At 37.2% G+C, this 72,089-nt stretch overlaps 5 protein-coding genes and 2 long non-coding RNA genes across 7 annotated transcripts; 3 read left to right on the top strand and 4 right to left on the bottom strand.

Annotated features, from left to right (window-relative positions):
• The first annotated feature begins 21,792 nt into the window (after positions 1–21,792).
• LOC117340362 (putative nuclease HARBI1) lies at positions 21,793–23,509 on the top strand. The gene is made up of 2 exons (XM_033902123.1): positions 21,793–22,135; positions 22,492–23,509. Exons 1-2 carry the CDS (start codon positions 22,014–22,016, stop codon positions 23,507–23,509), a joined length of 1,140 nt encoding a protein of 379 aa, XP_033758014.1. The 5' UTR covers positions 21,793–22,013.
• Positions 23,510–26,667: 3,158 nt separating this feature from the next.
• On the bottom strand, positions 26,668–27,333 carry LOC117340361. Its single transcript, XM_033902122.1, has one exon. The coding sequence runs from the start codon at positions 27,331–27,333 to the stop codon at positions 26,668–26,670; it is 666 nt and encodes a 221-aa protein (XP_033758013.1).
• A 525-nt stretch (positions 27,334–27,858) lies between these two features.
• LOC117340852 lies at positions 27,859–30,060 on the bottom strand. The gene is made up of 5 exons (XR_004535487.1): positions 29,904–30,060; positions 29,497–29,636; positions 28,993–29,137; positions 28,411–28,490; positions 27,859–28,089 (listed from the first exon to the last, which is right to left on the bottom strand). It is a non-coding gene; the product is annotated as an uncharacterized LOC117340852 (long non-coding RNA).
• A 5,654-nt stretch (positions 30,061–35,714) lies between these two features.
• Positions 35,715–55,607, bottom strand: LOC117340360. Its single transcript, XM_033902121.1, has 7 exons — positions 55,526–55,607; positions 50,879–51,476; positions 50,557–50,727; positions 49,922–50,000; positions 49,358–49,372; positions 36,902–37,703; positions 35,715–36,544 (listed from the first exon to the last, which is right to left on the bottom strand). The coding sequence occupies exons 1-7, from the start codon at positions 55,605–55,607 to the stop codon at positions 36,333–36,335; spliced, it is 1,959 nt and encodes a 652-aa protein (XP_033758012.1). The 3' UTR covers positions 35,715–36,332.
• Positions 38,005–39,518, top strand: LOC117340850. Its single transcript, XM_033902625.1, has 2 exons — positions 38,005–38,293; positions 38,882–39,518. The coding sequence occupies exons 1-2, from the start codon at positions 38,224–38,226 to the stop codon at positions 39,286–39,288; spliced, it is 477 nt and encodes a 158-aa protein (XP_033758516.1). The 5' UTR covers positions 38,005–38,223; the 3' UTR covers positions 39,289–39,518.
• LOC117340851 lies at positions 39,745–41,754 on the top strand. Its single transcript, XR_004535486.1, has 2 exons — positions 39,745–39,866; positions 41,703–41,754. It is a non-coding gene; the product is annotated as an uncharacterized LOC117340851 (long non-coding RNA).
• Positions 46,921–49,369, bottom strand: LOC117340849 (protein ANTAGONIST OF LIKE HETEROCHROMATIN PROTEIN 1-like). Its single transcript, XM_033902624.1, has 2 exons — positions 48,201–49,369; positions 46,921–47,680 (listed from the first exon to the last, which is right to left on the bottom strand). The coding sequence occupies exons 1-2, from the start codon at positions 48,571–48,573 to the stop codon at positions 47,148–47,150; spliced, it is 906 nt and encodes a 301-aa protein (XP_033758515.1). The 5' UTR covers positions 48,574–49,369; the 3' UTR covers positions 46,921–47,147.
• Positions 55,608–72,089: the final 16,482 nt, after the last annotated feature.

Raw genomic sequence — 72,089 nt, 5'->3', positions numbered from 1 at the left:
AGGTTTGTTTGTTTGTTCACCACGGTTCAGTCAGGATCATTTTGAGGCTGGGTCTCCTTGTTGTAGTTGGTGACAACCTCATTTAACAACAGACAAAAGGCCCTGAACTTATTCTTGGATAGATGCCAATTGATGTCTTATAATCAATTAAAGTGTCATATTCCAGAAAACTGTAGAATTTTGAGAATTATTATTATATGGGAGGTACCAGTTACATAATGTATTGGTACAAGAGGTGACTACCTCATTGAACAACACACCAGAGACCCTGAACTTATGCTTGGATAGATGCAAATTGATGTCTCATGATCAATTAAAGTGTCATATTCCAAAAAACTAGAATGTGTTAGAATTATTGCGCTGGTAACCCACATAACTTTCAATTTCCTCACGCCAGTATTAGTTTTAAAACTTAGATGAATGTCGCGTGTTTCAATTAAGTGCAAATGAGGAAATTTAGTGGAAGTGAGGAAATTTAGTGCAAGTGAAGGTATTAATGCTAGAGGAAGGGAATTTATTTGTATTTATCTGTCTTTCATGCTCAAATAGAGTTATCTCCCCTCACTACACTTCATTCTTTCTGTGACACTCCTTTAGGTGTCACCCCACTAGTATTGCCCCTGCAGCTGCAAGTCAAGCCTTTAAACACAATGTTTGGTAACTAACAATCTTCTGGAAATATGGCCCTGTAGATGCAAGTCAGGCCTTTTAACAGAATGTTATTAAAGTGTTGTTTCTATTAAATTATAGTAATTTAAACCAGTTTGTAAAAATGTGCATTACAAAGGATATTTGTTGAGACCAAAAAAAAGTGTGTGCTAGTTATAAATGAGTTTTTTAGGTCACCTGAGACAAAGTCTCAAGTGACCTATTCTAATCCCCTTTTGTCCGTCGTCGTCCGTCGTCGTGCGTCGTGCGTCCGTAAACAATTTACATTTTCGACTTCTTCTCTAAAACCCCTAAACCAAATTCAATGAAATTTAGCAGGAACCTTCTATGGCTAAAGGTCAACCAAACTTGTGAATTATATGGTCCCTACCCCCAAGGGGCCTGAGGGGCGGGGCTAAAAAGGTTCAAATTGACTAAAACTTCAAAAAACTTCTTCTCTACTCTCAGATATAGTGGAATCAAACACTCTTCATAGATGGAAAGGTCTTAAGGTGCTTTACCAAAATTGTGAATTTCTTGACCCAGGGGTCTCAGGTTTTCCCCTGGGGAGGGGGTAAACTTTACTATAGTTTATATAGGGAAATCATATTTTTGACTATAATTTGTTGGAGTTCTATTGGAATTCATTCTAACTTGGTTGACATTATCAGTATGGGATAACAGATTAATGGTATGCACATTTTGGCCTTGACTGACCCCCAGGGGCTAATGGGCGGGGCTAAAAATGGTCAAATTAACAAAAACTTCAAAAATCTTCTTCTCTACTCTCAGATATGATGGAATCAAACACTCTTCATAGATGGAAGGGTCTTAAAGTGCTTTTCCAAAATTGTGAATTTCCTGACCCTGGGGTCTCAGGTTTGCCCCTGGGGAGGGGGTAAACTTTACTATAGTTTTTATAGGAAAATCATATTTTTTACTATTATTTGTTGGATTTCTATTGGAACTCATTCTAACTTGGTTGACAGTGTCAGTATGGGATAACAGATTGATGGTATACACATGTTGGCACTGACTGACCCCAAGGGGCAGATGGGTGGGGCTAAAAAGGGTCAAATTGACTGATTTCAAAGATCTTCTCTACTCTCGGATATGATGGAATCAAACACTCTTCATAGATGGAAGGGTCTTAAGGTGCTTTACCAAAATTGTGAATTTCCTGACCCTGGGTTCTCACATTTACCCCTGGGGAGGGGGTAAACTTTATAGTTTATATATGGAAATCATATTTTTGACTATTATTTGTTCGATTTGTATTGGAATTAATTCTTATTTGGTTAACATTATCAGCTTTGGATGGCAGTTTGATGGTATGCACATGTTGGCCTTGACTGACCCCCAGGGGCTGATGGGCGGGGCAAAAAAAGGTCAAATAGACTGAAATTTCAAAGATCTTCCACTCAAGACCTAATTAAGACAGAATCAAATACTCTTCATAGGTGGAAGGGTCTTATAGTGATTTACTAGTGTAATGAACTTCATGACCTAGGAGTCACAAGTTTGCCCCTGGGGAGGGTGTAGATTTTACTATAGTTTATATAGGGAAATCACATTTTTGACTATTATTTGTTTTGTTTCTATCGGAATTCATTCTAACTTTGTTAACATTATCAGCATTGGATGACAGCTTAATGGTATACACCTGTTGGCCCTGACTGACCCCTAGGGGCTGATGGGTGGGTTCAAAAAGGGTCAATTAAATTAACTGAAATATTTCAAATCTCAGGTGACCGTTAAGGCCCATGGGCCTCTTGTTTAACGTATATGTTGTAAATTATTGGAAGTTGGGGAAATCATGTGTATTTGATAAGGTACAAAAAAGACAAGGAAGATTAGATTGTTCTGGAGTTAGAAGGAGAGCTCTTGAAAAACATAGCTTTGGTCCAAAACTGTTTCTTATTAGATTGTCAAAGGCGTTGCCATTACTTTATGTATTGTATAACAGTACATGTATATGCATTTCATTCCACAAATTTGATGATAGATGGTGTGCAACTGGTTGTATTTGTTAAAATTAACTCAAAGTTGTTGAGGAGGAAAAATTCCTCAATATCTTCGTCATCTTGAATTGTATCTAGTTTGTTTGTTCCGTTGGCAAGCTGATTAGTCTCTCTTCAATTTTTATTTTGCCTTGTCTGATTTTCTTAACAGATGAGACCAATTGTCTCACGGAACAGTTAGGGCACTTGATGGTAGGTTTGGTTTGGTTTATTTCTATGGACAGTTTTGTAATGCAATTGTTGCAAACTGCATATGACGTTATATTTGCCATGGCAGGCGTTCCAGTGATATTAACATTATCATGCTCTGGCCCCACGTCTTTGACTTCTCCAATGTCTGTACATGGAGCGAAACTTGTTTCTGTGGTAGCGGAGAGGTATTTTTGGCCTCCATATGTTTTGACAGATGGATTTTTGATTAGGTAGCAGTTATTGGATTTTAGCGAGTCTACAACGTTTGTCCATAGGGACAGTCTAACAGTAGATGTGCGGTCGATCAGAATAAGGTTTTGTAAGGAGATAGTCTTTCCAAATCTTGTAGTTGTTACTTCTGGTGTGTCTTGATGAGCTACTTTTGCACTCAGTGTGACCTGAAAAAGAAAGATGAAATTGCACCATATCTATACAAAGTATTTATTGTAATAACAGTGGTTTTAATTGAAAATAAGATACTTATGGGTATTATGTCAGCTATAAGCTGAACTGATTATGTAAATGTTTCACTTCTAATTGATTCTTAACCAGTTGTTGCTTTGAACACGTTTTGAGAGGAAAATTGGTAGCTAGGTAATTAAAGTTAACGAGTTGTATTTAGCTTTCTGTTTAGGTATGATGACATGTTTACTTTTAATGTCACAAATAATTACCTACAAGATATTTCAGGAAAGTGGGGGACTAGAGGGATCTTTTTGGGGTTGTTAATGGGCCTCATATATTTCCAATTGAAACAAGTACTGTTTGTAATTGGAACCATTACAGGTATCCCCCAAACGACCCCACAGTTCTATCATTGTATTCAATACCACTCATAACCCATATACAAGTTGTTAAATTCATGATATAGAAAGCACTCGGGTCCCTAATAAAATTTATACATACCTAATTTACTAATCATCTTGCAATTCATTGTATTCTGTATAAAGTCAGTGTTATTGTCATCTTGAAGCATTTAATATCTTTTTCTTATTACTTAATTCAGTGTAATATGTTTGTGTCAAACACCTTTATATCTTTGGTATTAAGGCTGATAAATAATTGAAAAAAACAGCTGTTTGGGTTTCTTTAATAGTAAATTTATCATATAGGGGAAAAGATGTTAGCATAACACCAACCCACTATATGTAAAATGGCCAAAGTAGTTCTTGTTCCAATTGCTTCAAAGTTATGCACAGTGTTTTTTGTTGCTCCCGTTAAAATTTTACCAATCAAAGAATACAATTTTGCTAGCATAGCAACCACTTTCGAAAGAGTTGGTTGCTATGTTGTTTGCTATCTCTCATAACTCCTAGGTACAAAATTTTCTCTTAATCTGTTGCCATTTAAATTTCGACCAATCAAAGGCCACTATTTTGTTTCCATTGGCAACTGGGCAACTGACCTTTTTGAAAAGGTTTCCATGTTGTTTACAATTGCTCATAACCCCTATGTACCAATTTTCAGCTTAATCCGACAATATCTAAATCACAGGCCACCATTTCATTACCATGACAACAAATCTTTTTGGCAATTTTACCACGTTCTTTGGCATCCCAAAACAAGAGGCCCATGGGCCTTATAACGGTCATCTGACAAACACTTACACTTACAGCAGGGACACACCCCTCAATCCAGCATTATTACCATAAATTATTTATCGCAGCCAGTTATGTTTTAGATCAAATTTGGTTTTTATCCATTTAGCTTGTCCAGGAAGAGCAGCATCATAAAGCAAAATTTTAGCCAAGTTCCCATTTTTGGGGCATGCCCCTCTGTCCCAATGGGTCAGACAAGACTCATTTATATCAATTAGGATTGCCTTTCCCCAATGATGTTGCATACTACATATAGTTGTAATCAATTAAGGCATTAAGGAGGAATTGCATTTTAAAGAAATGTTTAACCTAACCGCTCCTTTTGCCCCATCTTTTTTTCCCCAGGGGTCAAACCTGTCTCATTAAAAAATATGATTGCCGTCACCTTATGTTTCACATCAAATTAGGTTGTAATCCACCAAAAAGTTAGGGAGGATTAGGTTTAAACAGCAAATATTCACCAAAGTTCCCCTTTTGGGGCCCTGCCCCTCAGGCCCCAGGGGTCACACTAGCCTCGTTTATATAAAATATGACCACCCTTCCCAAAGGATGTTTCACACCATATTTCGTATTAATCCACCCAAGGGTTAGAGAGAAGTAGGATTTATAGCAAAAATTCACCAAAGTTCCCCTTTTGGGGCCCCGCCCCTCTGGCCCTAGGGGTCAAACCAGCCTCATTTATATAAAATATGATTGTCCTCCTCCAATGATGTTTCACACCAAATTTGGTAATAATTCACTATGGGGGTTAGGAGGAGTAGTATTTTAAAGCAAAATTTCATCAAAGTTCCCCTTTTGGGGCCCTGCCCTTCTGGCCCCAGGGGCCACACCAGCCTAATTTATATAAAATATGACCACCTTTCCCCAATGATGTTTCACACCATATCTTGTTGAAATCCACCAAAGGGTTAAGGAGGAGTAGGATTTTATAGCAAAATTTCATCAAAGTTCCCCTTTTGGGGCCCCGCCCCTCTGGCCCCAGGGGCCACACCAGCCTCATTTATATAAAATATGACCACCCTCTCCCAATGATGTTTCACACAATATCTGGTTGAAATCCACCAAAGGGTTAAGGACGAGTAGGATTTTATAGCAAAATTTCATCAAAGTTCCCTTTTTTGGGCCCGTCACTCTGGCCCCAGGGCTCACACCAGCCTCATTTATATAAAATATGACCACCCTCCCCCAATGATGTTACACACCATATTTCGTATTAATCCACCCAAGGGTTAGAGAGAAGTAGGATTTATAGCAAAAATTCACCAAAGTTCCCCTTTTGGGGCCCCGCCCCTCTGGCCCTATGGGTCCAACCAGCCTCATTTATATAAAATATGATTGTCCTCCTCCAATGATGTTTCACACCAAATTTGGTAATAATTCACTGTGGGGGTTAGGAGGAGTAGTATTTTAAAGCAAAATTTCATCAAAGTTCCCCTTTTGGGGCCCTGCCCTTCTGGCCCCAGGGGCCACACCAGCCTAATTTATATAAAATATGACCACCTTCCCCCAATGATGTTTCACACCATATCTTATTGAAATCCACCAAAGGGTTAAGGAGGAGTAGGATTTTATAGCAAAATTTCATCAAAGTTCCCCTTTTGGGGCCCCGCCCCTCTGGCCCCAGGGGCCACACAAGCCTCATTTATATAAAATATGACCACCCTCCCCCAATGATGTTTCACACAATATCTTGTTGAAATCCACCAAAGGGTTAAGGACGAGAAGGATTTTATAACAAAATTTCATCAAAGTTCCCTTTTTTGGGCCCGTCACTCTGGCCCCAGGGCTCGCACCAGCCTCATTTATATAAAATATGACCACCCTCCCCCAATGATGTTTCACACCAAATTTAGTTGTAATCCACCAAAGGGTAAAGGAGGAGTAGGATTTTATAGCAAATATCCACCAAAGTCCCCTATTTAGGGCCCGCGCGGCCCCTCTGGCCCTAGGGGTCAGACCAGCCTCGTTTATATAAAATATGATTGTCCTCCTCCAACGATGTTCCACACCAAATTTGGTAATAATCTACTTTTGGGTTTTGGAGGAGTAGTATTTTAAAGCAAAATTTCATCAAAGTTGCCCTTTTGGGGCCCCGCATCTCTGGCCCCAGGGGTCACACTAGCCTCATTTATATAAAATATGACCACCCTCCCCAAATGATTTTTCACAACATATCTGGTTGAAATCTACTAAAGGGTTAAGGAGGAGTAGGATTTTATAGCAAAATTTCATAAAAGTTCCCCTTTTGGGGCCCCGCCCCTCAGGCCCCAGGGGTCACACTAGCCTCATTTATATAAAATATGACCGCCCTCCCCAAATGATGTTTCACAACATATCTGGTTGAAATCCACTAAAGGGATAAGGAGGAGTAGGATTTTATAGCAAAATTTCATCAAAGTTCCCCTTTTGGGGCCCCTCCCCTCAGGCCCAAGGGGTCACACCAACTTCATTAATATAAAATATGACCGCCCTCCCCCAATGATGTTTCACACCAAATTTAGTTGTAATCCACCCAAGGGTAAAGGAGGAGTAGGATTTTATAGCAATATTCACCTAAGTTCCCTTTTCGGCGCCCCGCCCTTCTGGCCCCAGGGGTCAGACCAGCCTCATTTATATAAAATATGATTGCCCTCCCCCAATGATGCTTCAAACCAAATTTGGAAGTAATCCACCCAAGCGTTAAGGAGGAGTAGCGTTTTGAAAGAAAAAGACGGCGGACGGCGGACGACGACGGACGAAGCACGATGACTATAGGTCATCCTGACCCTTTGGGCTCTGGCGGACATCTTGGATGTACGATCGTGAAAAAAACACCTGGTTGCACACCCTCATACACTAACGAGTATGGCTGAAGTTTGATGATGATCATCCCTAGGCCTGTAGTTTATGAGAAAAGTGTTGGAATTCATAATAAATTCACAATTTTAGTAAAGCACCATAACACCCTTCCACCTTTGAATAGTATTTGATCCTATTTTTTTGGGCCTTAAAATAATATGTTTGAAATTTTAGTTAATTTGACACTTTTTAGCTCCGCCAATTAGCCCCTGGGGTTGAGTCAGTGCCAATATATGTATACAATCATACTGCCATCACAAGCTTATGTTAACCAATTTAAAATAATTTCTTATAGATATCAAACAAATTATAGTGAAAAATGTGATTTTTCTATATAAACTATAGTAAAGTTTACTCCCTCCCCAGGGGCAAACGTGAGAGCCCAGGGACATGGCATTAACAATTTTGGTAAAGCAACTTAAGACCCTTCCATCTATGAAGAGTGTTTCCATTATATCCGAGAGTAGAGAAGATTGTTGAAATTTCAGTTAATTTGACCATTTTTAGCTCTGTCTATCAGCCCCTCGAGTTAGTCAGGGCCAACATGTGCATACTTTAAATTGTGAACTGATGCTGATAATTTTTACCAGATGAGATACATTTAAGGATTGAATAAAGTTACGTTGAGGTGTATGGGGGTATAATACGAAAGCCTATTAGTGTCAATGAAATAAAAATTAAAGAGATCGATACACGTTATAACGCACATAAACTCGTAATTACACAAAAAAAAACCACGTAATAACGTAAAATAAACACGTTATAACGTAAAAAGAAAACACGTAATAACGTAAAAAAAAACTCGTAATAACGTAAAAATAAGCACGTGAAAACGTAAAAAAAAACGTTATAAGTAATAATGTTGAATGTACAAAAGCTTCCTTTTCATACCTGGACGGTTGACCTGGACAGAGAAGCTCAATGGATTCGTTCCTATTATTTGTTAAGAAGAGTTCGGTCGAGGCTGGCGAGAAAATGGAAAATGAAAAGGTAAGGCACATCCTGCAAGGATTGTTCACCTTTTGACATAGCACATCTGGCATTGCACTCGCTGTATATTTTGCATAATGACCATTTTTTTTACAGTTAATGCCCCTTTCCTAATAAAACATGTTAGTATATTGTTTGGCCCTAAATGACCCTAGTTGTCGATGGGCCGTAAAACATAAACAAAGTCCCTGTCCTTAAAAATAATTATAAAATCATCCTTTGATTAACTTTTGGTTATTTTAAGTCATTCAAGTTTGTAGTACAATTTGCAGCATATTTAAAGCAAAGCAGGAGGTATATTTGTCACCCCTCGATGACACCTCTAGAATAATTTGTATGCATGTATTCACAAAAAAAGGAAAATGTAGTGTTTGTTTTGCAGGTCCATGCTCGGTGTTTTTTTAAATAGGCACCTGAGATTTTACATACTAGGTACAACAGGGGAAGGCGATATGATATTTTATTTGATGAGTTCACCAAGATATATATTTGAATATCAACATCTCAACTTCTAGAACATTGTGTTTATAGGTGTATAGAGTTGAGACTTGATTTTCGTGTCCTTAAACACTGGTTATCTATAAGGCTTGAGAGAGGCGCATACATCATACCCCTTCCAAAAAATAAACATGTGTAATTCATATCCTACAGACATTATGCCCATCCAAAACATGCATGCCCCCTCCTAAACGTACATGTATACACGTGTATTTCCTAGTCTACAGACATCATGCCCCCTCCCACAACATACACACATGTATTTCATGGCCTACTGACATCATGCCCCCTCCCCCAACATACACACGTGTATTTCATGGCCTACAGACATCATGCCCCCTACCCCAACATACACTGCCCTGCAGGTAGGGCGTAAGAATTGTACCTGCTGCCCCCATTGCATGATCGTAAGAGGCGACTAAATTTGGGATCTTATCTTTTCTCTTCTTAACAACTTTCTTCTTCCTAATGTCTCTCTTGACAATGCCTCACTTTTGGCTTTTAGTTGAGCGTTCGCCCCTGTGAGGAAGGCTTTGGGTTCTGTCCCCTGGCCGAGACATACCAGAGTCTTTAAAAATGGTAGTTGCTACTCCTGCTTAGCGCTCAGCATATTTGAAGTGGGACGACTGGTTCGCCCGTTGTCAGTATAATGTGACCGGGTGTGGTGTGCTGCTGGGTGTCTTCGGCAGTATGCTTCAGTGAGGTAGCACTATAAATCGGCAAAAGTTCCGGCCTATCACAAGGAGACTTAACACGAACATACCGCAGCCTCCCAAAACACACATACGCACTCACCACACGCATGCATGTCGCACGCACGGGAGGCCGTCCTTAAATGACCTTAGCTGTTAATAGGACGTTAATCAAAATAAACCTAAACCTAAACCAAACCCCAACATACACGTGTATTTCATGGCCTACAGACATCATGCCCCCTCCCCTAACATACAAACGTGTATTTCATGGCCTACAGTCATCATGCCCCCTCCCCCCAACATACACACGTGTATTTCATGGCCTACATACATCATGCCCCCTACCCCAACATACACACGTGTATTTCATGGCCTACAGACGTCATGTCCCATACCCCAGCATACACACGTGTATTTCATAGACCACAGACAAGCCACCTCATATACCAACATACAAAAAGATCTACTATAAGTTATAACACACAAAAAATAAATCGAAAACATCAGATGAGATCATACATAACTGCAAATGGAACAAAATGAATAAATGATATTGTGGAGCTGAATTGCGTTCTGTAAATTTGAAGGCTCGCATTTTTTATGTTACCATTTCCGAGTATTCCGCAAACCACATATAAACACAACACCAGAACCGCTCTATGAAGTAGACAACTTTCTTTGTTGTGTGAGACAATGTAACGAGAGGTGAAGCTGTGTATTACAGTAAAGTATTTTAAACTGTTCCATGCCCATGCCTAAAAACTGTTCTTGTGACATATCATTTGGCTCTAGTCATTAAATATTGATATGATTTAACCACTGTAACACTCAAGTGAACAAAATGATCTGCAGGAAGAGTTAATACTGAGCACCGTTTAATTACAATATTCTAACCCAAGAACCAAAGTTATATATAAGAATCAGAAACTCTTTTTTAAAACTTGCTTTCATAAAATAAAAACGGAAAAAGAATAATAAAACAAAAACATTTCTTTTAATGATAATTTGAACTTTTTGAAAAACTGTTTAATGAATAGTCTCTATAATGCTTTAGATGATCTTAATATGAGGTCACCTTTTTTGCAAACTTTTATTGACAGGTAGACACACAATCCGTTATATTGTCAAACATATACAATCCATAATTGTCAAACACATACAATTCATTATTGTCAAATATATACAATCCATTATTGTCAAACACAAACAATCCATTATTGTCAAACACACACAATCCATTATTGTCAAACATATACAATCCATTATTGTCAAACACATACAATCCATTATCTTCAAACACATACAATCAATTATTGTCAAATGCATACAATATCCATTATTGTCAAAACATACAATCAATTATTGTCAAACATATTCAATCCATTATTGGCAAACTCATACAAACCATTATTGTCAGACACATATAATCCATTATTGTCAAACATATACAATCCATTATTGTCAAACATATGCACACCGTTATGAAATAAAGTACCATTGTTTTTTTATTTAATAGTAAGTCACGGTTAAAACAGGGACATACAACGAATTATACTTAACATATATTGAGGGCACTATATATCCATAATGCGGATGGGAATACCGACGTAAAACGTATGACTGTCATACCCAAAACGCCGCGCTGTGTTGCCTATAAAGCAGAGACCACAATACAAGCCAATGACATTTCTTTTGGGATTTTGGTCTTGTTATTTCTACTGACTCACTATGATTAAAGCAGTAGACACTGCAGTGTAGTATTATTTTATTTCGTATTTTATAAAAACGTTTTAATTCGCAATTTTTGGTATTTCAGATTACTCCAGATCTTGTGAATCACATGGACGATGATGAACTTAAACTCTACCTACCTCACCATGGTGATCGTTTGAGATTAAGGGCTCAGTTGCGTAGTCAGGAAAAACCCACGAAGAGAACAAACAGACTTCTAACTATTCTTCACGACAAACTTCATAAGGCGTCCGATACTAGTAATACTGACGACGCAGAAGACGACATGAGGAATCCTAATCGCCCATTTGGAAATCGGTTTGCCGTTAAGCAAATAAGACAAATAGAGATCGGCTGGATACATAAAGCCCATCAGCGAAGTATCCAAATTCGGAAGAAAAAGGGAGGAGGCACTAGAAAAACAAATGAATAAAACGGCAGCAAAAAAAGACATAATGGAAGAGACTATCAAGTTGTTTTTCCCGGGAGGTGTGTCTTCCAAAGGGCCCAGTTCAGAATTCAAATTTGATCTATGGGACTTTTCAGACCGCCCAATTGAGGACGACATAACATTGGCGGAAATGTATGAGAAGACAAAGATGTCCATTTTGCGGTTTTATTTGGCAACATCATGCAGGAGTAATGATCCTTCTACTGTGGAAGAATTGCCGGAGTCCTCTACATCCGCTACAGCAGCCGAAGATGTCGAAGAAGAAATACCGCTAGACAGGCCAGAAAGACTTGATAACGGGGACATTCTTTCCCATGCGATGGAGCTTGCGGGACTACCAATACCTGATGATAATCCTAATGATGAAAGTGTTCTCCCTGATCCAGCATTGCACTCCACTCAAACCAAAAATTGTTCTGACCTCTTTTTCCCACGGGGGGGGAAAGGAGGGTTTTTAATTCAAATTTTGGAAAAAGAAAAACCTTCCCCCCTCACCACGGGGCGAGGGGGAAAAACTTAAGAAAGGGTTTTGAAAAATTTTAAAAGGGGGACCTTTGGGTTTAAAAAACCAAATTTTCCTTTTTAAAATTTACGGGTCCCCCGGGCACCTTTCCAACCCCGGCCAAAATAAAAAATTTAAAGGGGCTTTGCCCCCAAAAAAATCCCTGGGTGTTCCAGGCCGGGACGGTTTTAAAAAAAAGAAAGTTACATTGAAAAGAAGGGAAAAATAAAGTAGGGGGCCTCCTTGGGGGGGGGAAGGGGTGGGAAAAATGGGTTAAGGTTAGGGCCCCAGAGAAAAAAAGACAACCCTTAAAAAAACGGGGGAGGGGGGAAAAAAAACGGTGGTTTTAAAAAAAGGGAGTTTGATGGGGATTTTTGGGGGTTAAAAAAAGAAAACAGTGGGCACCTGCACAAAGCTGCTCCACCTGTAAAGGAGGTTACATTAAAGCTCCATCGTGGCCATTTATTGAAGGAATGTATCGATGCATTCATTACAATTGACCCTACCAAAGACATAGTGTTCATTCAGATGGTAATGCCAGACGGTAGTCTGGAGGTCGCAGAGGACGGCGGTGGTGTAACCAGAGATGCTTTGACAGACTTTTGGATTGCCTTCTACGACCAATGCACGCTTGGTACAAAATTCAGAATTCCACTTCTGAGACATGACTTCGGGGAAAAACAATGGCAGTCTGTGGCAAAAATAATAGTATTTGGCTGGTAGACCTGTGGATACTTCCCCATACAATTGTGCTTACCTTTTCTCCAGCTTTGTCTGTATGGGAGCGTTTCATCTCCTATTTTGGATGCATTCTTCCAGGTCATTCCACGGGAAGAGGAGACCACATTAAGAAAGGCTCTGGAAGACTTTAAATCTGTGGAACAAGACGATATCTTAGATATACTTGAAATTCACGAATCTAAGACACTTCCTACTGCACAGAACTTATCAAAAATACTGGAAGAAATTGCACACAAGGAAATAATCCAAGCGCCGATGTTCATTGCCGACTGTTTCCAGCCCCACCTTAAGCAGCTTCACATTCCCCCAGAACGACTGAATAAACTGTACGACGACCTCATTCCGACATCAAGGGCTGTAAACAGGATGTTCAAGTTCCCAGACCGTATGTCAGAAGAAGAACAATCCGTCTCAAACCACCTCACACGGTTCGTTAGGGAACTAAGCGGTGAAGTTTTAAGCAAATTCGTGAGATTTTGCACTGGGTCTGACCTTATGTTAAAGAAACAGATCCAGGTTGCCTTTGTGAATGTCATCGGACTAGCAAGACGACCAATTGCACACACCTGGGCCTAAAATAAAAAATTAATTGTTTGCTGCTGCCGCCCTACCCAAAAAAAATGGTCCCGCTGGAATTATTTTTTTACGTTTTTTTCGGTCATTTTTTTTTTATAAATCGTCATTTCCGGATTCCGGATTTACCGGATTCGTTTCGGTTTTAGTTTTGACTCTTCGTCGCTCAAACGCTTTATAATAGCGAGTTGTTAAAGCGTGCAAAGCACCTTGCTGACGTTGTGGGCTCGGAGCCGCCATGGACGTCGCTACGCTAAAACGAAAGTTGGCTGCAGTCAACAATGATTACGTATCGCTGTGCTGTAGTTTGGTGTATGAAGGAGAACCAGATATGCATAAACATAACAAGAACAACTATATTATGGAGTTTGGTGTCGGGGACACGTGGAATGAAGTGCTTGATGAGCTATTACATACCGGCACACACTCGCCGTCACTGCCGGGGAAAACAGATGTGGTTGAGTTATCTCTTGCGGCAAAAAACTCGATCACTGTCTTCCACCCCCATATGGATGAGGCTATCGAGGTAGCCCAAAACCTCGACAACACTTTGAAATATGCGACTTTTAAAGTGATCAAATCTACCACAACAACAGAATCCGAGAGTAACCCGACTAGTACTAGTAAAAGGAACGCCTTCAGTGTCCTGATGTCGTCAGCGACCGAATTGTCGAAATTTGCGAAACACAAGGATGCTACAGGGCAAAAATTCACAGGTAAGTCACATTTTGTGGTAGAGGTTAGCCTACAAAATGTAAACATGCAAAAGACTAACCTCAGTGTATTATTGTTCTCTGATATTTTTTTTAAAAAGTAGTTTGAATCAATATATTGAAGCATCAACTTTAATATTAATGTGTATCTACTGTGTCGGAGTTTTGATTACCTGATGTTTTATTATATCTGTCCGTTTTCCTGTACATTTTTTTAACATGTTAAATCGACAAAATTTCTTAACATATCGCAATATGCCCATTGCTTGCAATACCCACACTATCAAAAATCCATTCCAATTTCTCATATCGTGTCATTTTCAGTTTTGTTGTGTTTTAACATATTTTTGTATTTTTATATTTTTGTGGAATACCCACACTATCAATATCTACTAGTCCAGATCTAAAAAAAATCCATTCCATCCAATGTCATTATTAACAATTTTCTCATATCGTGTCATTTTCAGTTTTGTTGTGTTTTAACATATTTTTATGTTTTTGTATTTTTATATTTTTTGTGCAATACCCACACTATCAATATCTACTAGTCCAGATCTAAAAAAAAAATCCATTCCATCCAATGTCATTATTAACAATTTTCTCATATCGTGTCAACTTCAGTTTTGTTGTGTTTTAACATATTTTTGTGTTCAATGAGATTTCAATTTATTAATTCAAGTGTTAAATAAAATTGTTCAATTATTTAAGTTATATATATATGTGTGTGTTATTATTTAAACACTAGCTGGAACCCCCAGGTTGCTTGAACATCCTGGCTAAATGATTCATATGATATATGGTACATGTACATTTGAAAAAGACATCATATCTGACACTCACCATGCATATATATGTTACAAAGCCAGCTAGCATTAAGCAGAGGATGTCAGATTAAGAACCAAAGGGTGCATTGTTAAAGATAAGTGGCAATACAGTGCGCATGCAGTAACCAATCTACCAAGAAAAACATCCAGGGTAAATATAACACATAGACAATCAAGTTTTCAAGTTTTTATTCAAACTTTAGGCATTAAGCCCATCAGTACAATCGGGACAATAAATTTGTACCTTTAACACACTACACTACATGTCCACATGATGTTTCAGTTGTTTTGTAATATTTCACAAAATTATGCTATAAAATGTCTCAACTTAAAAAAAAAAAAAAAAAAAGCCTACCTACCTACCCACTCCTAGAAGGGGTGGGTAGGCAACAGCAAACAAAGAATTTTTTAATGATGGCCCTGTTCCTGCCTTCTGGAACTGTCAAGGAATTACGAGAACTATCCACAAATTTGATCCGAGTTCACTGGAATACTGGAGTCCAATGTTTGGATCATGGACATGATTTGAATATTACCATGTACATGCATGAACGTAGTTTTGAGTTAAGGACTACTGATGTGTCATTGACTTTGAAATACATTGTATTTGTTTTAGTTAATACTGATAGATAGAAGTACATAAGTACATATCTAGTTATTCATTCATAATAATCACTCCTTCGGCACGAAATGGTTGTTATGTGACACGCGTATACACTATCTCAATGAGAGTCATTCCGTTTATGTGAACATTTGTTTTTTAATTTATGTGCTACTTTTAGACAAAAGTAGTGTCGTATTTAGCGAGTTTTTTTTATTGATATATTTGTATGAAACTTAATTAACATAAAAATAATCAAGGTTTTAAGTTCTTAGGTTAAGTCAAATTTTGTACCTTTTCAATAATGAACAAATAAGTATGGCGTTATGATTTGTTTGTTTGTTTGTTTATGTTTTACGGCCCATCGACAACTAGGGTCATTTAGGGCCAAACAATATTCTAACATGTTTTATTTTTAAAGTTAAAATCAGATAAAATTTGTCATTTTTTAAAAGCATCCGTATTGTATATTTACATCATTATAATAAAAGGTGGTTAAAAATGGTAAAATATATATATGTACATTATGTCAAATAATATGTACGAATAGATTATGTGAACTTTGTTATAAATAGAACGTCAAAGACAGTAACGTAAAAGACATCAAAGTCTATAAAATAGATCGATTTCTTTCAAGTAGCTAAATATTGTTTTCGAATCCACGGAACTGAAAAGGGTTTTCATATCCGGGACTCGAAAGTATTTATCACGAATGTGCTTAAAATCGGAACATTCTATTAAAAAATGCTGCACTGTGAATTGAACATCACATGCATAACACACCGGTGGATCCTCCCTGGCGTTATGAAGTAAAGTTGATCGGTATATTAAACAAGGAGTCAATAGACCAAACATCGAGGTCGCTTGGTAAAAGGTCAAGGTCAGATTTTGTAACTTTCACTGGTCAACATTTTATTATGACAACATGAAAATCAAAGTACTGGAAGTACTGTAAACGAACATTATTGTTTAATGCAAAATCAGTAATCTTCTAAGTTTAAAGTCGATAAATTTACTGATATTGGTTTAGGAATTAATTGCAAATTATTTGAAATGTTTGCAGCTGTTCTGATATGATTGAACACATGCATATTTCTGTAAGGTCCTGATTGAAATTGGAAGTTTATTGATCTATCTTGGATGGATGAAAATAAAATGTCTTCTTTCTTTCGGGAAGCCATCATCAGTTATAATACAGCCAGGACTCTGTGACCTTACTGATGCCAACTTCTAATATGCACTAAATTTAGGCTAGTTCCATCGTTAGTTTAGCATATTTCAACTTAATATGATGAAACACACATAAAGAACTACTGAAAACCAAAACCAGAGCTGCTAATCAAGGCCCGGATTAGGAATGTATCCTATTGAAACTGTACTCAAGCATGTATGGTACTTCAAAACAAAAAACTTGACTCCTTTTGTTCAGGAATCATTTGATGTTAATAAATCTTTATAAGAGAAGATATACTTCTGGTATAATTACAGCATTGTACACAATGTGATAAAGAATAACAACCATATAAAGACTATCTTCATCAAATAATTCAGCAAACAGGAAAAGAAAACTTCAAGCTTCATTTTCAACTTCAAACTGATAAAGGTTACAGTCCATTCGATGGGATGACACATTCCCCATTTATTGTCCCTTTCCAATGTTGACCATCCAATCATAGTGAACCACACAGTTCAGCAATGTAATTGCACAAATCACATCCTTTATGTGGAGAGAACAGTTTTTCGGGGTGTTATAAGATTCCATAACTGTATGCAAATTTGTGAATCATTCCATATCTATATCTATATATATACCGTTCGTGTATGTATTTACACATATCAAAATTGGAATGACACAGGAGATTTGCAAGTTTAAGTTCACCATCAGTCATGGGAGGTTTACGTAAAATGTTATATTTACCGGGGTAATTAGTAATTTTGATTATATATTTATCAAGCTCTATTCTGTACTTTCTACCAGTGCTTATATTAGAGAATGGACACAATTATATGTTCTCCAATGTCAAAATTAATCATATGTAAAATATTAGGGGTTTATTTGACCGAGACGTATTTAAAATGTTTGTAATCATTCGCCATTCGAGGCCTGATTGCCGTCATATTTGAATTACCAAAATGGACCTGAAATCAATATTTTAAAAAAGAGAATGATCTGTGACTTGAATATTTCATAAAAATAATTTAATACATCGTTTATTCACTTCATTCAGATCTTCAGACACCACATAATTTATGAAGTCATATATAGAAATATATGAACCATTTTGTTATTGATTAATAGTTCACACAAGTAAGCACTAGATGTAAGCAGTAAGTATATGTACCGCTATCTACTGGCATGACTTTGAGTACAGTAGACTACACTCGCTTTGTGGATATTGACAGGATAACATATATTTACATACTAATTCAATTTTAGAATTGTAACTGAAATCTTGTAACAGCATGGCACAAATAGTCATCTGAACATTTGTTGTATATTGAAAAAATATTTAAGGTAAATATTAACTCATTTGCTTGACTTAAATTTTCAGTTTATCAATTCATCGATTACTCTGTGTTTGAAGTATGGTGTAGTGAGAATTTCAAGTCTTGATTATGACTTGATGAAAATTCTAAATTAACAAATTATTAAAATGAATTTGTTTGAAAAATAACACAAGTTCCACAGCAATATTATATAGAGTATCAATCACAATATATCAGAAGTTATCAAACTACAGATAACAATTAACGACTGAATATCAAATTAAGTGGATATCACAAGTATTTTTGCATTTGTTTTTAGATAATCCGGATTTCCGTCTTTAAAAAAAAAATACCTAGTAGACGTAGTGCATAGTAAACGTAGCCATGTAACAGCTGATTTGAATCAGATTGACTTAACATGAACTAACACCGTCTCAGTAGTTCGTCGCAATCGAAAATTTGGTCGTGAATTCGGTATTTTGCAAATTATTTCAAAATACTTTCAGGTAAAAGAAAACAAAAATTCTCGTAAAAATATCGATTTTGGGTCGACTATCGGCCGTTTCGGTAATTCAACTCCAACGACAATCGGGCCGCGATTCGCAAATGAATAATTAATTTAAAATTCGGTCAAATAAACCTCTAATATTTTATATATGATACAATCAGGCATTGCAGAACATATATTTTGGTCAATCCTCTGAAAATAATGCCAATTTATATTATAATTAAGCCCGATTTTTCTTCGTTTCGGTATTTCCAAGTCTGCTTCACGTGTGGTCCGTTTCAGTAAATATTCTCGTCTTTGCCGAAATAAAAACAAGCTATATAATTGTTCATTTTAAACATGACAACAACTGCCAACCACACGTATCCAAAAATGTTATTGTTGATATCATCTGAATATTGCCGTAGTTATCTGTCACTTCGATTGTAAACCCCATGCCAAAGTGAAGGAAGAATCGACCAATCAAATTGGTTTATTTTTGATTTCCGTAAATCTTGCAGTTACCTCCCTTACAACAGTAAATACGTTCCAAGTATCGCCTACAACAAGCAATCCCGTGCACATAGCAAGATATTATCATTTGCATTTGATTTATTGGGTCATTTTCGTCAAAGGAAAATGGTATATGGAAATCGATGACAATTTTAACGCTATGACCAGTCACCCTGACCACAAATGCCACCTAATTGTAAGCTTATACATATGTACAGTTCTTTCTCGCAAACACGTACAGTAACTACAGTATAGTATGATACAATGTATCGTCTCGTATGCCGTCATTGATATATTTCTTTCTCTAAATTATAGAAATACACACCTAGTTGATAATGAGGTAACATTCTAGAATATATATATTACACATTTAAGTAAATCGCGGACAAATTTGCAGACCTATGTTATAATGTCAGCCGTTTTGGAAAGAACACAGAAGAGCAAAACTTTCTAAACATCCGGAGACGAATGCGCCTGCGCAATAGTTGTTTACATAAATATATTGACCTGGACCGGAGTTATTCGCAAAGTTCAGGTTCATTTAGTCTTCTCATTTCGCTAGCGTTATGCATTTCTCAAATCGTATGCATCTTGAAAACACCTACTGAATACATTTCAACCTTTTCGGTAAAACTGCTATATAAAACGAAGATGTTTTTGCAAGTAAATTATTTGAAGCGTAAGGCAATGGGGGCAGCCATATTTCATTGAAACAGACAGTAGATGGCGTATTGGTGAATGTGGCTACCATATATGGTTATATTTCTCAGTCCAGTTCTTGATCACAATAACCGAACATTAATGTTCGTTTAAAAATACAATGTATGGTAACAATTTAACCAGAACCTATATGGCCAAAGGTCATTCTCATCTGGTTTGCCCTTTCGATCAAATACTCAAAGATTAATGATTATGGAAGATCAATAATAACATGACCGGCTCATGTTGGCATGTCAGTGTTCTATTCTTAGTGTCTCATCATAACTTCCCGCGAATCAATGAGACATTTTCATAATAGTTTGTTATACAATGGACAAACTGTAATTCATTTCTTGATATGACAGCTATATAATCTAAATATCATGACATATACCATTTTTACCATACCAAGAATAAGGGAAAGCACCATTGTTTTTTTTTTTTTTTTTTTAATACAAAAGTGTATTATGTAACAAACTAAACATCTTTAAACGTTTTATGTTGCTCGGCATCACATAGCTTCAAGTTAAATAAATCAAATTATTCTAACGGTTTTGAAGAAATCGTCAAAAGATAATACTATTAAGAAAAGATTAATGTTTGTTTTCGCCGAATGTTGGCTTTAAAAGACCACTTAATTTCAGATCATTTGTGTTTTTACATTTATTTGCTTGTAACAATGTTCATTGTTTGTTAATAATAAATCAGATAACATTTGTATTCAGTTCTTTAATCATTATGTACTAGATCGGTGTTCATAATCTCGTTCTTCTTCCTCGCTTATATTAGACTTTTCTTTTTCAATGATTATTAATTATTAGAGTATTACAAGTGTCAACACAAAACAGTACTTATTTTCATTAAAATCTTAAAGAAAACAGAACCGATTATCCAGTACATGGTTAGAGAGCATCTAAACCGAATCGAATCAATTGCCTTAATCGTATGTAACGATGTCGTGCTTCATTGGAATCTGTTGGCTTTGACAAGTTGTTCTCCTCCATCAGCAGTGTGCAAAGTTCGAAAATTGTCTCGTCTGCACAAGTGAGAGATTTTGGCAGGGTTTCCTCTGCGCATATGGCGATCTCGTTATCATTTACGGGACAAAGATGATCTTCTGCATGATACAGCTGTGGCAACGTATACATAAGAATTGGTCGTCTGCCGCCATCAACACTGTTTCTTTTTGACTGTATGACGTGAGTGTTACATGTTTCTCGCAACTCGTGAAGATTTGCCTATAAACGTAAAAATCAAAGAAAATTAAATGTTTTAGAGTGTAGCATAAAGCACGTCAGATATATACTACATGCATAAACTGTGTATTTACACTTGATAATCGTATTTAATTTGAAAGTTACATAATAATGCTACGATGCAGTTAATTTATGCAACCGGGTCTTTATGCTGTAGTAATCCTAAACTGCAACTATGGAACTCAATCTCGATGGAGATATTCAGGAAGTGTGAGGAATGGTGAAAATCATTGGAACTTTGTCGCTAGGGTGTAAATTAATCATAGAAAAAGAGAGAGAGATGGGGGCGGTGGTGCTTGTCGTATGTACCCGAGTTTCATCGATAGGAGACTGATTATTTTGGTCAAAATAATACGTACAGTATAACCACATGAATACTTGTAGTTCTAGATTATTTTGCAATCAATCTGCATTAATGAATAGTAAATTTATGCAAATAGGTCGAAGTGACGAAGTTTGTTTTAAAGTTGTATAATAGGATTTTAAATGAGCTTTCATTTAATAAATCTTACATGAAATGTTTTCGAATGCAACGGCGATATCAAATTTGGGGTATTATTTCGTATAAAGATAAATTTTTCTATACCAATGAAATATAATATTTCTTTCCGTAATTGCAAGTGAAATAATGCTCTCTGATTGGTCAGTGTCTTTTTCTTTTAATTTCTCTATGAAAAGAAATCTGTAGCTCCAGCCACCATAGATTATGATTGGAGGAGCCAATAGTAACGCGTCATCTTTTTGTGGGTCTGTCAAGACTATTGTTATGAATAATATGCCTGTTTATTTCAACGTATTTCAGATTAACAAATACATGTATGACCAAATTTTACGCTTGTAGAAGGTACGGAACCTTACTAGGGTCGTGCACGGTTGGGCTGTTCCAGTGAAGTTCCGGATGTGCTGAACAGATACGCGAACCGAGTAATTTGGAACAGGAAGTAGCACATCCAAAATGGCGGATCCTGTGGAAACAGCGGCAGCACTTGTCATCATAGAAGAGCTTTTTGACTCTTCAGATGACGAAGACTCCAGTGTCACGGTGCCATTACATTTTGGACTGATAGCTTTATCAATGTAAGTATTTTCAATATATTGTTTTGTTTGTATTCGCTGTATTTATATTTTATTCGTCTACCAAAACATACATTACGTCTCTGCGACTGTTCACCCGAAATTGTAATCACATTCAAGGATTTAATCGTTATGCACAAAATGTAGATCTAGTGTAATTCCATCCCCCCCCCCCCCCCCCCCCCCCACATTTTTGAATTACTGCTTAAATGCTCAGGATTATATATTTTAATGTTTTAATATATACTAGGCCTATAGGGTCGAATGGCTGTCAAAAATTAAACAAAATTTATAATATTAAATTATTATAACACATTAACCTCCAATATCTTACTCCTAATTTCAATTTCAATTTTTAGGCCAGATGAAAGAGCAAAGATACGACGATACGCAGAAGAAGTTATCCCTATGTACACAGATGAAGTATTCAGAAGATTGTTCAGGATGTCTAGAGATACATTTAGTGTTCTGGTAGATTTCATAACAGAATGTCCCGATTGGCAAAGACATCACACAGGAGGATATGATCCTATACCCGTTGATAAACAGCTATATGTCACATTATGGTATTTAGGTGGCACAGACACTATAAATAAAATAGCAGACCGCTTTGGAATTGGTGAAGCGTCCGTCATTGAATGCCGAAAGAGGATTATAAAAACTATCTTAAATCACTTAAAATCTAGGTTCATAAAATGGCCAAGTCCAGGAGAAATGGCAGAAGAAGCTGATGTGTTTTCACAAAGGAATGGTTTTCCAGGTATCATTGGAGCGCTTGATGGGACACACATACACATAAGTAAGCCAAAAGATCATCCCCAGTCCTATTTCAACCGTAAAGGATATTACTCTATCCAGATGCAAGCTGTTTGTAGACACGATATGAGACTAACACACGTTTTTGTTGGATATCCTGGCAGTTGCCACGATGCACGTGTCCTTAAAAACTCAGACATTTGGAACAATGGGTTGCAACTCTGCAACAATACTTACTGCATTCTGGCTGATGGAGCCTATCCTATCAGAAGATGGTTACTCACACCTTATAGAGACAATGGCCATCTCGGAAACCGTGAACGAAGGTATAACCATTACCATTCATCCTGTAGAGTCGTTATTGAGAGGTCATTTGGGCTACTGAAAGGACGATTTCGACGTCTGCAAAACCTTCAGACAAGCAGTATCAAAACTGCATGTCAGATAATTATGGCTAGTTCTGTGTTGCATAATATATGCATTTTACAAAAAGATGAGGTCAGTGATTTCCTGGAGGAAGATGGTGATCAGCCAAATCGTCACCAACCTGTTCCAAACATTGTAGAAAATGATGCGGAAGGAGTTCTCAAAAGAAATATTATTGCCATTCGACTGGTGTGAATTCATTCATATGGTGTGTATATTAACATTGAATTAAAAGGATATATGACTTCATCATCTGTTGAATAGTTATTGTGAGTAATTAAACAGAGTGTGAGTGAGATTGTATTCTTGGCATTGTACAATAACAGTACTGCTACTGATAGATCATCATTGGCTTGCTTTCAATTCAAAATTTCAGAATATGTACACAGATACTTCCTTCCTTGGATTGTTCTTCATTTTTTCAAAGTATTAAAATATATTGCACATACAATACCATGCTGATTTTTGTAATTAAATCTTTATTCTTTAACAAAATAACATGTATATATCTGCCTGATAAATTAAAAACAAAAGTTTTGCTGTACAAAATTTGGGGAAAAAGTAACAACCAAATTGTTGTCCCCTACTGTGTAAAAGGACAATGTGAAGGTCATAAGGTAAACTATTTGTTCATTGGCATAATTACAACAAATATCACAAATACTTTCAGCGAGCAACTGACCAAATAATCACACTCATAAATGATGGGGATGACAGAAAGTGCCTTCTTGCTCCATTTTCCCCCTAATACATTTTAAGTAGCTTTTAGATGAAAGCCACTGATTTTGATATGCATATGAACATATACAAGATTAGATATATTAACAGCTTTTCTATATTCAATATAGATGGGTGCCAATAGAATACATATTTTCTTTAAAACCTTTACAATATCAACATCAACACATATCCAAATGCAGTTGAAAAAAATTAGCATAAAACAAATGGTCATGGTTAAACTTGCAATCAAACATTCACTCTCTGATAACAAAGTGAATTTGAGGTTGAGGTATATAACATTGTTCTTCGAAAATGCACTGTATGGTTACAAGGTGAAAAACATTATACCGGTACAAGGGAAAATGTCAAGAAATTGAACTTATTACTATTATATAATACAATTTATTGACCATTCAGATTATGTTACCATGCCTACAATAGCAAGCAGCTTTCACAAATTAAAAATTGCCACCCTCCTCCCTTTCACATGACCTGTAATATAGGTCAAGGCCATCTGTTTGCAAACTTTGTTGTCCAAAATGTCTTTTTAAAGATAAATATTGATGACAGGCAGATGATGCACCACAAGAAAAGATCACTTTGCTCAAGGGACCAGGTGAACTAACAAGAGATCCCAGAGGGATCTTGGCGCCCACCATTGAATGATCTTCATAGGTTCCATGTCAGATTGATCTTTTCTCTACTTTTCCCTTCTTCTAAGTCTTACTAATCCTAATCTGTGTAAATACAGAAACAGCCCTCTATAGCTAGTACTTTTCAAACAAGGGGAAACTATATATAAAATTTAAGATTTAGCGATAATGGCTGTCTGTCGACCATGTTTTTGGATTGGTCCCAATATGCAAAACTAGGCACTGAGGGGAACCTACATATGAAATTTAAGAAAGATCCCTTGAGTGCTTTCTGAGAAATAGCGATAACAAACTTCAATTGTCAAAATCCAAGATGGCTGCCTGTCGGCCATGTTGTTTTCGGATTAGTTTCAAAATGCAATATGCATAACTAGGCACCAAGGGGAACCTACATATGAAATTTGAGAAAGATCCCTTCATTACTTTCTGAGAAATAGCGATAACAAACTTCAATTGTCAAAATCCAAGATGGCTGCCTGTCGGCCATGTTGTTATCGGATTGGTCTCAAAATGCAATATGCATAACTAGGCAACAAGAGGAACCTACGTATGAAATTTGAGAAAGATCCCTTCATCACTTTCTGAGAAATAGCGATAACAAACTTTAATTGTCAAAATCCAAGATGGCTGCCTGTCGGCCATGTTGTTTTCCGATTGGTCTCAAAATGCAATATGCATAACTAGGCACCAAGAGGAACCTACATATGAAATTTGAGAGTGATCCCTTCAGTACTTTCTGAGAAATAGCAATAACAAACTTCAATTGTCAAAATCCAAGATGGCTGCCTGTCGGCCATGTTGTTTTCCGATTGGTCTCAAAATGCAATATGCAAAACTAGGCACCAAGAGGAACCTACATATGAAATTTGAGAAAGATCCATTCAGTACTTTCTGAGAAATAGCGATAACAAACTTCAATTGTCAAAATCCAAGATGGCTGCCTGTCGGCCATGTTGTTTTCTGATTGGTCTAAAAATGCAATATGCATAACTAGGCACCAAGAGGAACCTACATATGAAATTTGAGAAAGATCCCTTCAGTACTTTCTGAGAAATAGCGATAACAAACTTCAATTGTCAAAATCCAAGATGGCTGCCTGTCGGCCATGTTGTTTTCCGATTGGTCTCAAAATGCAATATGCATAACTAGGCACTAAGGGGAACCTACATATGAAATTTGAGAAAGATCCCTTCAGCACTTTCTGAGAAATAGCGATAACAAACTTCAATTGTCAAAATCCAAGATGGCTGCCTGTCGGCCATGTTGTTTTCCGATTGGTCTCAAAATGCAATATGCATAACTAAGCACCAAGGGGAACCTACATATGCAATTTGAGAAAGATCCCTTCAGCACTTTCTGAGAAATAGCGATAACAAACTTCAATTGTCAAAATCCAAGATGGCTGCCTGTCGGCCATGTTGTTTTCCGATTGGTCTCAAAATGCAATATGCATAACTAAGCACCAAGGGGAACCTACATATGAAATTTGAGAAAGATCCCTTCAGCACTTTCTGAGAAATAGCGATAACAAACTTCAATTGTCAAAATCCAAGATGGCTGCCTGTTGGCCATGTTGTTTTCCGATTGGTCTCAAAATGCAATATGCATAACTAGGCACCAAGGGGAACCTACATATGAAATTTGAGAAAGATCCCTTCAGTACTTTCTGAGGATTAGCGATAACAAGAATTGTTTACGGACGGACGGACGGACGGACGGACGGAGGGACGGACGGACGGACGGAGGGACGGACGGACGACGGACCACGGACGCAGGGCGATTTGAATAGCCCACCATCTGATGATGGTGGGCTAAAAACATGTAAACTAACGATTCAATCAAATCTCAATCTCTACAACCTTTTAGAGGCCAATAAAAAATCAAATATAAACAACAACAACAAAAAAGATACCAGATCTCTCCTTAAACTTGATGTCTGTCCATTTTCCCCAATAACGGTATTAAAGTAAAAAACATAAATCATTTCTTGCTTAAAGCTCCCACCAACTCTTTCAAGACATCAAGTTTTTCTCTATGTCGAGCTTCTTTCTTTTCATTTTCTGACTCTTGATTTTTCATAAAATCATTTAAAGACTGGATAACATCAGCTCTCGAGGAACATCTTCTGTTCTTGTTTGCATCGACAGGATCATTTGTATTTGGCTTCTTTCTCTTGGAAGATTCAGAGACTGTTGCATTACTTGCTGCACTAGTGGTATCTTCAGTTTCATCTCCGTCTCTACTGGAGTCTAGACTATCATCAATATCTGTAGCATTCTGTGCTGTGCTGGACAGTGTTATTACTGGTACAACTGCAGGATCTTGCCCCAATAATTCTTCCATTTCTTCTTTATATTCAAAAGCTTTTGTTCCATTCCCACTTTTCTTCTGATGATCTTTGAAGTTTTTATAACCCCTTACCAAAGTCTTAAATCTTCCACTAACTTGGTCTGGTGTATAGCTGTAACCCCTTTTCTTAAGATTTGCTGAGATTTCATTCCACATGGATTTCTTTGTTTTTTGACCAGCTTCAACTTTCTTCGAGATTATCCTATAATCTTCTAGGAGAAGTAATGTTGCACTTCTGTTCCATGCACCGCATCCCGAACCCTCTGTATTTGTGGTATAAAATAGGACATATCTCATGACTCAAATAAAGTAATAATCCTCACCAATATTTTCCCACAAAATGTTAAGTTTGGTTCACTGAAAAATCAAGGAACAAGATATCCATAACACTTATGTGGCTCTATTTTGATTTAACCTTTGATCAATGTTGTAGTAATTAAATGCCACATATAAAATAAGTATCATGTATATCATTTGAAATTGAACTAACTAAAAAATTCTCCAAAGTTCATCCTAAAATAATGACTTTGTATCCCATTTATAAACACATGTCCCTTTGAATTAAATGTACTTGTTTTATTCAATAATTGCCATTAAAACAAAAATAATGAGGAAAACCCCACATTATCAGAACCTGTTTAAGTCTTATTACCACTTGGTTGGTATTACCTATTGAAGAGGTGCTAGTAGATGGGCTTGGGCTTGGTCTGACGACAGAAGATGGGCTTGAGCTTGCTCTGTCGGCAGAAGATGAGCTTGGGCTTGGTCTGACAGCAGAAGATGAGCTTTGGCTTGGTCTGATGACAGAAGATGGGCTTGGGCTTGCTCTGCCGGCAGAAGATGAGCTTGGGCTTGGTCTGACAGCAGAAGATGAGCTTTGGCTTGGTCTGATGACAGAAGATGAGCTTGGGCTTGGTCTGATGACAGAAGATGAGCTTGGGCTGATGACATTGGTTGACCTTAATGAAGGGCTTGAGATAGAATTGGCTGCACCATCAAATGTAGTAGACATCTGAAGATGCTCCTTAACAAGGGATCCAAGGGCTTCACTGTCTATTACAAACAACAAACACAAGATAAATATTATAGATGTATATGGACAAAATCAAAAGAAATTAGATCAAAGTGAAAGAAAAACTATTTATTCAAATGGTAGTGAATTGCAGGAGTTACGTGTATTGCTATTTTTCCATCAAGGATTTTTAAGAGTACATTTTACAGAGTCTTTGGCATTAAACTTGGTATTAGTAGAGGTCCAACACAAGCTTGGGTGGAACAAGTTCCTGTCAGCAATATCAAACTATTGAGTATACCTAAGGCCCATAATGTGATGGTAATTAATTGATTTACATGCTAAAGTATTAAATTACTTACTAGATCTGTAGTATTCGGCCATCTCTGGCTCCATGTATGCTGAAATACTGCCACTTGGTGTATTGATTTGAAGCTTAACACTATAATAAGCAAAATATAACATGCATTAGGTTGTATAAATTATATCAATGTATATATTAAGAAAATAGGTTGCCTGTCAGCCATCCGGTACTCCTCAGGGAATAAATAGTGTATTTTTGTGACAATACCCGATGAGTTCAGGATGGCCTGTCAGCATGCAAGAGAAATTCAATGCTTAAAAATCCAATGAGCTAATAAAAAGCAAGAGACATTGTCTTACTGGCAATAACTCTGAAACTCTAACTATTTCAAACCACATTTTTAATCTTAACATGTATGGCAGTTTGGTGAAAATCCACTAGCACCGACAATGATTTTCTAAAATAGCGAGTGACCTGACCTTCGTGTGGCAACATTGTATTATTTTATTTATAATTGTAAAGTCTTGCAATAAATTTATCTTATCATTTTTTTAAAGGAATGTTTCTGTGTACTGTGTAGTTATATGAATATGGAAAAAAAAACTTTATCACAATTTCATGGTTTGTGAAATTAAAGTACCTTTTATTGCTGGCCATATCCATTTGCACAGGGATTGCATAAAATTTCTAAATCAGCTGTTTCTCTCTGCAGCAATTCTAGTGTGTCGTAGATGGCACAGTGTGCATGGAATGTTTTATTACATAGGGTGCACCGAAGGAATATCCTGGATAATAATAATAAAACACATATAAAGAATATTACATTAAAATGACTTAAATGATAAAATTTCACAATTGCACAATCAGTAAAACAACTTGTCACAATTTGTGCAACAAATTAAAAAAACTGTACTGTATTATTTGAAGCTATAGGCTACATGTACAGTATGGTTTTAAAAACAACATATTAGTCTATATAACTATATTACATGAAAAAAATGTGTCAATTCTCATGGCTTTTTAAAAAGATAAAATCTGACACCATAATTGTTGTTTATAAAAAATGCACTTCATGCAGGATACTTTTTGGAATTGAATATTAGTCAAAACGTTGATGTAATTAGCAAGTTGTAATCACATGTACCTATAATTTCCGTCAACAAACAACGGAATATATTTTTTACTTTCTTCCTGTTCCTCAAATGCTTCTAAGGAGTAGATTGTCGGGTGTTGTTTACACATAAAGCAAGTCCACTTGGCTATAAGGGAATCTTGAGTTGAACTCTACAAAATGACAAACAAACATTAGATTAGACAGGAATATTATTGCACAATTTATAGCCTAGCTAGGCCTAATGCAAATGCTTTTGAGAAGCACATGATCACAGGGTTTGGCAGTTGGCACGGGTTTTAAAATGATATCGTTTGACGCAAATTTGCACAAGTGATCGACTGTACGCACACAAAAATAATAATACTCCAAGAACACTTATCAGACGTTAACCTGCACCATTACGGCGTTTTTTACATCGACGATCGTAGTTCACTCACCATGCTGTCGCCATCTTGCTTACGTCATTGTTCCACTCACACCACCTCTTCTGGCGGGACAGGCTGCACATGTCCAGAACAGTGTTCCGATCCTGTTCTGTCTTACTCGGTTGCAGTTCCAATTGTTCCGGATGTTCCGGACAGCCAACCGTGCACGCCCTAGATGTCTATAAATGGTAATTTGCTGGACGGATACCGTATTTTTCATTACATTTCTGTTGATAGCAATGCCATATGGCTTTAGTTTGTCATGCGAGTCTACATGCCAAACAAAGTTAGGTCCCGTATTTGAATATCGTCGTCTCCTAAGTCTCCTCCGTCTGTTTTGAACTCCTCTAGGATCAAGTAACTGCATTAATTTGTACACAGTGTCCCTAGGAATGATGTGTCCAGCCTGATGACATTTTAAATGCATCCAGCGATAACCGTGTAAGACGCCGGATGTTTCGAGTTGGATGAGGATGAAACTTTGGTTTGGTTTATTTTGTTCAACGTCCTATTAACAGCTAAGGTCATTTAAGGACGGCCTCCCGTGCGTGCGACATGTATGCGTGTGATGAGTGCGTATGTGTGTTTTGGGAGGCTGCGGTATGTTTGTGTTAAGTCTCCTTGTGATAGGCCGGATCTTTTGCCGATTTAGAGTGCTACCTCACTGAAGCATACTGCCGAAGACACCCAGCAGCACACCCCACCCGGTCACATATACTGACAACGGGCGAACCAGTCGTCCCACTCCTAATTTGCTGAGCGCTATTGAGGTTTATACCACCATACACCTCAACATAACTTTATTCAATCCTTATATTTATGTTTTTGATATTTTTGTATAATATTTTTTCCGTGACAGATAGGGACTTGTGCAAGTCTACCACGTAACTTACCGAAATGTACGTCATCACTCTTCGTCTACATATAGTTATTACCGTCAGGACTTCTTTCGTGAAGAAGCGTAATAACGAATTAAAACAAATTTTATTTTTAATGGAATTCATTTCGAATAAATATGATCACTTTTTGAAAAGAAATCAAAAAAATATAGTCCAAGCTCCGCGGAGCAACAACAGACCGTGACGGTTAACAGGATGTAAAGTTCAAAAACAATATGGCGGTCTACGAGGAAAGAGAAACACTTCGTTAGTTCATTTGTCTTTGTCGAGTTTGACAAAAATCCAGCCATATTTTGGAATGAAATAGCTGACATTAAGTTCATAGGGCAAGCAGGTACGTTGTTTCCGTTGCTGGAATTGTAGCGGTGTGCGGACTGTTCACCACGAGGTTCAGCCAGAGTCAGCTGATCCACAGACTCACCATGCGATGTCCTTACAGTGGAAACGACACGATTTTCTCCGGGTAAGTTATTTGTGGCTCCAGTTATTGTTGACAGGGCTTTGCTTATTTATCTTTTCAGTGAACTTGTGCAGTTCCTGCTATAGCTTCTTATGGAAGGTTCGTTGCGGTGACCTGACATCATCATTATTTGCCTCGACTGAAATCCTTCGTCGCTCATTTTCTGTATGGCGGTAGCACGAAGACAATGTGCAGTATACCGTCTGCTACACTTTGAATATTTGGAAATGTCAGGCATGAAGCTGTTGAAACTTACTTTCCCAAGAGGTTTAGCATTGTACCATGTTGGTTTGGGTTTTTTATAGCCTCTTTAATGCATCCATTAAATAGAGAAACTGCACTAGGGTCAGTTTTTTTCCTGAAACAGCTTGAGCATTTTGACAGGACAATTCTTTTCACCTGTTGCGTACATTCTTTTGTCGCCGACAGCTTCGTTATTCGAAAGCCCTCCCTGAAAGTTTTTTTGTTTACATTCATGACTTAATGTGGCGTATTCAATTCCATTCTCATCTGTTTTGTATTCAAACGAGTTACGATTGAGTTGATGATGGAACTCAAGTCCCCGTGTAACAAAATGCACTGAAATGTTAAACCAAACGCACTGTCTCAAAATAAATAATGTTTCTGCCCCATTGAAATATTCAGATATTCAGATCTCCTTCCTTTACAATTTCTTTATGTTGAGTTGGACGTGGCAATCAAGTTGACAACCTTTCCTTGAGAAGACCGTCCAGAAGTTTGTTTGACTTTTTGAATTCAGCTCCATTTGCAATGTCAACATCAACTCTATTTATGTCCTGAAAATGCCGATTGACTGCTGCCCTGATGTTTTTTAGTGTATTGTTGTGACATTCATTTGGTGTGGACTCTCCTGGTTTTGGCTTGGCCTCACAGTAAAATTTACCTATTTTTTCAGCCAATATTTCTTTTGACACTGCTGCTGTATCTAGCTCTGTACCATAACATTCTTTGTGCAAATATGCAATTATTTTAAATTTATTGTTGAATTAAAATATCATGAGACGTGACACTTTATATTAATGCAAAAAACAGGTTCATAAGTACAATGTGAAGTGTCGATACGATTGCAGGTATGAAATTAAAATATTGTCTGCATTGTACATGTATTTGTATTTTTCATTGTGCAACTGTCAACAATCAATCAAGTTATCAACAAGAGATTAATTATCTTGAAATAGTTTGAGATCCCATTTCGTGTTCTTTTTAGTTGATTTGGATTGGGTCATGGCTTCATATTTTTTCAAGTCGGCCTCTGTTACTTTGTTAACATGCTTTCTATTTTTGGGCTAGTGGCCATGGGTGTTTCAGGTACTCCCAGAACCTGCTTGTTTTCTTGTTCAATTGTAGATACCATTTCAACCATTGACACTAAATCCCCAGCAACTTCACCTTGTGCCAAATAATTGAAATGTTGCAATTCTTCTTCATTTGTTTCTTCAATAAAAGCATTAGGCATTAGAAGGCTCATCAGACTTTCATTGTCCGAATCTGACAAGTTCATATTTGGTGAAGAATGTGGTAATCCTGTGAAATCTTGTATGTCGCTGAGGAGCTCAAAATTCCCAATGCTTGACATTGTTTAGCAGACGACACAGGATAACTGACACCAAATTGCGATTTTTTTTCCATGCATTTCTTTTTATTATAATTATGACAGATTTTTTTTGAAATTTTTAAACATTGTATATAATTTACTAATTAAAGGATTTTTAATCATTATATAATTTTTTTTAACCAAAATCACACATCAATGAGATTGTGCAAATAGTACTTGGTACAAGGGGAGGTAACCCCCTACGCCGGACTTGATAGTTCATTGAAAAATGACTTGAGCTGCCTGTGGTAGGTTCATTGGGTCTGAATTTAGTGGAAATATAAATATTTCATTACAAATCCAACAAATTGTAATCAAAAACGTGATTTCCTTATATAAACTATAGTAAAGTAAATTCCCTCCCCAGGGGCGAATAATTTTGGTAACCCAACTTAAGACCCTTCCATATATGAACAGTGTTTTATTTCAACATATCTGAGAGTAGAGAAGAAGATTATTGAAGTTTTAGTCAATTTCACCCTCTCTTGTCCTGCCTCTTATACCCCTGGGGGGTGGGGGACCAGATTATTCACAATATTGGTTGAACTTTAGCCACAGAAGCTTCCTGCTGCAATTTTGGTTGTATTTTAGCCATAGAATCGAAGCTTCTTGCCAAATCTCATTGAATTTGGTTAAGGGGTTTTGGAGAAGTTGAAAATGTAAATTGTTTATGGATGTAACCAAAATGCAATTAGAAAAGGTCACTTGAGACTTTGTCTCATGATCAGGTGACCTAAAAGCTTGATACATATGAAGTTATTTTAATTTTTTGTAATTTTGTAGTCTGGTCATGTTGAACATGAGATACAGATTGGCATGAAAATCTTGCCATGGAAAAAGACTTTTGTGAGCAAAAAACTATTTTGTGTTGCTGAAGGGTAAAAATAAGCTAGGGCGAAAATTATACAAGAGTATTTCATTTTCAATTCAAATTCTTAAAATATGCAATTCACTCTTGAAAAGATCTGTTTTAACTTATCAATTTCCTTCACAAGATCAAAGAATTTTTTTTTTCAAACCAGGGCAGAAAAAGCCCTGGGATATATATTTGACAATTTGCTTGTTGTGTTCATTTTTTTTAAATGAAAAATATTGGATGAAATTTATCTAATTTTGGTGTGTTTGTTATTAACATAAATGTAATGATATATTTAAGATTCTGAAAATTAAAGGAGTTTGAAATGATTTTTTTTTATTTCCGTAATATTGTGGAAATAAAAAGAGTTGAAATAAGGTCTTGATATTAAGATTAACATTTTGATACTTCCATTTGAGCCAGAGGCTGAGAAAAGGGCCCTTATGGGTCAAAAAATAGATTATCACTTTTTTGTATTTTCTGATTGTAAAGATATTTGTGATTAAAATGGTGCAAAAAAATCTCTGATACTTTAATCATTGGCGACACAATCACAGTTTGAACGTTACATAGTTATTCTTAAATTATCAAAGAAAACATGACGTCAATATTTTTGTGACTTTGTTTGTTTATGTTTTACGGCCCATCGACAACTAGGGTCATTTAGGGCCAAACAATATACTAACATGTTTTATTTTGCAAGTTAAAATCAGATAAAATTTGTCATTTTTAAAAGCATCCGTATCGTATATTTAGATCATTATGATAAAAAAGTTGGTTAAAAATGGTAAAATATGTATATGTACGAATAGATTATGTGAACTTTGTTATATAAATAGAACGTGAAAGACGGTAACGTAAAAGACATCAAAGTCTATAAAATAGATCGATTTCTTTCAAGTAGCTAAATATTGTTTTCGAATCCACGGAACTGAAAAGGGTTTTCATATCCGGGACTCGAAAGTATTTATCACGAATGTGCTTGAAATCGGAACATTCTATTAAAAAATGTTCCACTGTGAATTGAGCATCACATGCATAACACACCGGTGGATCCTCTCGTTTCAAAAGGAACGAATGAGTAGGATATGTGTGCCCGGTACGGAGGCGAGAGAGGACTATTTCCTCTCTACGATCCTTCCGACTTGGTTTTGAAGTTTTAAGTTTTGGTTGTACTTTAAAAAGTTTGTTGATCGTCTCGTGAGACCAGCGTTGCTGCCATTTACTCTGAATGGCAGAACTAATTATAGGTTTGAAATCTGTATATGGTATTTTAATATTTGTTTGTTGCAGATTTAGAGCAAGTTTTGCTTGGCGGTCAACAAGTTCGTTGCCTTTAATTCCGACATGGCTCGGAATCCAAAATAGTGTTATTTTGCATTTTTTTAAGATACGAGATATTCGTAAAACAAGGTTTTGTATTTTTGTGACGTCGTCAATAATTCTATGATGTCGTTAGGCTTTTTGACATTAATATTTCACTTTGTTTGCTTTATCCAAGTAAGTTAAACACAGTTTTAGTGTTGAATGCTTATGGTTAAATTAATCTTACACAAGTATTTGTCTCTCGTATATTAATGCCTGTACAAATTTGTGGTTTTGAATAGTTGGTACAGGGCCAAACATTGTGATTTGAATTTCTGGAAAACTTAGTTTGTAACTCAAGGTTTGCAGAATTTATCAAACTGCATGACAATAACCAAACATTAGTATTGCCTCTGACACACAGGTAAATTTAAAGTTTCAATGATTGCTTATAAATAACAGCATCACTGTTACAGAGTAGTGTCTTCATATGCCTCAGCTCCTGTGCCAGTTTCAATGGTGAACAAAACCAAAGTAAAAACCGCCAAACTATCACAAGCAACTGGCAACTATTGCACATGAGATGGAAAGAAATGCTTTAAATTTATTCAGAGGTGATTTGCTGTATATCATCACTCTAGCAACTAAGCTTTTCCTACTTCTGTTAAAAAACAAAGATCAAAGGTTGAACAGTTAAAATATGATTTTGTTTATTTATGTACAACATTGTATTTTCATAAATTTGCAAACAAATAAACTCAATTGTTTAATAACATGAAAAATAGGAGCATATACTTATTTACACAAATATTTACCAATATTAAAAATACAGACCTGTGCATATTATTAACTAGCTAGAGCATTGAGAAGTTGGATATATATACAAAACAAATACTAGTACCAAAAAGAGATTTTGTGATTATCCAGATGCATTTTACACACTTCCCCTTGGTTTCAAAGAACTGATGATTATTGCATGATGATCAATATAAAACACAGTTTAAAACAAGAGTTGTGAGAAGACAACTTATTTTGTGAGTTGAGTTGGAATTGAAATTGATTTCATTGTTCATTCCTACTAGAGTTCACTTTATGAATATAAACAGAATGTCTCTTCAAAGATATACCGTAACACATTATATACAATTTACACATTTAATTGAGATGATAAATTAGAACACAAGAAATCTTTGACTACATTGTAAAACTTGATTTTATAAATACATGTGTAACACTGAAAGGAGCTGAACTATTCAAATTTGTCGAAACAATTAATGCAATGTTATGTGGCCACTGACTATCTTGCTCATTCCTCTGTAAGAGGTGGTGGACACAACTCATCCTTGTGGGGATCCTTCACAAACTGTCGAATACTTCCATAAAGATACTTGGACCTTGCTGAGGATGTTCCTGCTGGCTCCAGTCTGCTTGGCAAACCAGTCGGCACAGACTTCCCTCTCTTCAGCAGGCGTACTGTTGTCTCCGGGCCACCTACATCTTTCCGCACAAAAACATCACCTGAAATTTTAAAACAAAACTGATTAGCTATTAAAATTCATAATAAAAAAAAAAATTTAAACCCGATATCCTCCTGATTATCTACTTTTTATCTACAAAATTAAGACATACAATGCATTTATATAGAAAAAAACATCTTTTAAGTATAGAAATCTTTATGTTGGTCATTCAGTTCCCTTTCCTACAGCTGGTGAACTGACATCAGAGTGTACTAGCCCAACTACATGTACATTAATTATCCCCTAACAGTTAAATCTTTACCATATCTTCATTAGTAATTGATTAATTTTTAACATGAAGAATTTTACTAAAATAAGAGGCTAAAGGGGACTTATATTTTTAATGTTACAACATTACCTGGTCTTTCTGAAGAAAACTTGAAGTGATGAAATGTCTGGATACCAGGGACTGCGCGAAACACTGGCTTGAAGAATGTCTTCCAGTCTCTCCACTGCCACTCTCCTTCCTGGCTTCCATACAGAACAACACGGTTGTGTGATGTTGAATGTTCCACAGTCCGCTTAAGATCCTCCATGGAATCACAATCTGTACGGCGAATTGCCCGCCTGGCTAGACCAAACAAACTGTCCACCAAACACCTAGCATGATATGGTTTCATAAAATGTAAATTAATTTCTTTGTGTAGGCTGTTGGCTACTCTCCATGAAAGATAACTTGTCATGATGTGGTTTTTATTTTGTCCTCCACAATTGTCAGCATTTAAGTGACACACTTCCTCTCCTTCACTGTGTTTGTTGAAAAAGTCATCAAGCATGGACACAACGGAATTTGCAGAATGGCTCTGCTGCCCATCCTCACCAATACTTTGGGATTCCCCGAACACATAGTTATGTTGCAATGTCCTTCCATCATTGCAAATACCAAATAAGTTCACTTTAAAAGGAGACAAAAAATAAAGAGCCCCTTCTTGTCTACAATGTGTCGGAAGAAGAACACTCTGTGCAAAGTCAAATATGTAATGAACATTCTTCAAATCCTTTGAACAAGGTGTGACAGGACTCTCTGATCTTGGTTGACCATCAAGTTCCTCTTTGGCTGCAGCACATACACTCCTGTAGTGATCTCTTTCTCTCTGGGCTGACTTGATGTGGTCACTGAATGCCTCAGTAGCTGACAACTTCTCCTCCTCTGTTCTTGACTGTAGAATAATTGAAATATATACATGCCAATCATATAGCATATTCTCACCAAACACTCTAATATGGCTATTCACAAAATTTTTGAAATCGGCAGTTGAATAAATAATCATACATGTATATAAACCACACGTGGATGTACACATTCCTGAGTTTTCACTTCCTATTTGTCTGAGAAATCCAATTATATGATATGACAAATGGAGTATTGTGACTACAGAATTAAGACAAATTTATAGAAACATTCTTTTAATCATTATCAGTACTTGGAACTAAAAAAAAAAATCCTTTATAGTTTTGCATTGAGACTTTACAAAAAAACTCACTTAAGCTGGATAAACATGGTAAACAGCTGGGAAATCATGAACATACTACACGTATTCTAAAGATATTCTAACATACCTGGGGTGCGTTGCAAACTACGCAGCGCTTGTAATCGCTTGCAAGCGCTTGGTCTACAACGAAGAGCTAGATTCAAGCGCTTGCAAACCGATGAAGTTGATGCTTCATTTCTGATAAAACATGGCGGACAAGTTGACGCTCGAAGTTGATTCGAAGGTAGCTGATGAAATTATAAAGGAAATTAAAACAGGTAAGCCTGTAAACATAATAATGACAGGTTACAGATATGAAGGGGACATTTGTAAACTGTATTGAGGCATTTGCAATTCTCCCTAAACACTCTATTAACAGATTATGTATTTATGTCAGTGCAAGCACGTGGCCACGTACGTTGCCATTGGTGTAGTTATATTACTAGCCACAAAAATGACAATCGAAGAAGTTTATTTCAAGTTTAAAAGTTAATGTTACTAGTTCATAAACTTCACTTTAAAAGTTTGTTTAATTATAGCCATATTTCATCATACAAAAATCCTCTAATACTCAAGGTTAACTTATTCTAGTCATTGATCCAGTATTAAATGTTTGTACATTTTAAGTCTGAAAAAGGGAGAGATGTAGGATTCACTGTAAATCTACTAGTGTAATGATAACAAATTCTATCGGAGTTATCTACCATGTTCTTTATGTATAGCTTCCGCCTAATAAATGGAGCATGGATTGAATTCTAGGGCTGGGTACCACAATAATATTTGTACCACGGTGTCGGTATTTCATCAAGTACCACGGTATACCACAAAGAGAATATTGATGTAAATTTTTGTTTCATTTCTTCCAGGTGAAATGGAAGTACCTGTCGGCCCTATTTCTAACCTTGTTCCACCAAAGTACCACACTCACCTACATAAGAGAATATTAAATTCTCTTATTGTGGCCAGTGAGAAGAGTGCAAAGAGGCTGCGAGAAATAGCAGTAAATGTTCCAGTTATAGTTCAAGAAAAAACAACAGAGGTCTACTCACATGTACTTCAAAATTTGACATCTTTGGGGCAACAAGCTGTAGCACAAATTAATGTGTTGATTGATTGGGACAACTTTGATAAAGTTATCTGTATTTCTCCCTTGCCAGGTATTACAAGATTTTTAGATTCTAAATGTACTTCTAGTATGCAATGGGATGAAATTCTATTATGTGCAAATGTATATAGATATATATATGTATACTGGGTACTTACAATACAATAATTTATGTTAATGGTGTAAATAACAGATCTATTTCACTTGTCGAGTTGAATGCATGATCATGTGAGGGCAATGTTGAATAAAGCTTTCAATATAAATTGCAGACGGACATTCAAATTTTGAAAAAATCTTGCAGATAGTACTGAAAAATAAATGAATGGTGAACCACATACATTGAAATTATTTATATAATTAAAATCTTAAGCATGGCCAAAACCCCACCATTTCACATATTTTTGTGAGTTGAAAAAAATCTTTTCAGATTTATAAGACTAGCTATATACATGATAATTTCATTAGCACACATTATAATAAGAATATCCAATTCTACAATAATGAGGTAACAGTTGTCAGCAGACAGTCATGTAGGATTTAAATCACTCTTAAAATGTAATTGTCATAACAGTTTACTAGAGCTAAAGAATAAACTTGTGTACCAATTTTGTTTTTCTTGATTCTTTCAGGCACTGATGAAACTTTCAACGAACATGAAAACAATGATGATAATGAAGACGACAAATTCAATCATGCAGCAATACTACCTGCTATACCCTTTTCCAATTCCCATTCTGTTGATACAGGTATATTAATTTTGAAGATAATTTTTTCTTTAGTACATACATTGTAGTATGTTTGATTTAAACAACCAGTAACTAATGGACACATGGGTTACCAGTTGTCAGTTAAGGGCAACAGTACCTTGTTTGTTCAGAAGAAGTTCTATGAAATATATATATTTCACTGTCAAGAGTACTTGATATTCATAATTTCCAGATGAAATTGAATTTAATTCAAAGCAAAAAGTGAATGTATTTACTCATTTGTTTCAACAATAAAGTACATGTAAAAGTGTGCTATGTATAAGTGACAACAAGGTCAATGAAGGATACTAGTCCAGCTGAGGTATAATCAATGTAGCAAGGCATAACCAATAGAATCACAAACTGATGGCAACCCATTGTACAAAATAGATTATCAGACCTTCAAAAAACAATGACAGGATGTCCCCTTCATGGGTTACCAAGGTTGGTGCTTAATTCCTTCCCTGATTTACTGATAACAAAGAAGCTGTTAATATGAATACATGTCCCTGTTGGAAACCATGCCTGATTCTGCTGAAATAATGTGTTGGTCCATGTCTTCCCTGAGTAAAGTTAGAACATATTATTATTATTATTATTATTATTACAAGCTTACCGGTTATAAGTATTTATATATCAAAGTATTTAAAATGCTGAAGTATCCATCCACGTAAATATGGTATATCATATACACGTCTCTTTCAGAAGGTATAAAGTTGTAGTTACATTTATTATGAAGTGTTTACAAAGGGATACGATAGTAACGGGATCCTGGGGTCAGGGTCTGCTGAGACTAGCCAGATCACACCTGCAGACCAGTCAATTTTAAACAAAGATGCACCCTGTAAATGAGAAGTACAAATATACTTGATAGAACTATCCCGTGAAGTAATTCGACTATGGTTGAGAAGATGAATTATTTATATGACCATATCCGTAAACTGTAAAACGAAAGTAGGTCTTGCCCAACTACATACTGTATAGATTACGATACGATAGCTATAAATTAAATCATTGTTACTTTCCATTGTAATTTAGCACAATGGTGTCTCAAAAAGTGCGAAAATAATCCGGTAATGTTCAATGGTCTTCTGTTTTTATTACCGTCGTGTTTTCTGGGTCACGTTCTACAGCTAATGGACCAAAGTGTTATCCACTCCAAACCTCCACTTATCGACTATAGATGCCTGATTCTATAGCATGTGGGCTTCCTACGTCATCAAATTCATTTCCCGCGAAATTAATGGGAAATCTAAAACAATTATTTAAATGAAATGAAGCGAAAGAAATAGAAAACGTCTAAATAAAAGTAACGTGATCAGTATTGAGTACAACGTTAAAGTTCATTGTAAATAATTGCTACTATTTGCTAACCTAAAGCATAAGTAATTTAAATCAAATTGTTTTAAAATCCATATTTCGTTTCTATTATAATCTTAAAATTTGTATCACAAGATCATTTAGAAGCTTTGCAGTACTTACTCTTCCAAACGCACAGATGCTTTGATTTTAACAAAGATGGCGACCTGAAGCTGGGAGGCGGTTTGGATTGGAATTAAATTGCGTATATTTCGGCAAGTAAACATCGTACAATGTTCCCGTATTGTCAGATCATCTAATTTTGTCATTATGTATTCAGAACAGTTGTTGTTTAGTCGCTACGGTCATTAACATAAAATTTCGGATTATTATATAAATACTTATTTAATTATTTGGGGCTGCATAAATAAATTTTCCCTCAGACATGCAAGAATGGGTTATACATTATTCCATTGTTCAGATTAATTGTGGCCTTGGCATTTGTGTATTGTTTAATTTTTCCCTTTTTTTCTTAAGATGAAAACTTCAGATGGACAACCCAATCTACAAAACTTCTCATCAGCCAATACAAAGAAAATCAGCAATCATTTCTTAAGGCAGTAAAAAAAATGGTGGTATGGAAAAAAATTAGCAGAGAAATAAATCAGCAGGGATATCAGGTATCTTGGAATTGTGTCGAGAAAAAATGGCGCAATTTGAAGCAACATTACAAATCCATTGTCGATAATAATAAAAGAACAGGCCAGAACAGGAAGACATGGGAATACATGGAGGATATGCAAGAGATACTTGCAAAAGATCCGGCAGTTCAGCCGCCTAAAACTATAGGATGTATAAGAGATGTAGCTGCAGCCAGTTCTGGTTCTGAAACGAATGTAGCTGAAACAGAAGTAAATAAGAGCAAAGAAAAGAGAAGGAAAGCACCGTCTTGGTTCCAAGAGTTTATGTCTGACCAAAGAGAGAGTGAAAGAGAAAGGTTGGAAGAAATAAAAAGGATGCATTCAGAGCAAATGGAAATACTAAAACAAAAAAATGTTCTTTTGAAGCTCCTTGCAGATAAAATTTAATAGGAAAAATCACTATTAGGCCACACAAAGTTGATACACGTAACTTGTTTCACAGGCACCTTCCTCATCTGTTGTAGACACCCCCCCCCCCCCCCATAACTCCCTTTGCATTTAAGATAGCATGGTGAAATTTATTATGTATATTACTGTAAACTTAAACTCAAAAACTACTGAAAGGATTTTTAATGAAAGTTTACAGAAGTGTTCAGTCGCCTGCCATGACCAAGTGTTGTCATCATTTTCTGGTGTCATTGGCCTGTGAAACAAGTTATTAACTTTGTATGACCTTTTAATGATATCTCCATCTGAAACCATTTCTAGTTGAACATGTAGATCAGTCTTATTGAAAACAGACCACTGTTCTATAGATTCATTGCATAGGATCTGAAACAAGTCTGTATAAGGTTGTGTCAGGGTGACTTTTGTTAGGCCACATTTAAAAATATCTTTGTTTGGCATAACCTGACCCAAGATTTCTGGACAGGGTAGGTTGGTAGGTCCGAATTTTTTTTGGAAAGTTTTATCACTCTAGAAAAGCTAAGATTTAACAAAAAGATGTTCAATAGATGTATGTAAAGCAAATTATAGTCTTAAACCATTGAGTAAAGTCTGCCTCTTTATTTCAGGAAACGTGTACCATGTTTACTTGCTAAAATTGGCTTTTCCAGAAAATCCAGAATTTCACTTAGTTGACACAAAAATTTCTAAATGGAGTCGGTCTGATTTCATTGGGCAGTAGGGTTACGCCAAACAATTTTAATTGTGACCTTATGTGATTGGTTTGACAAATCATATCGTGGCTTTCTTGGTAGTGAAAGGTTGCTTTGAGGTCGTCAAATGAACAACATGACAAAGGTCATCCTGACATGACCCTGTATGGGCTTGTATCAGACCCTAAGCAAAGATCTATAGAATGTAGGGTCTGACTTGATTAGAATGACATTTAGATTCTAATAGTCCTTCCATTGGCCTACAGTCATGGTTTATTTAATTACCTTTCTTTTGAATTTATGCCCCTTTATGAACTTATAAAATTTGATTGAGTTTTATTTTGCAATGCAATTACTTACAATAATCAAAGAAGTTCAGTGGAACTTCCTTTACTCTGCCCTCAATTTAGATGTGTATTTTTATCTCAAAACTGCTATAGGTTATGCAACTAGAGTGATTGTGTTTTTATTGATATTTGGCTGGGAGTGCCACTCAGTGGTATAAATGTGTGTGCAAATATATCACACATGGTATGTCAATTGACCTTCACCTTTTTTGTGAGTCACAGAAGTTTTTTTGTGTACAAAATTTGATTGCTGTTGGAAAGGCATACTTAAATTGTGCAGGCAAGATGGTTTTGGTTTGAGATGAATCTAATATTAAATGAATTGGATCAGTTTATATCATATCTTGTTAGGTAATTCTTTGGGAGAAAAAACACTGGCTAAAGCTTGTGCATTGTTTTGAAAATTACCTAACTTGATTGATATAAACTGATATTACACTCATCCTTAATAAATATCTTATAAACATGTAGCGAGGCACCTGTTAAGTTTTCTGCGTCCATATGATATTACAATGTATAATGAAATATCAAAGATTTTAAGAATGAGATAGACCAATCTAGCATTATAGATTTAAACAGAACTTTGTTTCAGTTTTGAAAGTTCACTTCTGTTCAAAAACATGCAATATATCTAGTCAAATAAAATATGAGTCTTAACAAATAACTTCTCTTATCAATATATTTACATGATGTTTAATTTCTATGGCTGTCAGCTGACAACTGTGGATATGTTATTGCTGTATATTCTTAATGATACTGACCTACAGTAACCAAATGTTGCAGGTGTGCAAGTCCTGACAGTGTTATTATCTCCATTGTTTATCATGGCTACAGGAAGTGCTTTTGAGATGATTTGGCACTATGTCATTGTGATGATGTAATTCTAATTTCCATTATGATGTCAAAATTACATTAATTTGTTTCCCAGTACAGCCATAATATGATATATAAGGGAGAAAACAACTCTATAATCTTCTAACACAAGGTTAGGATGTTTAATTCATTTGGTCAACATCATCGGTGCTTATAAGGTTGTTGTGCAAATCTGACCATACTGCAGGTTGCAGCTTCTTATGTATAAAATATGAGTATCTTATGTATCAATCAATATTAACATTTTGCAATATAAAAAAAACACTCAACAACTTTGCAATTTGATGTATGTTCTTTTTATTTATTTTCCAAGGTATGGAGATATGTTATAAAACAATTGTAATAGACATTTCATGGTTATGTTGAAAATTTCACATTTTTTATTTTTATATTATATTTTATTTCATTGTTATTAAATATTGTTGTTCCAAGGAGAAGTTGTTATTATTATTTTGGCTAGTTGATATGCATGCTTCTCCAACCACTCCCATTTGATTAAATTGGACGAATTACAAACTCTCTGTTCCCAATGCAGTGTTTTAGACCATTTCATCTACTTTAGTGTTATGAATTTATTGTACTATTTTCAATAACACAATGCTGCAAATTGATTTTTTTACCTCATTTAATAGTAACACATTTTATTGTGAATATGCAATTTTTAGCTCACCTGGACCGAAGGTCCGGTGAGCTTATGTCATAGCGCAGCGTCCGTCGTCCGTCCGTCGTCCGTCCGTCCGTCCGTCCGTCGTCCGTCCGTCCGTCGTCCGTCAACATTTGCTTCAAATCGCTACTAGTCAAAAAGTTCTAACTGGATTTTGACCAAATTTGGCCAGAAACATCCTTGGCAGAAGGGGAACAGATTTTGCATAAATGGTGACTCTGACCCCCGAGGGGCCAAAGGGGCGGGGCCCAATAGGGGAAATAGAGGTAATTCCTTTAAATCGCTACTAGTCATAAAGTTATGAATGGATTTGAACCCAATTTGGTCTGAAACATCCTTGGGGGAAGGGGAACAGATTTTGCATAAATGGTGACTGACCCCCGAGGGGCCAAAGGGGCGGGGCCCAATAGGGGAAATAGAGGTAATTCCTTTAAATCGCTACTAGTCATAAAGTTATGAATGGATTTGAACCCAATTTGGTCTGAAACATCCTTGGGGGAAAGGGAACAGATTTTGCATAAATGGTGACTCTGACCCCCGAGGGGCCAAAGGGGCGGGGCCCAATAGGGGAAATAGAGGTAATTCCTTTAAATCGCTACTAGTCATAAAGTTATGAATGGATTTGAACCCAATTTGGTCTGAAACATCCTTGGGGGAAGGGGAACAGATTTTGCATAAATGGTGACTCTGACCCCCGAGGGGCCAAAGGGGCGGGGCCCAATAGGGGAAATAGAGGTAATTCCTCTGAATCGCTACTAGTCATAAAGTTATGAATGGATTTGAACCAAATTTAGTCAGAAATGTCCTTGGGGGAAGGGGAACAGATTTTGCATAAATGGTGACCTACCCTCGAGGGGCCAAAGGAGCGGGGCCCAATAGGGGAAATAGAGGTAATTCCTTTAAATCGCTACTAGTCATAAAGTTATGAATGGATTTGAACCCAATTTGGTCAGAAACATCCTTCGGGGAAGGGGAACAGATTTTGCATAAATGGTGGCTCTGACCCCCGAGGGGCCAAAGGGGCGGGGCCCAATATGGGAAATGGAGGTAATTCATTTAAATCGCTACTCGTCATAAAGTTATGAATGGATATGAACCCAATTTGGTCTGAAACATCCTTGGGGGTAGGGGAACAGATTTTGCATAAATGGTGACTCTGACCCCCGAGGGGCCAAAGGGGCTGGGCCCAATAGGGGAAATAGAGATAATTCCTTTAAATCGCTACTAGTCATAAAGTTATGAATGGATTTGAACCCAATTTGGTCAGAAACATCCTTCGGGGAAGGGGAACAGATTTTGCATAAATGGTGACTCTGACCCCAAAGGGGCCAAAGGGGCGGGGCCCAATAGGGGAAATAGAGGTAATTCCTTTAAATCACTACTAGTCATAAAGTTATGAATGGATTTAACCCAATTTGGTCAGAAACATCCTTGGCAGAAGGGGAACAGATTTTGCATAAATGGTGGCTCTGACCCCAAAGGGGCCAAAGGGGCGGGGCCCAATACAGGAAATAGAGGTAATTCCTTTGAATCGCTACTAGTCATAAAGTTATGAATGGATTTGAACCCAATTTGGTCAGAAACATCCTTGGGGGGAGGGGAACAGATTTTGCATCAATGGTGACTCTGACCCCCGAGGGGCCCAATATGGGAAATAGAAGTAATTCCTTTAAATCACTACTAGTTATTAAGTTATGAATGGATTTGAACCCAATTTGGTCAGAAGCATCCTTGGAGGAAGGGGAACAGATTTTGCATAAATGGTGACTCTGACCCCAAAGGGGCCAAAGGGGCGGGGCCCAATAGGGGAAATAGAGGTAATTCCTTTAAATTGCTACTAGTAATAAAGTGATGAATGCATGTTCTAAAAACAATTCTTGAGGACTTTCAGACCTTAGATAGTCTGGACTTCATTAATCTTTATAGCAGTTCCGATTCCCACACTATAACCATATATAGCATTGTTTGAGATTTACAAATAAAACAAATTGAATATGAACATTATTTTGACATTTGGTCTAATTCAACCAGGTGAGCGATACAGGCCCCATGGGCCTCTTGTTATAGTTATCATACACTTAACAATCTCATTCCTGAAATTATGTATTCGCAATTCAAACTGACAAGGATGTGAATTTATAGTTATGGACAGTCATTATTACTAATAATCAGAAGCATGAAATGAGAAATAGGTACAGGTACTGTACACTTACCACATACATTTTCCCATAATAATTCATAACAGATATACACAATGTTTAAATGAACATGTGCAGACTGTGTACTGATATAGTACACAACTATAGCAAATTTGCAATTCTGTCCCTCTTTGTGCAACTTTTTTCATTCTGTCCCTGAGAGTTGCATGGGTCATTAAATGACATATCAGAATCTTCTGGATCGCTCTCGACTTCACATGAGGATTCATGTTCACGGATAAAATTATGGAGAACACATGCAGCCATTATAACATCTGGCACCTTTTCAATTTTGTGCATGTCTAGATATTTTAATCTTCTAAATTTTCCTTTCAGAAGTGCAAATGTCCTCTCAATCACAGATCTGCAAGAACTTTGCAGAAAATTGTATCTCTTTTGATAATTGTTTAAATGACCATTGTCTCTATATGGAGTCAAAAGATAATTTTGTAATGGGTATGCGGAGTCACCAAGGATGTGACCATCATTTACAATACCATTTTGTTCCAAATAATTGAACAAAGGACTTGCTTTGAAGACTCTAGAATCGTGCACTGATCCAGGCCAACCTGTGTAGACATCAATGAACTTCATTTCATGGTCGCACACTGCCTGGAGCTGCATAGAGGAATTTCCTGCAACAACATTTATTAGGAAACATTGTTAACACAGCTTTTATTGCATTTTTTGTGTGAAAGATATGTAACAGAAAAGGGAGTTAGTGAAAATTCTCATCGAGTGCCCCGATTGGGAATCAAACTCCAGTTGCCGGTGTGACTAACCAACGGCTCTACCAACTGAGCCAAAGAAGCTAGCTGAGTGACAGAGACCGTATTTAAACTATATACAACACACCAACCCATTCCTATTACTGATATACTAGTACATGAAATATGCATTTCGGTATACCCTCTTGAAGAAATTATATATAAGAACAGGTTCACATTAGAATATTTTACCGAAGAAAATTATATTTGGCAACAAGCTAAGTCAGTTTGAAACTAATAAGTCAAAACTTGGTAGACATTGTAGATTTATAACGTGAACCTTAATCAATGTATAACAAACAGCTGTGGACAAACATGGATGTTGGAGATGTGAGACAAATAATTATAACAGATCATTGAAATCTTTATTAACCAGTAGTACATATACCCTTTCTATTGATGTAACTGGCTCTGCATTCTGTTGCTTGACCAGACAAGTTGATGTAACTACCATCAATGCATCCAATAACATTTGGGATTGATGATGTCTCTTCAAATGATTTCATTATAACTTCTGCACGTGGAGCACTTGGCCATGTGATATACTTCTCATTTATGCTAGAAACACTCTCACAAAATTCAATAAAAATCCTATGCAGTTGTCCCTTTTCTAATCCAAATCGATCTGCGATACCCCGAAATGATTCTTGGTTGGACAATACCCACACACTTGACAAGATCTTTGTTTCCAGGCTAACCTTGTTACAGCCGCTCAATATAAGACCAATTTCATCAATGAGTTTCTGAAATATAATAGTCATTGCACCAGAAAAGGGCGTAACAATCAACGGCAATAACGAAAATGAAACGCAATGTTAAAAATTAAAAGAAAGTCTATGTAGGAATAGTTCCCCAGTGTATTGCTCTAGCGTTGAAATCGGATAATAAAGTCTCATAAAAAAAACCGATACTTTGGTTGCCAATGTAAACAGAGCTAACGTCACTTTTACTACAGTGACGTTATTACCGTTAAGGCGATAACACGCGTTTTCATTGGTCGATGTTTACTCATTCATGAAAGTTAATTAGTTAACGTTCACAATTCTGGCATTTGCGCGAGATAACCCAGTGTAGACCCTATTCAACGAAGAGCAAATTTAATGGGAAACCTAGGATGGAAATGTACAATGTCAATGACTGTTTGCATTTAAAGATTATCCAAGTCAATATTTTGATTTTCAGATTTTATCGTTAAATATGGAAGTTTTTGAGACAAACTCACTGATAGAGTACTGCGACTCATACGGAAATGCATTCGAAAGTCTCCTTCGCTATACTTTGGGACAATTTCGGAGGCATAATCAACAACACAGGCGTGTGTTTCCTTAAAAATATGCTTTACGGCAATGATATCCAAAAGTCTTCTGTTTTTACTCAGTTCTTCTACAAGAACATTTGAAGTATCGTCACTTTCTGCTATTTCGTTTATAAGCATTAAGTTCAACGGTGAAAAGTCAGCCATGATTGTTTGATGTCAAGCACTTAGAACCGTTGTAGAAGTGACTTAAGCGCTAGAAAATCGGCTGAGCGACTTGCAACGCACCCCTGTTGGATTAAATCCCGAAATTGTCTGCCCTGCAGGTAGGGCGTAAGAATTGTACCTGCTGCCCCCATTGCATGATCGTAAGAGGCGACTAAATTTGGGATCTTATCTTTTCTCTTCTTTCTGAACAACTTTCTTCTTCCTAATGTCTCCCTTGACAACGCCTCACTTTTGGCCTTTAGTTGAGCGTTCGCCGCTGTGAGGAAGGCTTTGGGTTCTGTCCCCTAGCCGAGACATACCAGAGTCTTTAAAAATGGTAGTTGCTACTCCTGCTTAGCGCTCAGCATATTTGGAGTGGGACGACTGGTTCGCCCGTTGTCAGTATAATGTGACCGGGTGGGGTGTCCTGCTGGGTGTCTTCGGCGGTATGCTTCAGTGAGGTAGCACTATAAATCGGCAAAAGTTCCGGCCTATCACAAGGAGACTTAACACGAACATACCGCAGCCTCCCAAAACACACATACGCACTCACCACACGCATGCATGTCGCACGCACGGGAGGCCGTCCTTAAATGACCTTAGCTGTTAATAGGACGTTAAACAAAATAAACCAAACCAAACCAAACCCGAAATTGTTCACACTTATGGCATACATCTGTGCGTGGAGTCATAAACTTCACGTGGGGAACAACTCTGTGCCAAATCCTGTTTAAATAATATGTAGAACAAATCCTGTTTAAATAATATGTAGAACAAACAATCAAAATTTCAGTCTATTGATAACTTTTCAAATGCATATGTATTTGCTTACTGCAGTTTTTAATTTTGTATTGATAATTCTCCATCATAAGACATATATTACTGTCTTGTTTTAAATACCAACAAGTAAAATGCAAACATTACATTTATGACAGATTATTGTCACACCAGTATTTTTATTTTGTGAGGACACATGTATATGTACAGCACCAAAAGAAATATCTTGTTCAGCTGTTAAACATTATGTAAGGTACATAACTATTTACCTTACATAATGTTTAACAGCTGAACAAGACATTTCTCTTGGTGCTGTACTTGAACATGTCTTCTACATTTGTATGTACCTTGATAGAAAATAATTATATAATTAATTGTAATGAAACAAATACAAAATGTATATCACATTCCACAGCCAATGCCAGTGTACATCAGTTTATAAATTTAATATTTTTGCACAAGAATTAATCAATATTATTATTTTTAAATATTCATTAATGTATACCTTCGAAATGTAGTTTCTGATAGGACTCGATTGTCATCTTTAGAACCATATGCTTCTGCATATTGCTGGTGGACAGTCTTGTAGCTTTCTTTTCCAGGAAGGTAAACTGGGGGAATGCCATCTCGACCCCTAGGTGCAGCTGGCGGAGGTATACCAAATTGATCTGCAAACCTAAAGTTAAAAAAATACATGTACATATAATTACAATTCATTTTTCAACATTTAAAATAAATCACACCAGGACAATTTTCCATAATTGACTAAACCTTTTACATCTAGATAACCACTTTAAGTTCTGGTGATGATAATTCTGAAATCTTACCTTGTGATAAATTTCACAACCTGCTGAGCATCATTATAATTGACAGCATGTTTGGGTGTCCTGTTGGTGTTTCCATGGACTCTGGGCACTGCTCCTTCTTTGTACAAATGCTTTCTAATGTTTTTTAATAGTTTGTCGCCAATGTTGTTGACAAACAGAAAACAATCTTTGCACACAGGTGAATTCATAAATTGATAGTCAAATTTATGTCTTTTTCTGTCTTTTCCCTGCTTGGTCACTTCACCTTTGCTAGTCCCACAAGCCTGAAGTTGACCCATTATCAACACATCACGCGTTTCACTGTCCATTGCAGATACGTTTATTCGATTTTCTACAACGTCATTGGAACGAAACTGACGTAAACATTGACACTTATTTTTCGACTTCCTTTCATCAACACTGCTGATCAAGTCCGTGTTTACATCAAAACAGCTGCCAGTGTCAACCTCTTCACTTTCGCTTTCACTTTCGCTATCGCGACGAATAAAATCTCTTATCCTACTTTGTATGACAGGACTTCCAAGAATATCATTCTCACCTACCTCATCCTTTTCTTCAATATCATTGTCTGTTTCATCTAAATCTTCAGAACGTAGACCTATTTCGGAAGAATATGTTAACACAGATGGCGGTGATTAAGGTGGAGGGAAAAAATCGCTGAGTTCCTCGTTGATTTGCAGTTCTAAGGTCGAATCATCGGCTATACCGATGGTGCGAAAATCAACCGGCAAACAAGACATGCTTACGAATACATCGTAGAACTAGTTTTGCACCAAACACTTTCCGCAGACGACAACTATTCAATGTATTCTGTCTGTTTACTTCCTGTCAAAGTGTGTGACGTATGCACATGTTTGTACAGTTAGGGGAAACCCTAAGATCTAAATATATCCTTCGCTTCAAAGGTTTAGAACGGCGTAAATACTACCTAAAACTCAAGTTTTTGCTTAGATATTTCAAAATTATATTCAAATAAGTTTATTTCCTGCAAAAATAATATATTTATCACTTAAATATTTCTTTTGCGCATCGAAACATTCTGAAGTGGCGTAACATGGACGGCGGGAAACACGGAAACTTCGACAAGTTTCAACGTCACGGAATTCCCTTGTTTTCTCCGTTTTCATTGGTTAATCTGTAAGGGCCCTTTTCTCAGCCGCTGGCTCATTTGGGAAAGTGTATGGAGCAGCAAATATAATACTTTCAGTGTTGCAGATTTAATACCAGAAGTGTAGAGTAGTCATGAACCTAAGACACAGTAGTTATTTTTTGTAATGAAGTTTAAGTATATATGGATAACATTTGAGTTTGGAAAGTATCAAATAATACATACTGCTGTTCCGACAACTTCAGTTTCTATTTCTGCAATGGATATTTATTTTGATGTAGTTTCTGGCTGTTCTCGAAACTGAAAGTCGAGCTTTGTAGACATCAAAGACGATTTCCTTGAGTAAGACAATGATAGCTTGCTTGGTGATGTGAAACCTTTGAGCAGAAATTAAAGTTAGTTATTCATTAGGCGTTAACATAGTTACACAATACTTTGGTTGACTTGATATTGATACGGATTATGACATATTTTCATTAAGCCATTCTTCCCTGCGTGAGACAAAAACTCTCGTATTTTCAAGTCATTTATTTACTCCCGGGAGGAGAGCCCAAATTCCTGTATTTTGTCATTCTTTCTGGTATTTTGGCTGACGTCGTTTTTGTTTACAATTTTGTAGTTTTTTCCACAAGATTTTATGATATTTGGCTAAATTTAGTGATCAGGTGATGCATGTGTTCACTGATGATCACTCAATCAAAATGGCACCTGTTGGACATTCACATGAAGCTCTGGCTAGTGTAATTTAAATGTTTGTGCTAGAATATCTATGACCATGCATGAAATAAAGGCAATTTGCTTACAAACAATTTGATCTTGTTTGCTAACAGACTTGAATTATTGTGTTTTTTTTAGGACCATACTTTGTTGATGGTAATTGATACAGAGCTTAGCCAGATGCAAAACCACACGTGTTTTTCATATAAAATACACATTAATGTATATGTATCATGGTTCAAAATTAGCAAATCTGTTGGTCATAGTGGTTAATCATGATGTTTACAATGACTTTATCGAAATGAGAGACAATAAACAAAATCTGGTATGTTCATGATAAGATTTACTGCAGTCGCCTAACATGAACATTAGTTTTGATCATGACTTCATGCATATTTATACACTTGCACACTTGGAATATCTTTTTATCTAAATTCCAACATTAGGGATTTCACAGGATATTTCCACATTTAGTTGGGGTCAGGAACTGAAGTTATTATGGAATTGTTCACTTTTTAATTGTAACATCATGATAATAATTTCTTGTCTATTTATGCACCGATACAACATTGGAATCTATTATTAATTGATTCGAATGTTGTATCTGGAATCTATTATTAATTGATTCCAATGTTGTATCGGTGCATAAATAGAGAAGAAATGATGTTACAAATTAAAATTGGACAATTCTATTATAACTTTAAGTTCCTGACCCCAAGTACCTGTGGACATTTCATTGTGATTTTCACAACTGATGTGTTTTCACAGAGTGGATTAAGCTTTCTTATTTTAAGAAAATTCCCACTGATCAATGAATAACTTGATTGAACATCTTAATCTTTAGCTACATGTACATGTTATTATAATCTACCCTTTTTAGGTCATCTGACCACCTATAGTCATCATGCTTCGTCCGCCGTGCGTAAACTTTTCACATTTCTAACTCTGCTCTGCAGGTAGGGCGTAAGAATTGTACCTGCTGCCCCCATCGCATGATCGTAAGAGGCGACTAAATTTGGGATATTATCTTTTCTCTTCTTTCTTAACAACTTTCTTCTTCCTAATGTCTCCCTTGACAATGCCTCACTTTTGGCATTTAGTTGAGCGTTCGCCGCTGAGGAAGGTTTTGGGTTCTGTCCCCTAGCCGAGACATACCAGTGTCTTTAAAAATTGTAGTTGCTACTCCTGCGTTGCTGCCATTTACTCTGAATGGCAGAACTAATTAGAGGTTTGAAATCTGTATATGGTATTTTAATATTTGTTTGTTGCAGATTTAGAGCAAGTTTTGCTTGGCGGTCAACAAGTTCGTTGCCTTTAATTCCGACATGGCTCGGAATCCAAAGTAATGTTATTTTGCATTTTTTTAAGATACGAGATATTCGTAAAACAAGGTTTTGTATGAGTATGTTCTTTGGATCTCGTGATTGTAAATTCTGAAGGACGGATAGAGAGTCGGAACACATGATTGCTTTTCTGATGCGTTGTTCTTCGATATGGTCGAGGGCCAAATCGATGGCACATGCTTCCGCAGAGAAGATAGAGGCACCATCTGGTAAGCGTATTGAAGAGCAATGGTGATCGGAATAGCATGCTGCGGAGACCTTTATTCCATCTTTTGAGCCATCAGTGTAGATCTGAACATGATCAGGAAAATCTGCAATGCACTCCCGAAAAGAAAACTTGTGCTCTTCGGGTAATACACTCGACTTTGCCCTCTCATGTAGAGTAAGGTTAATATCAGGTGATTCGACAAGCCACGGTGGTACATCAGTTACGGTGTACTCGCCTATGTTGTCTAAACTTATGTTAAGTTCCTGAAGAAAGTTAGAAATTCTAATGCCAAATGTTGGTAGGAGTTTTTGGTTTTGAGTAAATATGTTTTGGTATTGCGGATTGACAACAAGGTCAAAAGCTGGATTTTTCGGGTTGGATTTCAATTGGGCGGCATATTGAAGAGAAAGCTTTTTCCTTCTGTCATTTAAGGATGGTTCATTTGGATCAGAATAAATAAAAATAGTCACATGAGTACTGTAATACAAATAGTTCATAACATCAGTATTTTTTTTACTTATTATTTATTCTTATCCCATTTCAATCGTTGCTCGCGCCTGTGGTACAGAGATATTATAACAATGATTTTACGTAATGACAAGCCCCTGAGCATGGAACATTTTACTGAGCTAGTTAGAAATTAATTTATCTAACTGTGCTAAAGTTATATCCTTGAAATTGTTGATACAGCTGTAGGTCTCCGGAATACAGGGAAAAAATCACACAAATCCGTCCACCCCTATCCGATGTATTGATTAATTATTACATTAATGTTCTTTCAGGCCAGACCTCGGCACCACAAAAGGTGAACCAACAGAACACTATGTTTATGTGTGAATCCTGTGATGGTTACTTCGACAGCATGCAAGTCTTCAAAGTTAGGTTTGGTTTAAAGAGCACGAATACTATTTGGAGCAAGAAAAGGAACAGCCACATCAAAATCTGCAGCAGGAACAAGGTAAAAATTGCATTTGGAACAAAGATGCAACTCTAATGCTGATAGAAACATACGCCGAAGTTCACAATTTCATCCAGCTCAGCATCCAGCTCCTCTGCTTCCAGCTCGACAATGAAACGTCCAAGATCTACATCTCCAAGTTTGGACACCGATGAAGAGATAGATGATAACTTAAGTGTTACATCTCAATGTTCAGAAGACAGTGGGTCTAGTAGTAGTAAGGTTATTGTTAAAGAAAAGCCTAAAAGTAAGCACCCCCGGAGATCAAATATATTATATTCCTGTCCTATTGCTATTGTAGTAGTGAAGCTACCTTGGGCATTGAGCGGTGTGGTGCTTCCGTAGGCGTATATTTTCTTGTCAGACCTCTCAAGAGTTACATTTGATCTTCTCATTTTTCAATCTCTCCCACTCTGTTTGGCTTACAACATTATAGGGCTCAAGATCTAGAGGATGAAAGGATGTTCATTGTCAGTGAGAACAGGTTAATGGACATATTCAGAGCTTGTCCACTGTGTTCATCACCATCACTGGGAAACATAACTCATTCAATGGGAACATTGATCAAAATTGAACAGGACTGTGGTGTTTGTGGTCACAACAGAGTGTGGAACAGCCAGCCAATGGTAGGGAGTATTCCGTTGGGTAACCTAAAAATGTCCTGTGGGATCCTTTTCTCTGGGGCTCTACCAGCTAAGACGCTTAGGATCTTTCAGTTTATGAACTTGGAATCAATATCAAAGGAGTCTTTCATGAAGTACCAGAAATCCTACCTACAGCCAGCCATTGTGGACTTCTGGAGGGAACGTCAGAGGATGTACCTTGAGGAAGCCCAAAGAAATGGTCGTCCGATATGCATTGGCGGAGATGGACGATGTGACACACCAGGTCACTGTGCAAAATTTGGCAGCTACTCTGTCATGGATTTGGACAAAGGACAAGTCATTGATGTTCAATTTGTGCAGGTAAACATATGACATGATATCCACAGAAGTTGTTCTCAAAGTACACCACCCTCGTGGATATTTTGTATGTGGTTCTCTAATGAACGCCACTTCTGCATCATCAGATATGCAGCAACCCAGTACAGATGATTGGTGATGCTCTTTATCCAACTGCTGAGCTCCCCACAATTATTATGGACTGTTGTTGTAATTATTTTGGTTATATTGGTAAGACATGGTCAGCTATTTCCAAAATGTTTGTTTGTTTGTTTGTTTATGTTTTACGGTCCATCGACAACTAGGGTTATTTAGGGCCAAACAATACACTAACATGTTTTATTTTTAAAGTTAAAATCAGATAAAATTTGTCATTTTTAAAAGCATCCGTATTGTATATTTAGATCATTATGATAAAAAAGTTGGTTAAAAACGGTAAAATATGTATATGTACGAATAGATTATGTGAACTTTATTATATAAATAGAACGTCAAAGACAGTAACGTAAAAGACATCAAAGTCTATAAAATAGATCGATTTCTTTTAAGTAGCTAAATATTGTTTTCGAATCCACGGAACTGAAAAGGGTTTTCATATCCGGGACTCGAAAGTATTTATCACGAATGTGCTTGAAATCGGAACATTCTATTAAAAAATGCTCCACTGTGAATTGAGCATCACATGCATAACACACTGGTGGATCCTCTCGTTTCAAAAGGAACAAATGAGTAGGATATGTGTGACCGGTACGGAGCCGAGAGAGGACTATTTCCTCTCTACGATCCTTCCGACTTGGTTTTGATGTTTTAAGTTTCATGTTCATGTGTTCTGTGTAAACAGATAATTTGTATCACATAGACTTTATTAACCTACAGTTCAAATAATTTTCTTTCAACATGGTGCCGATTAAAAAAAAATTCATGTTGTGCACATATGCCTTACATCACCGGCTTTCCTTATCAAAAATTTGTTAAAGCTAACCTGTCTAAATGAATTCCCTAGCTATTCGACAGCTATTTTCTTTCATCAGATGCTAAGCAATTTTCTAACTATTGAACAGTTTTAAAACTTTACACTTTCAACATTGTTTTGACTTTGAATTTGTTTTGGTAATTATCAACACCCAGGAATCATTTGAACTCTAAATGACTTTGTGTTTGTTTAACTTTCCAACACATATTACCTCACATACTGATGGGTTCGTTCTAGGTTGGAATCATTAGTTCTTGGGGTTTTGAGACATATTGGTATCACAGATACTGTTTCAATAAATTTATTTTCCAGAGCATGGACTAGGTCCTTCAATGAGGACACGTAGGCGTGCAGCACTGCAAAACACATTGGTGGGTAGGAGACGTCCTACAAGTACAATGAGAATACAAGATCCTGAGGCGCAAACGCCAGCTCCTCATGTCGAAGTGACAACACCAGTTGTGGGGTGGCAAGCCCCGCACCATTGCCAACGACACAGGAGATTGTTAAGGAGCTATTCTATGAAGGATGAGGGATACATTATGCCTATGCCTGTAAATGGCATAGATACAAGAGCACCAACAGTCCTTCCACCAGGTCCACCAGCTAACTACAGCGCACAAGTACTCCCTGCAATGGTACCAAGAATCAACATTCCAGCTGCAGCATCTGGATCGCCGACGGTTCAAGCCTCAGATATGACAAGCATTGTTCCACAGGCTAACAGTGGACTTTCTATGCCATCAGTGCATACAAATATCCAACAACCGGAACATTTATCGAATATGAACATTAATGCGCCATTAGTAAATGTTGTGTCAAATTTGACGGGTGAGACAAACCATATGCATTCTACTATGTACAGCATCTCCCGACCTCTCGGTATGCATGTTGATGCCAAAAGTAAAATGAAAATTCTAGCTGATGAGTTCATTGATTGGTTTGGTGAGTTCATTGATTTTGGGCTACTAATTCAAAAGTCAGCAGACACAGAAAATTTCAAAATTCAGTTACATGGCACGGAATTGGCCATTGTTCCAAACCAAAAATCATTTTCTATCAGAAACATTGAGCAGTGGTTGTCTGCCTTTCATGTCTTTGTAGCCATTTACGTACAAACTCATCCACAGGCTATTTCATCTCTTATGAAATATGCCGACATTGTTCAAACGCTACACAGGTCTGGAATTGCTACAGCACTGAACTATGATTGTAATTTTCGACAATGGCATCAGTTTTATTCCCATGGCTCATGGGGTGACATGCACTCTGAATTGTATTTTGAGGCGACAGCCATTGGTCTCAAAAATGCAGCCCGTAACTAACCAGCAGTTCAACAGCCCTCTCCCCAGAAATCGGCCAACAACTTCCCAAAAGGAATTTGTTGGTCGTTCAACAAAGTTGGATCATGCAGGCGGGGAACCTGAAATATCAGGGTCCACGTATATTTAGGCTTTCAAAAAATTTAAAATCTGCCCTTGATAACCCTACTGCTTTGAAAGAAAAAAATTGAAGAAATCCACCCCGGGGTCAGTTCCTTCCGTTATAAAATTTTGAATCCCTAACCAAAAGGATGCTACCAGTCAAATATGAGCCGTTTCATAGAAGAAATTGACCATTTTTGGCCCCACCCCTAAGTCCCCGGGGGGGGGGGGGGGGGGGGGGGGGGGCAACCTCAAAATTTGTACATTTGTTAACCAAGTTTGTCCATTACTTAGTTAAATGACCCCTTTTGGCCCCGCCTCTTAGCTCCCCGGGGGTCAGCTCTGTCATTTATACAGTTTTGAATCCCTACCCAGGGGGTTGTACCAGGCAAATATGAGCGATATCCATAGCTAAGTTTCAGAGAAGAAGTTGTTTATATCAATTTAGCCAAATTGAACCCTTTTGGCCCCGTCCCTCAGGCCCCAGGTAGGTCGGCCCCACCATTTGTACAATTTTGAATCCTGGCCCCAAAGGGATACTCACAGTCAAATATGAGCAATATCTATTGCTTGGTTTCAGAGGAGAAGTTGTTCATATTAATTTACCCAAATTAACCCCTCTTGGCCCCGCCCCTCAGGCCCCCATGGGGTCAGCCTCTCCATTTGTACAATTTTGAAACCCACCCCATAGTGATGCTACCAGGCAAATATGAGCAATATCCATTGCTCGGTTTCAGAGGAGAAGTCGTTTATATCAATATAGCCCAATTGACCACATTTGGCCCCGCCCCTCAGGCCCCTCTGGGGTCAGCCTCACCATTTGTACAATTATGAATCCCCACCCCATAGTGATGCTACCAGGCAAATATGCGCAATATCCATTGCTCAGTTTCAGAGAAGTCGTTTATATCAATATAGCCCAATTGACCACATTTTGCCCCGCCCCTCAGGCTGCTGGGGGGTCAGCCCAGTCATTTGTACAATTTTGAATCCCCACTCAATAGTGTTGGTACCAGGTAAAAATAAGCAATATACATTGCTCAGTTTCAGAGAAGAAGTCGTTTATATCAATATAGCCCAATTGACTCATTTTGGCCCCACCCTCAGGCCCCTGGGGGGTCAGCCCCATCATTTGTACAATTTGAATCCTCACCCCATAGTGATGCTACCTGGCAAATATGAGTGATATCCTTTGCTTGGTTTCAGAGAAGAAGTCGTTTATATTAATATAGCCAAATTGACCCCTTTTGGCCCCGCCCCTCAGACCCCTGGGGGGTCAGCCCCACCATTTGTACTTCCGCGTTTGGTTATCATTCAAAGTGAAATTTAATGCAGAAGGCAGCTGCATATATACATATACTTAGTAGTAAGCTATTTTAATACAGCATTTTAATTACAGTTCAACTGTACACTTATTAACTAGAACATGTATAACTCGAATAGCCTGTAATTAGAATTATTTCATTGAAACGACCAAACTTCACACGAACACATCGATAATTCCAAATATTATCATAATCCTGCCAACTTTTTGAGTTAAAAAGACTTTCGAGGTAGCTATATACGTAGCAGTAGTAGTAGGCTATATAGTCATTAGACCAGGAGATCGATATAATAAAGTGAGGCTGTATACATACATATGTATGTAGGTCTAATGACCTATAGAATTACATATCATACGAGATGTTGGTTACCTGGCTCATGTGTAAATGTACAGTATGTCTTGGCAGTTTGAATCGCCTGGACCTAGCCTAGATTACATTTACATATATTACGCCTTCTAAGCCTACGGGAGTTCCTTCGGTACATATCGAGTGTGTAACTAGAAATTCACTCAATTCCTTGCTTACCTTGGAGAAGACGACTTTATTTCTGTTTCCATTTATTTTGTTGACATTGAGTTGCTCATGTGGCCTGCCGCACGCCTTGATCTATTTCAAACACTTCTCTAGATTTGTCTTCGGCTTTGGAAATGACAACAGTGTCACAACTATTAATCGGTCACGATACCGTTCATCTGTATTGCATCTCCCCTAAACACACCGACGAACCATAATGGTTTTAGGACCGAAACATTAAAATTTCCCTGTGCATCACAATGCGTATCAACGGTTCGTTTGTGATGCAACAATGGCCGCCAAAAAATCACAGCGCCGCGCGAAATCGTTGCTATTTTCTGTTTGGCCAATATATTGGTGCTCATTTGCATATCGGAACCGTGAATTACTAGGGCAAAATGAAACGAACAGTCATATTAGGATAAGCTCTGAATCTGCCACACCCTCAGCGAACATCATTGATCACAAATGGGAATCAGTTGCGTGAGAATTCCATTCAATTCCCAAAACAATCATGCTATTCACGCGTGATACACAAATGTTAAATGTTATAAAAGTTTTCAGTGGGGACTGGCCCTATTGCTGGGATTCGTTTTTATTTCAATGATACTACTTTCTTATTAAACAGATGAACGATAAGGCCATCTGCACCTTTTGTTGCGAGTATAGACACGTGTACCATTTAAAGTTAAGATCTTCAATATTTGAAGCTTTATATATACAAACATTCTAAAAATGATAATAACTTTACAGCTGGAAGAAGAGAAGGCATTACTCTGGGGTCAATTCTACAGTTCGTTACTGAAGCAGATGAGGAACCACCAAAATGTAACGGGGGCAGCAGGTACAATTCTTACGCCCTACCTGTCTACAGCCTCAACATGTTCGATGGAGTTGTATCTCCTAACCAATCTGCAACAACGAACAATTTGATCTGGGATTTGCCAACATGTTTTTGGCCTTATTTAAACAGTTTCAACTACAGTCTGACGTGCATTAGCTCCCACCAGATACCTATGTCAAACGAATAATAACTCCTTAATAGTAACATAACCTCTAATAATAAACAAAGATACAGAATCTAAAGATCATAGAATTCTTTTATTAGCACGGTCGTAGCTTAAAACACCTTCCAGACAGGATATATTAAGTTTTACATCATTTACTGCTATCAAAATTGACATGGATATGTAAGGACGGATCTGGTTACATCTGGAAATTAACATAACCATAAACTGTTAAGAATGTATACCAATAAAAGGCAGCTAATTATTTAGCTTAATTTATGCTTACAATAACTTAAGAATAATAACTTATTGATAAACTTAAGTTTTAATATTATTACTTTGATGTATAATGTAATGATGCACAAGTTCTAATTTGTTTGGGTTAAGCATTTTTAGCATGAGAGATTTATAAACAAAGGGGTACATTATTTTGGTTAATCCGACTGGTCTAAAATCATAGCTCAATGTTACAGTCTTCGGCGCATTCATATTTCATATAAAGAAAAAAGAAATCCTTTGTTTACGCCAATTTCATCATCAGTTTTTTTCATCAATTTAGTGCCTGTTGTCAATTTTATTAACCAATGCTCGGAAAAAGAAATGATTGAATAAGAGGACGCTGGTGAGGCATAGAAAGGAAACTTCGCTTGGTACCAGCTTTACGAAGCAAATTTTCAGTCTCAACCTCGAAGGACTTCGGTGGAGGGATTATCGGGACCCTGTGGCCGTCGAGAACAAAGGAACACAGATCTAACAGTAGATTTCAAGCATACATTTACATTAAGTTATGCATGCATGGCTACAACTAAGCCCAAAGTTTGTGTTAGGACCCAATTTTATTCGCAGACTGTTTCATTCCGTTTAGAATGGTGCTTTCAAGGAAAACTTTGGGTTTAAATCAGTGTGTCATCAGAGGTCGGGGATATGGCGGAGGCACTGTACGGCGTACGGTCATCTTGTGCTGCTTGGTTGGGCGAGTTTCAGCCACATGTGGTTGTTTTACAAATTGGAGGCAACGACTGATGTGATGGGGATATTTCTCCCAACAAATTAAGCATATAATATCTATAATTTTGCCAGGGAACTTTTGTCTTGTGGCTGTTTAGTTGTGTACGTGCGAGAACTTTTTCCGCGGCCAGCAGCTCGTGAGTTGCCTCCACATATGTATGAGGCCAGGCGTAACGACGTCAACAAGGGATTGAGCGTGTTACTGTTAGTATGGAATGAAGTGCAGTAAGGAGGCAATAACAGAGTTATCGTTCCTTACGGAACGGAATGTAGATACGGCTACTTCTGCATAATTTGCCGCGGATTACTGCACATTTGGGCGCAAAGAAAACGGCACGATAAAACTTGATACAACTTTCCACTCGATGGGCCCCGAGAGCCTGACCTATCCGGTATATCTGGGAAAAATCTAGTTATGGAGATATTTTGGGTCAAACATGCCAAAATCGACACTTTGAACGCTGGTTTCTGAATAACTCAACCTGTAGACTTCAATCTTAAATCTGAAGAACTGACTTTCCAAATATAGCAAGTAGAAGTAATTCCGAAGAAAATGGTATGTTTGTCAACGGTAGTGTTAAATGTATACCAGTCAACGGTAGTGTTAAATGTATACCGGTCAATGGTAGTGTTAAATGTATACCGGTCAACGGTAATGTTAAATGTATACCGGTCAACGGTGGTGTTAAATGTATACCGGTCAACGGTAGTGTTAAATGTATACCGGTCAACGGTAATGTTAAATTAAATGTATACCGGTCAACGGTAGTGTTAAATGTATACCTGTCAACGGTAGTGTTAAATGTATACCGGTCAACAGTAATGTTAAATGTATACCGGTCAACGGTAGTGTTAAATGTATACCGGTCAACGGTAGTGTTATGGAGTGGGACGACTGGTTCGCCCGTTGTCAGTATAATGTGACCGGGTGGGGTGTGCTGCTGGATGTCTTCGGCAGTATGCTTCAGTGAGGTAGCACTATAAATCGGCAAAAGTTCCGGCCTATCACAAGGAGACTTAACACGAACATACCGCAGCCTCCCACAACACACATACGCATTCACCACACGCATGCATGTCGCACGCACGGGAGGCCGTCCTTAAATGACCTTAGATGTTAATAGGACGTTAAACAAAATAAACCAAACCAAACCAAACGGTAGTGTTAAATGTATACCGGTCAACGGTAATGTTAAACGTATACCGGTCAACGGTAATGTTAAACGTATACCGGTCAACGGTAATGTTAAATGTATACCGGTCAATGGTATTGTTAAATGTATACCAGTCAACTACAGTGTTAAATGTACACCAGTTAACGACAGTGTTAAATCCAGATTTATTTCAATTTTTTTTTCTAATTTATTTAAAATGTATGGAATGAAGTGCAGTAAGGAGGCGATAACAGAGTTATCGTTCCTTACGGAACGTAATGTATACACGGCTACTTCTGCCTAATTTGCCGCAGATAACTGGGATTTGAGGGCAAAGAAAAATGTCCGTAACTTCTTGATTGTTTGTTTGTTTGTTTATGTTTTACGGCCCATCGACAACTAGGGTCATTTAGGGCCAAACAATATTCTAACATGTTTTATTTTTAAAGTTAAAATCGGATAAAATTTGTCATTTTTAAAAGCATCCGTATCGTATATTTACATCATTATGATAAAAGGTGGTTAAAAATGGTGATATATATATATGTACGAATAGATTATGTGAAATAATATGTACGAGTAGATTATGTGAACTTTGTTATCAATAGAACGTCAAAGACAGTAACGTAAAAGACATCAAAGTCTATAAAATAGATCGATTTCTTTCAAGTAGCTAAATATTGTTTTCGAATCCACGGAACTGAAAAGGGTTTTCATATCCGGGACTCGAAAGTATTTATCACGAATATGCTTAAAATCCGAACATTCTATTAAAAAATGCTGCACTGTGAATTGAACATCACATGCATAACACACCGGTGGATCCTCTCGTTTCAAAAGGAACGAATGAGTAGGATATGTGTGCCCGGTACGGAGCCGAGAGAGGACTATTTCCTCTCTACGATCCTTCCGGCTTGGTTTTGATGTTTTAAGTTTTGGTTGTACTTTAAAAAGTTTGTTGCTCGTCTCGAGAGACCAGCGTTGCTGCCATTTACTCTGAATGGCAGAACTAATTAGAGGTTTGAAATCTGTATATGGTATTTTAATATTTGTTTGTTGCAGATTTAGAGCAAGTTTTGCTTGGCGGTCAACAAGTTCGTTGCCTTTAATTCCGACATGGCTCGGAATCCAAAGTAATGTTATTTTGCATTTTTTTAAGATACGAGATATTCGTAAAACAAGGTTTTGTATGAGTATGTTCTTTGGATCTCGTGATTGTAAATTCTGAAGGACGGATAGAGAGTCGGAACAAATGATTGCTTTTCTGATGCGTTGTTCTTCGATATGGTCGAGGGCCAAATCGATGGCACATGCTTCCGCAGAGAATTTAGAGGCACCATCTGGTAAGCGGATTGAAGAGCAATGGTGGTCGGAATAGCATGCTGCGGAGACCTTTACTCCATCTTTTGAGCCATCAGTGTAGATCTGAACATGATCAGGAAAATCTGCAATGCACTCCCGAAAAGAAGATTTGTGCTCTTCGGGTAATACGCTCGACTTTGCCCTCTCATGTAGAGTAAGGTTAATATCAGGTGATTCGACAAGCCACGGTGGTACATCAGTTACGGTGTACTCGCCTATGTTGTCTAAACTTATGTCAAGTTCCTGAAGAAAGTTAGAAATTCTAATGCCAAATGTTGGTAGGAGTTTTTGGTTTTGAGTAAATATGTTTTGGTATTGCGGATTGACAACAAGGTCAAAAGCTGGATTTTTCGGGTTGGATTTCAATTGGGCGGCATATTGAAGAGAAAGCTTTTTCCTTCTGTCATTTAAGGATGGTTCATTTGCCTCTACATAAAGGCTCTGCACAGGTGTTGTTCGAAAAGCACCAAGTACCAGACGTAATCCTTGGTTTTGGATAGGATCAAGCATCTGCAGGTAAGAATTTCGTGCCGATCCATAAACGATTGAGCCATAGTCGAGTTTTGATCGAATAAGCGTCCTATAAAGGCGCAGAAGCATTTCACGGTCTGCACCCCAGTCAGTATGGGATAGTACTCGTAAAATGTTCATTGCCTTTGAGCACTTATCTTTCAAGTATTTTATATGTGGAACAAAGGAGAGTTTCGAATCGAAAATTAGTCCGAGGAATTTAGTCTGCTCGACAACTGGAATTCTGATATCATTTAATGTTAGGTCTGGATCATTATGTGGTTTTCGTTTTTGGCAGAAGTGCATGCAGACAGTTTTTGATCTGGAGAATTTGAAGCCGTTTTCATCTGCCCATGTTTGTAGTTTGCCTAGACATTGTTGAAGTTGTCGTTCTATCGTGTGCATGTTCTTTGACCTATAGCAGATCAAGAAGTCATCAACGAAGAGAGACCCTTCAGTTGACTTACCGAGACATTTAGTTATACTGTTGATTTTCAGACCGAAAAGTGTTACGGAAAGGATTCCACCCTGAGGGACTCCCATTTCCTGTTTGGCTGTTTCAGAATAAGTTGAACCTACGCGAACTTTAAAATGTCTGTCAGATATGTAATTTGCGATGAATTTTGGGAGATTCCCACGTACACCAATTTCATGCAGGTCTTTCATAATACCATATTGCCATGTAGTATCGTATGCTTTCTCCAGATCAAAGAACACAGCGACTAGATGCTCCTTCTTCGCGAAAGCTTCTCGAATGAAGGTTTCTAACCTGACCAGATGGTCTACCGTTCCTCTGCGGTTTCTGAATCCACTTTGGAGTGGACTCAAAATATTATTAGATTCAAGGAACCAAACTAGTCTAGTGTTTATCATCCGTTCAAGGGTTTTGCATATGCAGCTTGTTAGAGAGATTGGACGATAATTATTTGGTTCAGTGGTGTCCTTACCAGGTTTTGGAATTGGAATAATTGTAGATTCCTTCCAAGAATCTGGGATCTTTCCTGATTCGTAGACTTGATTAAAAATATAAAGGAGACAACGTAAAGATGATTCCGGTAGATGTTTTAGGAATTGGTACGGAATTTCATCTGGCCCAGCTGCTGAATCTTGTGATTTGTTTAAGGATTCAAGCAACTCTGGGAGATTGAATGGTTTATTGTAACTTTCTGTGTTGGAGGATTTAAAATTAAGACGTTTCTTTTCTTTCTCTTTTTTATATCGTTGGAATTTTTGGGAGTGGTTTTTGGCCGATGAGTTTTGGGCTATATTTTTGGCGAATGCATTTGCAATTTCTGATTTAGAAGAGAAAATTTGTTTTTTATTGATAAGGTGGGATGATGGTGCCGTTTTTCTTTTTCCACTTATTTTTCGCAGTTGATCCCATACCTTTTTAGATGATGTGTAACTTCTTGATGAAACTTTCTACACTTGTAAAACTCGACGTGATCTATGTCATGGCATGTCCCGTATATCTGTGAAAAATCTAGTTATGAAGATATTTTGGGTCAAACACGCCAAAATCATCATTTTGACTAAGAGGTTCTGTTAAAACCGCCCTCAAAATTCGAAAAAAAATCCAGAAACATATACAATGCACATATAAATAAAGGTTTCCTGAAGAAAACTGTCTGTTTAGTTTTTCGATATCTTTATCAGAACGGTCACAATATTGTTTTGAAAATGGCCTATTTTTTCGACCTCAGTATTTTCCCACTCGACAGGGGTATTTTACTATAGCAGACGATCGCATGTTTTGATGACGTAACGCCCATCCTGAACTCGTCACGAAAGTTTGTTGTGAAAGCTGTCCGTTGATTGAAGTGCTCGGTGAGCTGGGTTCAGTTGTATTTTGCTGTCACTGCCAGTATATGTTGCTATTTTTCGATATCAGAGGCAATGCTCCAGGATATAGATGCTTTGTCACGATCATTGTTTGTCGCTTTTCACAAACATGCATGCGAAAAATCAAACCATCGTTCAGAATGTCAAGCAAATTCACGAAGCCTCGTAGTTTGGTTTGGTTTGGTTTATTTTGTTTAACGTCCTATTAACATCTAAGGTCATTTAAGGACGGCCTCCCGTGCGTGCGACATGTATGGGTGTGGTGAGCGCGTATGTGTGTTTTGGGAGGCTGCAGTATGTTCGTGGTAAGTCTCCTTGTGATAGACCGGAACTTTTGCCGATTTAAAGCCTCGCCAGTGATGCTTGTTTACGTCTAAAAATAACAACGGGAATCTCCAGATTGAGGTGACAAATTAAATATACACAGAACTGTGTTCTCTCAGACACTAGGCTATCTCATGAACGAGCACACCTAAGACTACTACTTTGCAACTTCTCTGATATATGAATTACTTTGTGAAAAGAGAAATGAAATATAATTTTTGATTTTTACCGATCATATACTGACATAGACTTAGTAGAGTCCCGCGGTGAAGGGATGCCTTACTCGGGCACGTCTGTCTTGCTACCTATATATACTCGCACGAGAAAGACTAGCATTATCGATGAACATTATAAAAATCACTACAAGCATATGTAGAACGCATGCGACTTAGATATGACTAAGATTTCATTTAATTTTGTAGAACTATTTAAATTGAACCATCTACACTGCGGACTGGAAACTTCCTGCATGGAATTCAATAACGTCAGCCTGTGTGACATTTTACAATTTGATAGACCAGTTCAAACTATTCAAATTATTTGCTTCACCTTACATTATCAACAACTTTTTTTTGCAATTAATTCATTTTTGAAATTTTTAATGAAATGGTATAGTACTGGTCTATTATATTTAAATGTTTACAACATGAAATTAAAGTCAAATTTATGCTAAAATATTGTGAATTATTATGTTGCATTAAGTTAAACACAGTTATTTTGGGTATGAAAACATGTAATGCAATTTTTTATTATCTTTTGAAATCAATTTTAACTTATTGCAAAAGATATTATATAATATTACTTGATAAAATTACAAAATTCCCAATATCTTATCACTATTTTACAAAATATTCTGATTCAAATTGTCATCTACAAACAGGTAAACATGAGTACATTTTCAAATATTTTTACCTCAAATACTGTACCATACCAACATATTTTAATTTTTTATTTACATGTGAAAACAATATGTTCTTGATAGCATGTGAATGGCCTCCTATATGTTGTTAAGTGAGGTAGTCACCAGCTACTACCAGGAGACCCTACCTCAAAATGACACTGGCTGTTCAGAGGGTGATAATCCCAGCAAACATAAACAAGACATCCCAGAGGGATCTTGGCGCCCACCATTGAATGATCTTTATAGGTTCCATGTCAGATTGATCTTTTCTCTACTTTTCCCTTCCTCTAAGTCTTACTAATCTGTGCAAATTCAGAAACAGCCCTCTATAGCTAGTACTTTTCAAACAAGGGGAACCTATATATAAAATTTAAGATTTAGCGATAATGGCTGTCTGTTGTTTTTTGGATTGGTCCCAAAATGCAACACCAGGGACCAAGGGGAACCTACATATGAAATTTGAGAAAGATCCCTTCAGTACCTTCTGTAAAATAGCGATAACAAACTTCAATTGTCAAAATACAAGATGGCTGCCTGTCGGGCAGGTTGTTTTCTGACTGGTCTCAAAATCCAATATGCATAACAAAGCACAGAGGGCAACCTACAAATGAAATTTCAGAAAGATCCCTTCAGCAATTTCTGATAAAGAGCGATAACAAACTTCAATTGTCAAAATCAAAGATGGCTGCCTGTTGGCCATGTTGTTTTCCTATTGGTCCCAAGAATTAGATGCAATATGCAGAACTACAGACCAAGGGGAACTTGCAAAAATGTTTGAGAAAGATCCCTTCAGTACTTTCTGAGAAATAGCGATAACAAACTTCAATTGTCAAAATCTAAGATGGCCGCCTGTCGGCCATGTTGTTTTCCGATAGGTCTCCAAATGCAATATGCATAACTAGGCACGAAGGGGAACCTACATATGAAATTTGAGAAAGATCCCTTCAGTACTTTCTCAGAAACAGCGATAACAAACTTCAATTGTCAAAATCCAAGATGGCTGCCTGTCGGCCATGTTGTTTTCCGATAGGTCTCAAAATGCAATATGCATAACTAGGCACAAAGGGGAACCTACATATGAAATTTGAGAAAGATCCCTTCAGTACTTTCTCAGAAACAGCGATAACAAACTTCAATTGTCAAAATCCAAGATGGCTGCCTGTCGGCCATGTTATTTTCCGATTGGTCTCAAAATGCAATATGCATAACTAGGCACCAAGGGGAATCTACATATGAAATTTGAGAAAGATCCCTTCAGTACTTTCTCAGTAATAGCGATAACAAACTTCAATTGTCAAAATCCAAGTTGGCTGCCCGTCGGCCATGTTATTTTACGATTAGTCTCAAAATGCAATATGCATAACTAGGCACCGAGGGAAACCTACATATGAAATTTGAGAAAGATCCCTTCAGTACTTTTTCAGAAATAGCGATAACAAAGTTCAATTATCAAAATCCAAGATGGCTGCCTGTCGGCCATGTTGTTTTCCGATTGGTCTCAAAATGCAATATGCATAACTAGGCACCAAGGGGAGCCTACATATGAAATTTGAGAAAGATCCCTTGAGTACTTTCTGAGAAATAGCGATAACAAACTTCAATTGTCAAAATCCAAGATGGCTGCCTGTCGGCCATGTTGTTTTCCGATTGGTCTCAAAATGCAATATGCATAACTAGGCACCAAGGGGAGCCTACATATGAAATTTGAGAAAGATCCCTTTAGTACTTTCTCAGAAATAGCGATAACAAACTTCAATTATCAAAATCCATGATGGCTGCCTGTCGGCCATGTTGTTTTCCGATTGGTCTCAAAATGCAATATGCATAACTAGGCACCAAGGGGAGCCTACATATGAAATTTGAGAAAGATCCCTTCAGTACTTTCTCAGAAATAGCGATAACAAACTTCAATTGTCAAAATCCAAGATGGCTGCCTGTCGGCCATGTTGTTTTCCGATTGGTCTCAAAATGCAATATGCATAACTAGGCACCAAGGGGAACCCACATATGAAATTTGAGAAAGATCCCTTCAGTACTTTCTGAGGATTAGCGATAACAAGAATTGTTTACGGACGGACGGAGGGACGGACGGACGGACGACGGACCACGGACGCAGGGCGATTTGAATAGCCCACCATCTGATGATGGTGGGCTAAAAACACATAGTTAAGAGTAAGACATGTCATTTATTTTCAGTGCTGTTTTGGTTGTGTCCTCGATGGAACGCGACAGGCCTCCTGCATGTTGTTCAGTGAGGTAGTCACCAACTACTACCCAGCCTCAAACTAAGGGATGCCACTTATTTTTCAGAATCCTGCCAAACTGGTGTACACTGCCACCTCATAAGAGGTAGCAGTATACACCAGTTTGGCAGGATTCTGAAATGATTAAGCTTCATTAAAATAAATTTTAGCTCAAATTCACTTAAAATTTGAAACTTGCTAATTACCTTATTTGTGATCTGACAAAGATTATCAGTTATAATGAAATGATTACTGAATAAATTATTCTATGTTTTATAACAAACTCAAAATAACTGATTGGGTATGGCATAATCCATATAGGCTGAATACTGGTTGATTTTGCCCGCTTTGTGAACTCATAAATTTGGACACAGGATTTTGACATCATTTACATGACATTTTTAAATCTTAGATGGCATGTCACTATTTTATTGATTAGAATACTGTGGGTGTGTAACAGAGCGCATGATTAATTAAATTTAAATCCCTGTCATCGCTAGGGATCAAACCCAGGACCTCTGGCTTACTAGTCTTACGCTCAACCGAGCGAGCTATAGCGAAGATCTCTCTAGTTGAGCGGCATATTGCGGCTAGTATTTACAGGGTTACAAGTGCATAATCTATTGTTTGTTACCTGGGTTTATCGCCATATGAAGATCTAGAGTCAGGATCTGCTTGTAGTAGTTGGTGACTACCTCATTGAACAACACACGAGAGGCCCAGAACTTGGGATTGGATAGATGCTAATTGAATCAACATGCCATATTCCAGGAACCTGTAAAATTGTGAGAATTATTACAAGATAACTTATAACCAATACATAATTAAGTCCTCCACTTAATGAAATTTGACACTCAGAGGCTTCTAATTATTGGTGGAAATTGAGATATTGTTCGATTTTGATGAAATTTGGTATGTAGGTACAACATTAGACACCGGTCCCTCTCGTAGCCTCCCTTTCACATTTAAACAAAATGACCGCCAATCCTTTGTCCAAATTCAAATATTGTTCGAGTTTGATGAAATTTGATATGTAGGAACATCATGGACACAAGTCCCTCTTGTAGCCTCACTTTCACATTTAAACAAAATGGCCGCCAATTCTCGGCCTCTGATTGGTCCGGATTTAGATATCGTTTGATTTTAATGAAATTTAGTAGGTACATAATTGCACACGGTACCTCTCGTTGCCCCAATTCTTGGCCTCTGATTGGTCCAGATTCCGATATCGTCTGATTTTGATGACATTTGGTATATAGGTACATCATTGAACACTGGTCGCTCTCGTAGCCTCATTTTCACATTTAAACAAAATGGTCGCCAATTATTGGCCTCTGATTGGTCGAAATG

This window comes from Pecten maximus, chromosome 13 (assembly GCF_902652985.1).
Source record: "Pecten maximus chromosome 13, xPecMax1.1, whole genome shotgun sequence".
Taxonomy (NCBI): domain Eukaryota; kingdom Metazoa; phylum Mollusca; class Bivalvia; order Pectinida; family Pectinidae; genus Pecten; species Pecten maximus.
This window is presented reverse-complemented; position numbering and strand designations above follow the sequence as displayed.

Excerpts from the sequence above, each read along its gene's own strand:
- LOC117340362 (XM_033902123.1), top strand. The coding sequence starts at position 22,014 with ATGGCGGATCCTGTGGAAACAGCGGCAGCACTTGTCATCATAGAAGAG. Across the intron at positions 22,136-22,491 it reads GGACTGATAGCTTTATCAAT|GCCAGATGAAAGAGCAAAGA; the intron begins GTAAGTATTTTC and ends TTCAATTTTTAG.
- LOC117340361 (XM_033902122.1), bottom strand. The coding sequence starts at position 27,333 with ATGAGATATGTCCTATTTTATACCACAAATACAGAGGGTTCGGGATGC.
- LOC117340850 (XM_033902625.1), top strand. The coding sequence starts at position 38,224 with ATGGCGGACAAGTTGACGCTCGAAGTTGATTCGAAGGTAGCTGATGAA. Across the intron at positions 38,294-38,881 it reads TATAAAGGAAATTAAAACAG|GTGAAATGGAAGTACCTGTC; the intron begins GTAAGCCTGTAA and ends CATTTCTTCCAG.
- LOC117340849 (XM_033902624.1), bottom strand. The coding sequence starts at position 48,573 with ATGACTATTATATTTCAGAAACTCATTGATGAAATTGGTCTTATATTG. Across the intron at positions 47,681-48,200 it reads CAGTTACATCAATAGAAAGG|GAAATTCCTCTATGCAGCTC; the intron begins GTATATGTACTA and ends ATGTTGTTGCAG.
- LOC117340360 (XM_033902121.1), bottom strand. The coding sequence starts at position 55,607 with ATGAGAAGATCAAATGTAACTCTTGAGAGGTCTGACAAGAAAATATAC. Across the intron at positions 51,477-55,525 it reads CACACCGCTCAATGCCCAAG|GTCTACGTTCTGAAGATTTA; the intron begins GTAGCTTCACTA and ends CTTCCGAAATAG. Across the intron at positions 50,001-50,556 it reads TCAGAAACTACATTTCGAAG|GATTTGGCACAGAGTTGTTC; the intron begins GTATACATTAAT and ends TTATTTAAACAG.